This window comes from Hevea brasiliensis, chromosome 2 (assembly GCF_030052815.1).
Source record: "Hevea brasiliensis isolate MT/VB/25A 57/8 chromosome 2, ASM3005281v1, whole genome shotgun sequence".
Lineage (NCBI taxonomy): Eukaryota > Viridiplantae > Streptophyta > Magnoliopsida > Malpighiales > Euphorbiaceae > Hevea > Hevea brasiliensis.
This window is the reverse complement of record NC_079494.1, coordinates 67,099,924-67,172,012: the sequence shown is the minus strand read 5'-3', so window position 1 is coordinate 67,172,012 and position 72,089 is coordinate 67,099,924.

The following is a 72,089-nucleotide window of genomic DNA, read 5'->3' as shown; positions in this document are numbered from 1 at the left end:
TGTTTCTCCTCCATTTATGGGGTAAGTTTGACTATATTCCTCCCTCTTTGGCTTCCCAGTCTGAGGGGTGAGTTTGGATGAGTACTCATTAGCTAGCTAGCCACCTCCCTCATTGATTTCGATTAGTGGGGTGAGTTTGCCTTGTCGTGATGTACAGACGACATGTTCATAAATTTTGTGTCATGGCTTAAAATGTGTTATTGATTGGCAACACTGTGTTTATTAAATTGTTTGAATAAATTTGTGTTGTATTAAGCTTTGAAAATTATGATTTGTTATAAATGTGATTTGAAAAGTTGTAAAATGCGATTATGAGATTTTTGAATTATAATTTGTTCATAAATGTTTTATGTTATGCATTTTATACTTTATTGTGCACCACTGAGTATTTTTATACTTAGCGATAGCTTATTTTGCTGTCGCAGATAAGAGCAAGGAAAAAGCAGCAGGGTGAGCAACTGAATTGGCAAGGACTTCGCTGATCTTTTTGTACGGGTATTATTTTATACCCAATGTAATGTAGTTTGATGTAAATAAATATTATTCATATGTATTAATGTAAAGTTGAGCAATTGTATTTATAAACTCTAATAGTATTATTTTTGGATTTTATATCTGTAAATTAAACTTGTGAATGTAAATTAGCTTTACTGAATGCAATATTGATGGAATTATTTTGAAATGGTTTGATCTAAAAATTTTAAGTTGAATTGAGATTATTTGGAGGTTGAGAGTTGTGGAAATATTTATTAGAAGTGTTTTCACAGGCCTTTGAAGAACTGTTTTCTCCAAATACAAACGGCACTCTGTCGAAATTTTTTCAAAATTTACGGACAAATAAAAATGGACAAAAATTTTTACTAGTTTTGAAACTTCAATTAAATATTTTTAATTCTTACTAAAATGCTCACCACTTCCAAAATGTAAGAAAATAGTTTTAAAATCCCTTGTAGGATACTTAATGAGTTATCGGTAGGTGGAGTTCGGTAGTTCATTAGGTATTCTACGGGATCATGTTTTGCCTTACAGAGGGGTAAGGTGTGCCAAAATATTTATTATGCTTTTGATTTAAATTGTTAAAAGATTAATTATTTATGTTTGAAATAGCAGTAAATGTTTAGTAAATTATTAAGATAGTTTATGAAAAATTGAAATGAGATACATTATGTAAATAGTGAAAGTGTGGTGGCCAAATTGCAAAAATTGGAAACTTTAAATAAATTACCATTATAAGTTTTAATAGTGCTCCACTAACTTCAGCCTTTGGACACCTAAAGGGACACTTGGAATGTTAAAAATTCATCTTTAACTTCATGTGGAGAACCAGCCGAACCCATGCTCTCCCAAGTTCTCCCATGGCTGTCCACCATAAAGCTTAAGTCCACCATTGATTTAGCCATCCTTTACACTAGCTCCCTTCATTAAACTTGACCACCATACCTTGCGCAGCATACTAGCAGCAAGAAAGATAGGATTTGGTAGAGTTTTGAAGAAGTCCAAAAGAGGTAAATGTGTATTTTTCAATCTTGCTTCATTAAACTTTGAGTGGATGTTGTAGGGAGTTTTATGGAAGAAATTTTGAAGTTTGATAGAGTAATGGTGGTACACCATTTTGGCAGCCATGGAAACTTACTATTTGTTGCTTGTTTTCATTTGTAAATGGTTGTTTAAGATGTTGGTATAGGTGCTTATGTATATAGAAATAATTTAGATAATGTATACTAAGTGTACGTGTAATAGTGCACTTGGTTTTGGAAGCTTGGAAGCTATTTGAAGGAGATGTGTAATTCGGCAACTTTTAAAGTGTAGTTGAAATGTGTTGTTTTATGGTTTGGTTTATTGAATTATGTTAGTTATAGTGGCAGCAAGTATATGTGTATAATAGATTGGAATTGGATATGTAAATGGGGTATGTTTAAGTGGTTAAATTATGTAAATGGACTTTGGAAAATTCTGAGTTATAATGTGTATGTTGAGAATGGTTATAAGCTGTCCAAAATGACCAAAATGTGTTGTTAAGTGTGTTATTGGTATGGTACAAACCAGAATTGGCATGAAAGAGTTAGCTTGGTAAGTATAGAATGTGTAATTGGTAAGTGATGAAGAATGTGTAGTAGGGCAGTGTATGTTTTAGCTTAGAAACTAAAGTGTGTGACTCCAATTGGTATGAGAGCAATTGGAGGTGAAACTAGGCACAAAATGTGCCAACTTTCTTGAAGGAAGCTTACCTAAATTCTGCCTAGAAGGTGATTTGAAAAATGACCAAATCCGGATTAGTGACTTGAAAGCCTGAAAATTGACCATTTGGGCAGCAGTTAGTTTTTTGACCATAACTTACTCAAAACAGCTCCAATTGACCTGAAATTTTTACCATGAATAGTTTAGACATATATCTACAATTCTTATGAGGACACCAAAGCCCAGAAATGAGCAGAACCAAGCCAAATGGCTTGCAAAGATTCAGGTACCAAAACTGGCCGAACCAAAAGTGACCTAAAAATGACCTAAGCCTACCATTTTAGTGTATTCTGTCCAGCATTGGTAAATTGACCATATCTTGGTCTATACAACTCAGAATGACCTAAAATTTTGCCCCGCGTGCAATAAGACATAGACCTATAAGTTTATAGTTTGGACCAAAACCTGAAAAACCGAGGGAACTAGGTCATCCGGCTAAGTCAAAATAGTATACTAAAATCCGGTAAATTGCAATAAAATACAATACACTTGAAAATGAATTTGGTAACATATATCAATACTAAAGGGCTATAAAATGTGACATATTGTTAACATTAAACCTAGTTCACCTAGAGTGCATCGAGGGTCAACATTATAGGTTGACTAATGAAAGGAGTAGTATCAATAAAATTTAATTATGGAACGTTATGATTAGAAACAATTTAACTGAGTACTGAAACACTTTAAATTGTGTGTTTTAGTTGAAAAGAATATTGAAGAGCATAAGGAACACTGAGTTAGGGCCAAGAGGCATTTATCAGAGGTTTATGCACAACAGTTATTTCTTTTGAATTTTCAATTTAAATAAATTATGACAAATTATTTGTTATTGTTTAAATTGTGAAAAGTTGTCTTAATGATATTTGATGGATACTTATTGCTTGAAAAACATTGTAAATGGTTTGAAACCACAGCTATCATGTATATTGATTGAATTTCTCACTAGCTTATTTAGTGGGACGAATTGACTTTGAATTCCCTCTCTGGCTGAAGTATTGAGGTGTGTGCCTGTTTAGGACGAATAGAATGAGTACTCATATTATTGCTAGCTAGCTATGTTATTCCTCACTAGCCATCGGCTTTGAGGACAAATTGGACTATGGAATCATGATTAAGCTATGTGTGTGATTTATTGATATTTATTGTGATATTGTGAAATGGAGTTTAAATTCTTTATGACATTCACTGTCTTTTGAATTTAACTATGATTTTAAGTATCCACTGTTTATATGATTTATGGTTATGGTTTTAAATTGTATTTTCTTAATGTTGTGCACTACTGAGACATTGGCTCAGTGATAGCTTTTTCATTGCTGTCGCAGGTAGACAGACAGACAGAGCAGCAGAGTAGGCTGCTTGTGCCATATTTTGAGATTGCACCGGGTATATCGAGTATACCATATTTTGTAGTTTTTGTTGTAATGTATGTGCACTGTATGTATATATATTGTACTTGGTCTTGAGCAGTTGTAAACTAAAATTGTAAACTATTTTGGCCTATAAAAGTATTGTGATATATTTGTCTTATCTCAGCTTTTGGAAATACTGGAAAATTGATTGTTGAACTGAGTTGATAAATGTTGAGAAATTTATTGTGTTGAACTATTATTGGAGTTTGGGATTGAACAAATTATTGGAAGTGCTTTTTACAGGTTTTTGAAGAACTATTTTATTCAAAATACAGATGGCACTCTGTCAAAATTTTTACAGAAATTATTAATACTTCAAATGTGTTATTTGGTTTTACTTCAATTAAAAAAAATTTAACACCTGTCAATAGTGCTCACCACTGTAAAAAGAAGTAAGAAAAGTTTTAAAATCCCTTATAGTGTATTTAATGGGTTATCAGTAGATGAAGTTTGGTAATTCATTAGGTATACTATGGGATCATGTTATGCCTTACGGAAGGGTAGGGTGTGACATGTTTTAGTGGTGTCAGAGTTAGTTTTTTTCAATTCTGTTTTCACCTGTAATTTGAATATTCTTTCTTCATAGTACAACTACTCAATGTCATTGTTTGATACATGCAGTACATTACATTATAAATATACACTAACAGGAAGAAATCTCCTTGTGTTATTTGTTCAGGAGGTCTAAGATCCTCAAATTGACTATGAAGGAGGGGATCGTTCAGTCGATCAATCTATAAAGGCTGAGGTACAAGGGGATGACCCAGCCCTACACAATGTCAGTGGATCAGCCACACCAGCTCCCTCAGTACCGCAGTTTCCTGCTCAGTTTGCACAGCAGATGGCTGCAATGTTCCAATAGATGGCTGGTAACATGCCTACTCAAGTTCCTCTACAGACACCAGTGGTACAACCATAGTCTTCAGCTAGTTAGTATGACAAGCTGATTAAATATGGGGCTACTGAGTTCAAGGGGACAGTAGATCCTTTAGAGGTAGAATAATGGTTAGAGAGAATGGATCGGGTGTTCAAGAAACTACATTGTACAAAGGAGCTCAGATTTGAGTATTCAGTGTCACTACTATAGGGAGATGCATATGACTAGTGGAAAACCATTCCTCATAGTTTGGTGGAACCCCCAGTACTAACCTGGGATGACTTTCTGCGGGAGTTCAGACAAAAATATGTCCCAGATGCCTATGTCGACTAGAAGCTACAGGAGTTCTTAGGTCTGAAATAGGGAAATAGGTCAGTGGCAGAATAGGAAAGGGAATTTTCCCCCCTAAGCCACTATGTAGAGAGTCTCCTTGCTACAAGTAGGGAAAGGTGTAAAAGGTTTGAAACTGGCTAGAAGCCTAGTCTCATACTACAAGTGGTCAGATTCAAGCATACTAGCTTCTCTGAGCTTATTTCTCAAGCACTGGAATTAGAAAGAATTAAGTTAGAAGGGGCCCCAGAGAAAAAGAAATCAGAGAAGACAGAAAAATAGAAAGAGGGGAAGTCAGTAGATCAGAGTTCCAGTGGTCCCACTGGGAAGAGAAAGAACTTTAGGGGACATAACAAAGGTGGTAAAAAGTCCGGTAGGGGAAGATATTCAAGACAAAAACCTCCTCCATCTGGTCAGTAGAGTACCAGAAGTTCCTACCCTCCCCACCAATGTGAAACTTGTGGTAGAAGCCATGGTGGGGTATGCTATAAGGCCATAGAAGCTTGTTATAACTATGGAGGCATAGGACACTTTGCCAAGGACTGCACCAGTGCCCGTAGAGTTGGGCCACCTCCTACTACTGTTGAAGGGTTAGTTAAGAATCCTATCACCAGAGGTTCACAACCACCTATCAGAGGTAGAGGTAGGGGTAGAGGTAGTCCAGTAGACAGCCAAGTCACAGTGAATCAATCAGAGCAAGGCAGTGCCCCTGTCAGAGTTTACCCAATGAGACAGAGAGAAGAGGCTGAGACATCTGACATTGTGGCTGGTACCTTCTCAACTTTTAATCAAGATGTGTTTGTGTTATTTGATCCGGGTTCTACCCATTCATATGTGAGTACTAGTACCATTGATTGCATTGTTGTTCTATGTGTGAAAATGGACTTTGAGGTGTGTCGCAAGGTGTTTTGCAGTCGCCTAGACGAACACTCACCGAAGTGGGAAAAGTGAGGAGTCGCCACTTTAATTTTGAGGGAAATTAAAGAAAACCATTTGGGAAAATAAATTAAAATGAAACCACTTAAAAAACAGAGATTCTAAGTTCGGGGTCCGTAAACGGGTGGGGAAGGTGTTAGGCACCCCACCTCGTCCCTCAATGAGGGTGAGCAGATTTAACTTTACGCTCTTTATAAATTAAAATCAATAGTTAGGGGGGTTCGAATGGAGATGTTAATCCTTTTGATAAAAGGGAATATTTGATTTTTCACTAGTTCGGGTTACCCAGATACATAAATAAATGAGACGACCCTTAGTGAGTTGGTGTTGCGTATCAATTTTGTTTAGGGGGTTACTTTGTGTATTGCGCTATTTTAGTTTGTATTCGAGAAAATCCGGGTAAAAGCTTTTCCAATCTCTGGGGATGTTCTATTTAAAGTTTGAATGATGGATCTCAGATAAGAACTCTCCTCCAATCTCCACATATTTATTAAAATTTTGGTTAAGAATCAAATAATAACTCTCCTCCGATCTCTTTTAATATTTATTAAAAATTTTGGTTGAGAATCAGATAAGAACTCTGCTCCAATCTCTTTAAATGATTATTAAAGTTTTTTATTGAACATCGGATAAGAATTCTCCTACGATCTTTTTTAAATATTTATTAAAACTTTTAATTGAGAATCAAATAAGAACTCTCCTCCGATCTCTTAAGTTTAAGTGGGGATCGGGTAAGAAATCTTTCCCGACCTCCTGAAATTTAGTTGCAATCATATATCGTAAAGATCTCAAACTAGAGACTCTGACATCGAAGACGCTGAGAGCCCAAACAGGGCTTCTCTTGATCTGTTAGCATCTCACAACTATGTAGGGGATACAGGCTAAATTTCTCTCCCGATCTCCTATGTGATTACCTTTCCAACACCTTTTAACAGGCAACATCCAATATCTTCCGTTCACTAGTCAGGGACCCGATCTTATTTCGATCCCCCTCAATGTCCAGTTATTTTCTGAGCTAGTCTAGTGGTTCAACTTCATAATTCTCCTATGATTTATTATCTAAACTTTTATTTTAAAGAAACTTTCGTGTTAGGGTACAGCTACCAACATTTCACCAAACTACCTATACGTTACTCGGAACCAAAATACCCTCGTTTAAAGGTAATAGAGGCTAAGAAAAAAAGGTAAGTGACATGTACAGATGAAAAAAAGGAAACTCCGAAAGATAACCACCTTCGTGGGGTTTTTATCATAACATAAATTTAACGAAAATTGCGAGCATAAAAACAAAGAAAATACATAAAATAAAAATGAACACTTGATAAAGCAGCGGTATAGACACTTACTTGCAGGGAATCGATTCCATAGAACTAACTATGGAGTCACAAAATATAGTAGAACCGTGCGCTGCTAGCCTGGGGACTAATGTTTTCCTTGGAATGGAGAGTACCAAGTTAAAATGCAATCAAACCGAAATGACAATAGCTGAGTTTGAATGAGGTTGAGCTTGGAAAATGAAAGTGGAAATGAAGGCAGAACTGAAACTAAGAGAGGGTATCACAAAGTAATGAACGAACTGAAAATGGAGGGTTTCAGTATTCAATACTTCTTCAAAGAAAATACTTTAGAAAACTGGTTTCTGAAGTTTTTTCCTATTTTTGAGAGTTTAAAAAAAATAGCAGAATAGCAAAACTGAATTAAGTTTCAGAGCCTTTCCATTATAGTCACCACCTTTTTCTTCGTTTTTTTTTTCTCCTTTTTTTTTCAACAGTTTTCATGCAGGTATTTATAGGGACCGGGTGCTCCCAATGAAGGGTCCAGATTTTCTTTGAGGGAGATGGAAGGTTTGGATTTTAAAGGACATGATCTAATGCTTGGGAATTAAAGAGAATCAGAACGAACGGCTGAGATCCTTTTTAGCATATTTGTCCTTTCTCTTTTTCTAATCTGAAGGCTTAAAATTTTCTTGTCAAGGGCGATCCGAGGGCTGGGAACAAAAAGCGCCGGCCTTATCGCCTTCTTCTTTGATCCAAGGGCTCTGGGCTTGTCCTTACAAGTAAGATCAACGGTGGAGATTGAGATGTACAGGACTGTCATGAAATACTCTGGCACCTGTCAGTAATGTGGGCGATTCATGCAAATGAGGCGTGCGGTGGAGATTTGATCTCGTCTGCAACGCTTTAACTACCTCGGCTCTGATTATGACGATAGTCATTGGAAGTTCTTTTATTCCCTTTGTTTTTCGATCTCTCCTCCCTTTCGATCCTTCTAATATGATCCTTTTCCGATCTCTTATGCCGGGCCCACCTTTCCCGATCTTTCCTGCTCCATAGTCTTCTCCTTTGTCTGGGCCGGTTCAGTGAAAGCATTTATTCCTTCGGTTTCCAAGGCATCCGCTTCATTTTCTACTAGCAATGAATGCTCATACCTCCTCTATATATATACCTTCAACGAGACATTCTTCTACATTTCATTTTCTCCTCTCGCTTCTTACTTTCCTGTTTTAGCTGCTCTTGATCTTTTTCCGGTTGTTCACCTTGTTCACCGACTGAAAATTTTTGACCTCGGTGATCAGAAAATTACTATGGCCATATTCGATGACAGTGAGAGAACTGAACTAATTTACCGATCCAGATCGAGAATATCGATCGTGTCAATCTCGAGTCGGTCGACCGATATAATCGGTGAACTGATTTCGGGTGAAAAGACAGCTAATTTCCCTCCTATTATTGGTGACTACCCTTCGAAGTTCATTTGGCTTCTCACCACATTGGGTGTCCCGACAGCGGCTCAGTTTGGATCGATAACTTTGACGATGACCTCTCTTATCCTCATGAGAGTCATAGTCCCCCCATCTGAGCTGTACATCTATCCGATGTCGATGGCCGATCTCCTGATCAAACACATCTTTTGATTCAGCCACGAGACTAGGCTTTGACATAGGCCTTTATTAGATAGGATGTACTGCCGATCTCCAGAGATCGCCCAAATGATGTAATCTGACCTTTAATGTAATCCGATCTCTTGGGATCGCCCAAATGATGTAATCCGACCTTTTGTGTAATCCGATCTCTTGAGATCGCCCAAATGATGTAATCCGACCTTTTAAAAATGAGATCTTATTTTGATAATTATCATTTTATTATTATTGCATTAATTACTTTCCGATCTCTAATGTGCATATCCGATTCGATTCTTAATTGAGCATCCCTTAACCGATCTATAATTCTGAACATCTACTTTAATTCGCCGATCTTTAACTAGCCGATCTCCCCCTATTTATTTCATGAGTTTCTGGAATGTTCTTGCGACGTGTCAGAAAAGCTGGCAAATTTCCCTGACCGATGCGTCGCTTGGGATACCGTGAGCATTAAATGTTCAGACGGGTATAAATAGGGGAAGGGACAGCCAATTACTCCCTTATGTCATTTTCAGCACCTCGCGAGCGATTCCAAAATTCTCTCATTTTTTCAAGTTGTTCTAACACCGATCACACTCCGGTAAGGGTTTTGATATTTTCTTTAGTTAAATTTCTCTCTTTTCTTTGAAAATGAGCAGTGTCGAGGGTCAGACAGTGACGAGCCCCCCTTCAGTTCACGTTTCATGGTCGTCTGATGAAGTTGAGGTGGTCGGACCAAGCGGGCGATCTAAACCTCCAACATCCTCCATTCCATCCAATGGTCAAGTGGGACCCTCGAGGTAAACGCATTCTTCAGGGAGAGAAAGCCTTCCTGTGGATGAGCTTCCGTCAATCCTTCAAGAAATCGATCTGCAGTCGTTTAGCCAAGAATATAACCTTCGGCCTGATTCATACGAACTTATCAGATGCCATGGCAATCTCCGAGCTGATCACTTCTTCGAAGAAAATGATATGATCATGGTATACGAAGAGCAATTAAAGGCCGGGCTGCGGTTCCCTCTTGATGACTTCTTCAAGGAAGTTCTGAAATTCCACTAGGTCTGCATAGCTCAAGTTCACCCGAACTCATAGCGGATCCTGGTAGCCTTCAGAGGTCTCTGCTGAGCTAAGGGACTCAGTCCTACAGCGAAGGTATTCGCCGAGCTACATAGGCTGACTTATCGAAAGGACGATGAATACTGGTTCTTTCAGGCGAAGCCGCATTACGAGCTTTTTACCGACCTGCCTTCCTCATTGAAGAATTGGAAGAACCGCTTTTTTATTCTGAGGAGCAAGGTTCCGAGCGGTTTCGAGGGTTTCCCGCGTAGCTAGCTACATCAGGGTCCATTATTTCCGAAGCGCATCACCCTTAATAGGGAAGAGGGCATAATGGTGATGGAGTTGAAAGATCAGGCGGCCACTCAGAAATTCTCCTGTTTAGACCCGGTGACGGCCGAACTGCATCATTGGAGAATGCAGCTGATTACCGGCGAAGAATGCGGGCTTCAGCTCTCTGACCTCGGCCTCGGTACTTTTTATATCTCTGACCTTTGGGCCTTAGCGAACTCACTGACTTATTCTTTGTGCAGGCATGGCCGGCAGCGAAGCTTCCAAATAGAGCCAAAAGCAGAAGAGAGAGGTCTCCAGAAAGGTGCGGGAGATTAAACGCGCCGAGGCTTCTCAGACGCCCAGGCATGACTCAATAGAGATGCGGGGAGGCTCGTCCTGACCCTCGGGACCGCCAATCCCTGAAGTAAAAGTGATCCGGTCTCCTCCTAGTCAAGAAGAGCCGCCACCACCCCCTCCAGTTGCTTCGAGTGCGGAAGGGGGTCCTTCCCAAACTACCTCGAGGACCCTCTCCCACGGCGCTCAAGTACTGATCCATTCCCTAGAGAAGAACTGAACTGTTCGGGAGAATTCGGGTTTGGCTAAGGTTTTGGGGGCCTCCATCTACCTTCGGGAGGATCGGGATAGGCTAACCCCGAAAAGTCTTGATGATATCCTGACCCAGACTATGAGCCTAAGTGTGGAGAGCTTGGTGAACCAACACATTGTCTGGGAGAAGGCTCACCGCTTAAGGCAGGAGATCGAGAAGGTGGGTCAGGAAGCTGCTTCCCTCTGATCCCAACTTTCATCCGCCCAAAACTACATAGCTGAAATTGAGGGGTGGATGAAATTCTACGAGGATAAACTGGCCGAGCAAGCTCATCTTCTTGAAGAGGTTTGGGCACTCCGAGCCGTTGATGTCACTCGCCTCACTGAGGAACTCAAAGCAAAAGAAGAAGAGGTAGTGACAAGGGAGGCCGGCACTTATGTGAATGCCCATGGGGATCTCTTGGCCGAGCTCAGGAAGCGTTATCCCGAGGAGGACTTTTCCTGGATGGTGGACCTGGCTCTCCAAGACGAAGAGGATAGCGAGGAGGAGGCTGAAGGTGATATAGGGGGTGAACAAAATGTAGAACAGGCTGGGGGTGATCCTCCAGCCGAATGATTTGTATATATTTTAATTTGAAATGAAATGAAGTTCCTTTTTTTTTCAATGACTGGATGAGATCGAAAAGTATCTAAGTTGCATAAGCGCCTGATCGCCTGAACATATTAGAATAACTTGAATGCAATTATTAATCTATGTATGAGAGATCGGTAAAACATTGTAAACATGAGATCGGCCTAAACTGAGAACAGACACTGAACGGAACTTTAGATTATTAAAATTGGAAACCTGATCAGAACACTTAAGATCGGAAGCACCATTAAGCTGGATTAAAACCTTAACTTTATTGAACAACTATCTACAATATTTATGGAAAAAAAGGGGGATCGGATGGCATGAAGACCTAATATTGGTTCAATTTCGTTTGACAAGAGACCGGATGTGTGATTGACTGGCCAGGAAACTTGTTAATTGATTTGAGAGATCGGTAAGGATTTAAATGTCATGGAGACTTAGTACTGGTTCGATTCTTTTCATAAGGAGAGATCGGAAATGTGATTAGTTGGCAAAGAGACTTTACTTTGGTTTGATCCCAAGGAAGAGAGATCGAAAATGAATTAAATGACAAGGAGGCTCGGTGCTGGGGGTCAATTTCAAGGTCTATTGATTTGGGGAATCAGCCAAAATATGGTGTCGACAGCTGCCCCTCTTTACATAATTTCTATTAAATGGAAAAATTTCCCTTGTAGGAATTATGTAAAGATTCAGACCCATATTTTGGGCGATTGGGTATTGAAATGTTGAGACTCAAAATAAAAGTTAAGAAACTAAAAGGAACTTAGGTCAGTGACCCCTGGGTTGGTAACAGGAATTCAAATGCTGAAAACCTAAAATCAACCCAGATCCAAGAACCAGAAAAAAAAAATTAAAATCAACTTGGATTAAGGAACCAGAGGTTGATAACAGAAATTTAAATCCGGGAAATTAAAATCAACTTAGATCAAGAAACCAGAGGTTGATAATGGAAATTTAAATGCTGGAAAATTAAAATCAACTTATATCAAGGAACCAGAGGTTGATAACAGAAATTTAAATGTGAGAAATTACAATCAACTTAGATCAAGGAACCAGAGGTTAATAACAGAAATTTAAATGCTATAAATTAAAATCAACTTAGATCAAGGAACCAGAGGTTGATAATGGAAATTTAAATGCTGGAAAATTAAAATCAACTTAGATCATGGAACTAGAGGTTGATAACAGAAATTTAAATGCGAGAAATTAAAATCAACTTAGATCAAGGAACCAGAGTTTGATAATAGAAATTTAAATGCAGGAAATTAAAATCAACTTAGATCAAGTAACCAGAGGTTAATAACGGAAATCTAAATGCGGGAAAATAAAATCAACTTAGATCAAGGAACCAGAGGTTGATAACAGAAATCTAAATGCGGGAAATTAAAATCAACTTAGATCAAGGAACCAGAGGTTGATAACAAAAATTTAAATGCGGGAAATTAAAATCAACTTAGATCAAGCAAACAGAGGTTGATAACGGAAATTTAAATGCGGGAAAATTAAAATCAACTTAGATCAAGGAACTAGAGGTTGATAACGAAAATTTAAATGCTAGAAAATTAAAATCAACTTAGATCAAGGAACCAGAGGTTGATAACAGAAATTTAAATGCGAGAAATTAAAATCAACTTAGATCAAGGAACCAGAGGTTGATAACAGAAATTTAAATGTGGGAAATTAAAATCAACTTAGATCAAGGAACTAGAGGTTGATAACAGAAATTTAAATGCGGGAAATTAAAATCAACATAGATCAAGGAACCAGAGGTTAATAACAAAAATTTAAATGCTAGAAATTAAAATCAACTTAGATCAAGGAACCAGAGGTTGATAATGGAAATTTAAATGCTGGAAAATTAAAATCAACTTAGATCATGGAACCAGAGGTTGATAACAGAAATTTAAATGCGAGAAATTAAAATCAACTTTGATCAAGGAACCAGAGTTTGATAATAGAAATTTAAATGCAGGAAATTAAAATCAACTTAGATCAAGGAACTAGAGGTTAATAACGGAAATCTAAATGCGGGAAAATAAAATCAACTTAGATCAAGGAACCAGAGGTTGATAACAGAAATCTAAATGCTGGAAATTAAAATCAACTTAGATCAAGGAACCAGAGGTTGATAACAGAAATTTAAATGCGGGAAATTAAAATCAACTTAGATCAAGCAAACAGAGGTTGATAACGGAACTTTAAATGCGGGAAAATTAAAATCAACTTAGATCAAGGAACCAGAGGTTGATAACGAAAATTTAAATGCTAGAAAATTAAAATCAACTTAGATCAAGGAACCAGAGGTTGATAACAGAAATTTAAATGCGAGAAATTAAAATCAACTTAGATCAAGGAACCAGAGGTTGATAACAGAAATTTAAATGTGGGAAATTAAAATCAACTTAGATCAAGGAACTAGAGGTTGATAACAGAAATTTAAATGCGGGAAATTAAAATCAACTTAGATCAAGGAACCAGAGATTGATAATAGAAATTTAAATGCGAGAAATTAAAAATCCACTTAGATCAAGGAACCAGAGGTTGATAACAGAAATTTAAATGCGGGAAATTAAAATCAACTTAGATCAAGGAACTAGAGGTTGATAACTGAAATTTAAATGCGGGAAATTAAAATCAACTTAGATCAAGGAACCAGAGGTTGATAACGGAAATTTAAATGCTGGAAAATTAAAATTAACTTAGATCAAGGAACCAGAGGTTGATAACGGAAATTTAAATGCTAGAAAATTAAAAATCTTACAAAGCAAGTCTAACCTGACACAAGAAGTTCTTCCGCGATGAAGTGTACTTAACAGGGTCCCGAAGGTCAACGACTAATGGATAATGAGTTACAAGACTCGACCTAAAACTTCCCTGGATACCCTTTTTCTGTTCTCAACTTTCTTCTTGTTTTGCAAAAAGCGCCCTTACGTGTTTTCACTTTCCCTTCCGCCCATTCAGCTAAAAGAGCCCTTCCGGGTTTTCACCCCTATTTTTTTTTTTTTTGTACCCATTTCCTACAAGTTTCTTAGCAAAGTACGCTAGGTTATCAACATCCAAATCCTAATCTTATAATAAAATTTTAACAAATCAATAGCGCATAGAAAACAACATCAGAGTGTGAGTGTATAAGAAAGACAAAGCAAAAAGATAAATTAAAATGCGAAGAAGATAGATCGAAGTGAAAGGATGACTTCATTATGGCTAGGAATAAAAGGCACAGTTTCAAAGAAAAATAGGATACAAGGATAGATCTCACAAATTTCTGGTAGTTAACTCTAAAGTCTCTTAACTGCCATTATTTCAAGTATTCTACTGACTAGTATTCATGTCGCGATGATTTATTTTCCTTCCCTGGTCCCATATCTTTTTCCTTATTTCTCCATTTTCTGGTTCTAAGGACGCCCTTTCGGTTTTCACCCTTAGATTTTTCCCTTTTTTTATTTTTTTTTGTTTTATTTATTTATTTTTTTACTCTCTCTTTCAGGGTGCCCTTTCGGGTTTTCATCCCTCACTCATTTTACAGAAAGTGCCCTTTTGGGTTTTTGCCTTCTTTCGCACATTTTGCTAGAGGCACCCTTTCCGGTTTTCACCCCTACCCCCCCCATTTTTGTTTTTTTTGCTAGGCATAATATCTTCGGACAGTGTCGGCATTCATAGGTCTTGGGAATTCTTCACCATCCATGCGGGACAAGATTAGGGCCCCACCAGAAAACGCCTTTTTAATCACATAGGGTCCATCATATGTTGGTGTCCATTTACCCCGGGCATCATTTTGATTTGGAAGCACCTTTTTCAGGACTAGATCCCCGGGTTGAAATTCACGTGGGCGAATGCCTTTGTTAAATGCCTTGGCCATTCTGCTCTGGTATAACTGCCCATGACATACTGCCGCTAGCCTCTTCTCGTGCAGCAAATTTATAATTGGTCGAACCTTGACTGGATCCACTCCGACTCATCAATCCCTGATTCCTTCAGAATCCTTAGGGAAGGAATTTCCACTTCGATAGGCAGTACAGCTTCCATCTCATAAACCAGTGAGTATGGGGTTGCCCCAGTTGATGTCCTCACGGAAGTCCAGTATGCGTGAAGGGCATAGGGAAGCATATCATGCCAATCCCTATAAGTGACTGTCATTTTTCGGATTATCTTCTTGAGATTTTTATTTGCAGCTTCCACTGCTCCATTCATCTGGGGACGGTATGGTGAGGAGTTGAGATGTCGGATCTTGTATTGATCACATAACCTCTGGATCTTCGGACCATTCAAATTCTTGGCATTGTCAGTGACGATTTCACTGGGGAGGCCATGTCGGCAAATGATACTATTTCTGAAGAACTTAAGAAACGTGTTCTGCGTGATGTGGGCATATGATGTCGCTTCGACCCATTTAGAAAAATAGTCAATAGCTACCAAGATAAATCTATGTCCATTGGATGCCTTGGGGTTGATGGGACAAATCACATCGATGCCCCACATTGCAAAAGGCCATGGTGAGACAAGGTTGAACAGTTGGTAAGGCGGGACATTTATCGGATCTGCATAGATCTGACATTTGTGACACTTCCAAAAGTATTCAATGCAATCCTTCTCCATAGTAGTCCAGAAGTATCCTCATCGCAAGATTTTCTTAGCCATCATATGCCCATTAGCATGGGTAGCACAGTTCCCCTCATGAGTTTCGAAAAGGATCTTCTTTGCTTCTTTTGCATCCACACATCTCAACAATTCGCCGTTTGAGCTCCTTTTGTATAGGATTTCTCCACTGGGAAATATCCCAAAGCTAATCTCTGGATCATTCTTCTTTCGTTTCTACTTGCCCCTGGAGGGAATTCTCTGGTTTTGATGTAGACCTGGATGTTATGATACCAAGGTTTACCTTCTTTTTCTTCTTCAATCATAAGACAGTATGCTGGCTCACTCCTTGCTTTGATTTGCAATTCTTGAGTCGTCTGCCCTTCTTTTATCTGAGCCATGACAGCCAGGGTGGCTAAGGCATCCGCGAATTGGTTTTTGTCCCGATTGAGGTGAGTGAAAGAAATTTCTTCAAATTTCTTGATTAACTCTAGTAGGTATTTCTGATATGGGATTAACTTCGGATCATTGGTTTGCCATTCACCCTTGACTTGATAGATGATCAAGGCTGAATCCCCGTATACTTCTAACTTCCCGACTTTCATTTCAATGGCAGCCTGTATTTTGCGACATTGTCGGTGCTTTCAAACCTTAATTTGATGGCTATTGGGAAGTATTTCCCATCGGGTGATACCAGTACTGACCCAATTCCATTCCCAGAAAAATTAACAGCTCCGTCGAAATACATTTCCCACACATCAGCTGGCTATTTTTCTTCACTATCGATTTCATCAACATGCTCATCAGGGAATTCAAAATCCAAGGCTTCATAATCCTGGATTGGGTTTTTTGCTAAAAGATCAGCGATTACGCTACCCTTTACTGCTTTCTGGGTCATATAGACAATGTCATATTGAGAGAGCATGACTTGCCACTTGGCTATCCTTCCTGGCACAAATGGGCTTTCGAACACATACTTAATAGGATCCATCCTAGAGATGAGCCATGTCTTATGATTCAACATGTAGTGTTTAAGTCGATTTGCTGTCCAGGCTAATGCGCAACAAGTTTTCTCTAGGAAAGAGTACCTTGACTCACAATCATTGAACTTCTTACTCAAATAGTAGATGGCTCTTTCCTTTCGACCAGTGTCATCATGCTGCCTCAAAATGAAGGAACGGAAGCGTGAAAAACACAAGATTATACCATTGAATTCAAAAATTTTCACCTAGGGTCACATGCACCATGCAAGATTTATTTTTATCTATTTGATTTCAATGATAAACAACATATTAAAACTCTTTTAATATGTTTTTGGATCTGTATTTGCCATTTAAGATTTTAAAATTAATCAGATTAATTTTAGAACCCTAGATTAAATCAAGAACGATTACACTAACCTCTTGATGTCTTTGCAGCAATGCGCCTTTGAGATTCGTCTTGAGACACGGATGTTGTCCCTCTAGCTTGTCCACACCAAGAACACCTATGGCAGCCCTTGAACAGCTTCTAAAGCCTTTTCTATTAATTAGAAATTCAAGTTCTGCCTTTTTAAGAGATTAGAGATGCAAACAGGACACTAGAAACAATTTCTAGTGTTTTTAATTCAAGAGATTGATGGCTAATCTCTTTGAATTGATGAGAGATGAAGAGAAATAGCTGGAGAGGCTCAAAGTGGCGTGACATATGAGAGGAGAGGCTGCTGGTTATGTTTTCTTTTCATAACCACACTTAAATAGCTAGGTTAACACATTAAACCCTAGCCACATGTCACCTTTTGATTAGCTCTAGGTTTAAGTGACCCAATCACATTGTGCCAGGTGTCAAACCTATATTTAATCTTGATTTTAATCATCTTACATGATTAAAAATATTTGGCAAGCTTATGTGTTATGCCATGTGTCACCATCTCATGGTGCCACGTGTCACACTGCAAAATGACCAAAATGCCCCTGTGTCTTAATTTTGAGTTCTTAACCCAAAATAATTATTTTCTTCTTCTAATTAATTTATATCAAATATAAATTAATTAATTAATCTCTATTAATTAATTTCTCATTAATTAAATTCATATTTAAACACTTTAAATATAAATTTAATTTATACTACACATCCAATAATCTAGATTTGGTTTCAAGTTATGCTAGGGACTTTGCAATTTTATTGCAAACCAAATCTATTTAATTAATCAATTAAACTCTTTAATTAATTAATTAAATCATATTTAAATAGGTGAGAACTTGTGTATGTGTGTGACTTACTAGGCTCATCACTAATTGGCAATGAGACATGATATCAACTCTTAATATCATCAGAACTCTTTCTTACCATAAATGATTTCTCTAAATCATTTTATGAACCTCATAGACCATGGTTAACACCTAGCATAGCATGCCATGGCCACCCAATTAGTAATAAGATTTACCTTAAATGAACCTATAATCATATGTTACCATGCACTAGAATCTCTCTGTTACAAAATCCCAACTCAAGCTGGAGTCATGGTTTATGTCAAACTCCATTTGCTATGAATATTATGTTCTCTTTTAATTCCAGTTCTTGATTAAAAAGATTTTCTCATCGAAACTCTTTTCTCAATAAATCTATCTGTCTGGCCAGAACTTGAAACATCAAGAACAATTAAATGAACATAGGATTTTATCTCTATTTACTTAGAGGAACAGATTCCATCTTGATCAACACCTACCTCCATATATAACTAGTAGGAGCCAACAGATGCCCATATACCCATACAGTACAAGTATGAAAGCAGATCAAACTCAAACTACCTATATACAAGATAACTGCTATCTCAGTCTAAAGATTATATGCACTGATATGATTTATGACAAAACATTGACAAGAGTAAACTCCATGTGCTTGTCATAAGTGTCACTGGTTCGGCCTACTTATCATTTATAAGTGCCTATCATGTTTGTTATATGGCATGAGACTCACCATTCCATCTTATTTATATCTCATATAAATAACTTGGGAACAAACATGAATACAATCTTTACGATAAGTCATGTCCTTATTATGAAGTATCCTCGATTGTGAACCTATTTATGATACTTTGTGCTAGAAATATTGTCACTCATATTCTTAACAACTTAAGAATAATATTTCTAACAAAATATCAATGGACCTTTTCTATTACACATAAATATATTATGTAAACGGAAAAGTGGAAATGCCTTTTATTAATAAAAATATGTACAAGATACATACTAAATGATATGCTCTAGGGCATACTACTAACAATCTCCCACTAGCACTAGAGCCATTCATTATAATACCTTAGACCCATCTTCTCAAGATGTCAGTCTAACTGAGCTTGTGATAAAGGCTTAGTGAATGGATCAGCTGAATTTTTCAGTTGATGTTATTTTTTTGCATGGCTATATCGCCTTTGCCCAACTATATGTCTGATAATGTGGTAGTGCCTTTCTATGTGTTTGGATTTTGGTGAGACCTTAGTTCCTTAGCTCAGATGATCGCTCCATTTTTGTTACAAAGGTAGTGGAACTGGCGACTCAATGGAAGGAACTACTGTAAGTTCATCACGAACTTCTTTATCCAAAGCCTTTCCTTTGCAAAGATCTCGATGCAAAGAATATACTCACCTACGTAGTGGAATCTGCAATGTGCTCTGCTTGGAACTCTTCCAACCGATCGCACCTCCATTACAAATGAACAAATATCCAGAGGTAGACTTTCTATCATCGATATCCGATTGGAAATCGTAATCGATAACCATCCAATTGCAAGTCTCCACTCCATAAATCAAGAATAAATCCTTAGTTCTTCTCAAGTACTTAAGAATATTCTTGACAGCTTATCGATGTTCCAAACTGGATTGGATTGATACCGCTAGTCAAACTAACAAAGATATGCGATATCCGGCCTAGTACACAACATTGCATACATTAAACTTCCAATAGCCGAAGCATATGGAATCCTGGCCATCTTATCTCTTTCTTCAGGTGTCTTTGGAGACATCTCTTTAGAAAGATGGATACCATGTCTCACTGGTAACAATCCTCTCTTAGAATCAAGCATGTTAAACCTCTTTAACACCTTTTCCAAGTATAGACTTTGGGATAAACCAATTATTCTTTTCGCTCTATCTCTATAGATGCGAATCCCAAGAATATAGGTTGCCTCCCTAAGTCTTTCATGGAGAATGTATTTGACAACCATACCTTTATAGTCGTCAACATACCTGTATCATTACCCATCAACAGTATGTCATCCACATATAAGACAAGGAAAGTGATAGCACTGTCACTAACCTTCTTATATACACATGGCTCATAATCATTTTTGATAAAACCAAAAGATTTAATGGCTTCATCAAAACGGATGTTCCAACTCCTCGAAGCTTGTTTCAACCCATAAATGGATCACTTTAGCTTGCATACCTTGGAACCATCTTGGGATTCAAATCCCCTAGGTTGTTCCATGAAAATGTTTTCTTCAATGTATCCATTGAGAAAAGCTGTTTTGACATCCATCTGCCAAATCTCATAATCATAGTATGCAGCTATTGCTAATAAAATCCGAATTGATTTAAGCATGGCAACAGGCGAGAAAGTCTCCTCATAGTCTATTCCTTGACTTTGGCGAAACCCTTTCGCTACTAGCCTTGCCTTATAGGTCTCTACCTTTCCATCAAAACTAATTTTCTTCTTGAAAACCCATTTGTTCCCTATAGGTACAATACCTTCAGGTGGGTCAACAAGATCCCAAACTTGATTCTTATACATGGAATCAATCTCGGATTTCATAGCATCAATCCATTTTGAAGAGTCTATATCTGATATAGCTTCTTCATAGGTAAGTGGATCATCTCCATGATCTACTTCTTCATTAGTAGACAACTCTTGTTCTTCTTCATGAAGAAAACCATATCTCACTGGTGGGTGAGATATCCTGGTTGTTCTACGAGGAACAGCTGTAGATGTTTTATCAATGGGTATAGGTTGACTAGATGGATTTATATCCATCTGATCTGTTGGTTGGTCAGAATTCTCCAATTCTAACTCTATTTGCCTTCCTTTGCCTCCTTCTTGAACATACTGTTGTTCAAGAAATGTGGCATCTCTACTTATCACAACCTTTTGTGAAGTAGGCAAATAAAAATAATATCCAAAACTATCTTTTGGATATCCAACAAATCGACCTTTTTCTGATCTGGTCTCCAATTTATCAGTGTTCAGTTTTTTGATATAAGCTGGACAACCCCAAATCTTAACATGCTTAAGACTTGGTTTTCTTCCATGCCATATCTCATAAGGTGTGGAAGAAACTAATTTTGATGGAATCCTATTTAGAATATACAAAGCTGATTCTAATGCAAATCCCCAAAAGAAGATTGGCATATCAGTATAGCTCATCATACTACGTACCATATCCAATAGGGTACGATTTCTCCTTTCAGATACACCATTCACCGTATGGCGTTCTGGAGGAGTCACCGAGAAACAATGCCATGCTCTCTCAAGTATTCATCAAATTCAGTACTCAAATATTCACCTCCACGATCTGATCGAAGAACTTTAATATTCTTTCCTGTTTGATTTTCTACTTTAGATTTAAATTCTTTGAACTTTTCAAAAGATTCATGTTTGTATTTCATCAAATACAAATACCCAAACCTTGATTTATCATCCGTAAAGGTAATAAAATAATGAAAACCCCCTCTAGCCATTTCTTTAAATTGACCACATACATCACTATGTATTAGCTCCAAAATATTTTCAGCTCTTAGCCCTTGTCCAACAAAGGGTGATGTAGTCATTTTGCCCTGAAGGCAAGATTCACAAGTTGGAGTAGGCTCAGAGCCCAATGAGGATAGAATCCCTATTTTCTCCAATTTTGCAATCCTATCTTCTGCAACATGACATAACCTTAAGTGCCAAATATATTTTGAACTTGAGTTGTTTTTTACCATGGCATTGCATTCATTTAGATTGCTATACTCTGGCCAGTGGAAACACTTTCTTACTGGCAATGGAAACACTTTCCTGTTGGCAGTGGAAACACTTTCCTTTGCCTTTGTCAGCGGAAACACTTTCCTTTGCCTTTGTCAGCTTTGGTCTTCCTTTTCTGTTTAGCTATTTTCTTGGAAGGACAAGGAATCTGAGGTTTCTTTTTCTTATTGCCCTTCTTCTTGTTGGACTTTCCAGCAGAAGAAGATGCAACCAAAGCTACCTCTTTTCCTTTATTGCCTGGCATATTCTTTTGGGCAATAACCAGCATGTTGAGTAATTCAGCTAAGGTGCATTCCTGTTTAGTCATATGGAAATTTGTCACAAAATTCCCAAAAGACTCAGGAAGGGACTGAAGGATCAAATCCGTTTGTAGTTGGAAATCCATGTTGAAGTCAAGATGTTCCAATTGCTCAATCAGCCGAATCATCTTGTGGACATGATCCCCAACATTTTGTCCCTCAGACATGCTCATACGAAATAGCTGTCTAGATATCTCATACCTAGCATTCTTGCTATGCTCACCATACAACTCTTGTAGGTGAAGGAGGATCTCACTAGCACTCTGCATGTTCTCATGTTGCTTCTGTAACTCATTACTCATGGAAGCAAGCATGTAACACTTAGCTCTCATATCATGCTCCTTCCACTTGTCCAAAGTATCATGTTCCTCTTGTGTGGCCTCTGGAGGTAAGGGACCAGGAACATTTGAATCTAGAACATATCCTATATGTTCAAGGTTCAGGACAAGTTTCAAATTTCTTAGCCAATCGCATGATTAGGTCCTGTCAACCTGTTGTGATCAAGTATGCTTGCAAGGATATTGGATGGTGGTGGTTGTTTTGTGCTCATTTTTATCAGAAAATTAACTGCAGAAAATAACCAGATTAATTAGTAAATGAATCATGTAATTAACCAAAATGATTATGGTCTTTTAATCAAATTGGTCCTCCCACTAACTTAGCGAATCCTACACTTCCAAATTAGAATCAGGAAATCCTAGTTGGATGGATTTCTAGTGGGTGATTGAATTCTTATAATTCTATTGATCATCCTCATGTACATCCATTATTGGAATTACAATAAACTATAAGTGAGCAACTCTTTGCCCATCACATCTCATGTGAGGTTCAATCCTTTACCTAGCCCCTAATGCTCAAAATCTCAGTACATCCATTATTGACTTATCTTGCATTAGTTAAGTTGATCCCATTGAGCCATAATTATGCAAATAATTTTAATGTCCTCAGTACATCCAATATTGGCCACTAAACCATTTACATATTTACAACATCTCATGCTTAACAATTATTCTTAAGAAAATCTCTTAAATAAATTGCATCTTATGCAACTATTTAAAATTTCTTAAAATAATTGCCCCAATGGAGGGCCTATGTTATAATTACTTTAATTATAGCATTTCCAACTTAATCATTTGTTTGGAAGATTTTATGGTCATTCTATTTACTATTAAGGTCTCACTTTGCACATTATCCATTTAGCATGCATATATCATATAATTGCATACATTCCCATACATCTCATGCATTCATGGATAAGCAGTAAATATGGTATGATCATGGACTTTCTAAGGATTCAATCTGAGCCACCAAGAATTGAATCAGGGCATTCCTAGGTGCATTTCATTCATTCATTTTACAAGAGTTGCTGAAGGAGTACATAATCAACACTTGATATTGAATTCCTCCCACTGGTCCCACCAATGCTCTTGACCTCCTTGAACTTCTTGCAATCCAATATTACATAGTAATCCTTGGCATACCAAGGCGAATTTACAAGAACTTAAATAAATGAAATTACAGCCCAAAATATTATTACAAACTTAATAATACATGCCCAAAATAAATTAAAATAAATTAATTAATTTACAATCCCAAAGAAACATAAAAGAAATAAATCCAATCACATTGGTCTTTTATAGTCCATGATCATCCATCATGCATATCACTATTTAACAATTAAATAAAACATACATACTTAAATTAAATTGAATATCTCATATTCAACTTAAAAATCCAGATTTGAATATGATTCAAATAAATTTAAAAATTTAGATTTGAATCTCATTCAAACAAATTTAAAAATTCAGATTTGAATCACATTCAAACAACTTCAAAAATTCAGATTTGAATCTCATTCAAACATTTTTTAAAAAATCATATTTGAATCACATTCAAATATTTTTTAAAAAATCAGATCTGAATTTTATTGAATCAATTTTAAAAAATCAGATTTAAATATGATTCAAACAACTTTAAAAATTCAGATTTGAATCACATTCAAACAACTTTTAAAATTCAGATTTGAATCACATTCAAACAATTTTTAAAATTCTGATTTGAATCATAATTTAATTGTGTGATTAAAACAACTAATTAAACACTTTAATTAGTCAAAGAATAGGCCTTAGATCATACAACAATTGCAGAATTAAAAGCCAAACCTTGAACCACCCATGGAAGCCAAACCATGCGCACCATTGATGGTGTTTTTTCAAGTATGCCGCCAACTTGCTTTGCAACCAGCAATGAACTCTTGATCTCATGATCAAACACACAATTAAATTATATAATCAACAATCTAAATGGCAAATATAGTGGCTCTGATACCAATTGAAGGAACGGAAGCGTGAAAAACACAAGATTATACCATTGAATTCAAAAATTTTCACCTAGGGTCACATGCACCATGCAAGATTTATTTTTATCTATTTGATTTCAATGATAAACAACATATTAAAACTCTTTTAATATGTTTTTAGATCTGTATTTGCCATTTAAGATTTTAAAATTAATCAGATTAATTTTAGAACCCTAGATTAAATCAAGAACGATTACACTAACCTCTTGATGTGCTGCAGCGTGTCTGCGCCTTTGAGATTCGTCTTCAGGACACCAGATGTTGTCCCTCTAGCTTGTCCACACCAAGAACACCTATGGCAGCCCTTGAACAGCTTCTAAAGCCTTTTCTATTAATTAGAAATTCAAGTTCTGCCTTTTTAAGAGATTAGAGATGCAAACAGGACACTAGAAACAATTTCTAGTGTTTTTAATTCAAGAGATTGATGGCTAATCTCTTTGAATTGATGAGAGATGAAGAGAAATAGCTGGAGAGGCTCAAAGTGGCGTGACATATGAGAGGAGAGGCTGCTGGTTATGTTTTCTTTTCATAACCACACTTAAATAGCTAGGTTAACACATTAAACCCTAGCCACATGTCACCTTTTGATTAGCTCTAGGTTTAAGTGACCCAATCACATTGTGCCAGGTGTCAAACCTATATTTAATCTTGATTTTAATCATCTTACATGATTAAAAATATTTGGCAAGCTTATGTGTTATGCCATGTGTCACCATCTCATGGTGCCACGTGTCACACTGTAAAATGACCAAAATGCCCCTGTGTCTTAATTTTGAGTTCTTAACCCAAAATAATTATTTTCTTCTTCTAATTAATTTATATCAAATATAAATTAATTAATTAATCTCTATTAATTAATTTCTCATTAATTAAATTCATATTTAAACACTTTAAATATAAATTTAATTTATACTACACATCCAATAATCTAGATTTGGTTTCAAGTCATGCTAGAGACTTTGCAATTTTATTGCAAACCAAATCTATTTAATTAATCAATTAAACTCTTTAATTAATTAATTAAATCATATTTAAATAGGTGATAACTTGTGTATGTGTGTGACTTACTAGGCTCATCACTAATTGGCAATGAGACATGATATCAACTCTTAATATCATCAGAACTCTTTCTTACCATAAATGATTTCTCTAAATCATTTTATGAACCTCATAGACCATGGTTAACACCTAGCATAGCATGCCATGGCCACCCAATTAGTAATAAGATTTACCTTAAATGAACCTATAATCATATGTTACCATGCACTAGAATCTCTCTGTTACAAAATCCCAACTCAAGCCGAGTCATGGTTTATGTCAAACTCCATTTGCTATGAATATTATGTTCTCTTTTAATTCTAGTTCTTGATTAAAAGATTTTCTCATCGAAACTCTTTTACGAATAAATCTATCTGTCCTGGCCAGGAACTTGAAACATCAAGAACAATTAAATGAACATAGGATTTTATCTCTATTTACTTAGAGGAACAGATTCCATCTTGATCAACACCTACCTCCATATATAACTAGTAGGAGCCAACAGATGCCCATATACCCATACACAGTACAAGTATGAAAGCGTTATCAAACTCAAACTACCTATATACAAGATAAGCTGTGCTATCTCGGTCTAAAGATTATATGCACGATATGATTTATGACAAAACATTGACAAGAGTAAACTCCATGTGCTTGTCATAAGTGTCACTGGTTCGGCCTACTTATCATTTATAAGTGCCTATCATGTTTGTTATATGGCATGAGACTCACCATTCCATCTTATTTATATCTCATATAAATAACTTGGGAACAAACATGAATACAATCTTTCTGGATAAGTCATGTCCTTATTATGAAGTATCCTCGATTGTGAACCTATTTATGATACTTTGTGCTAGAAATATTGTCACTCATATTCTTAACAACTTAAGAATAATATTTCTAACAAAATATCAATGGACCTTTTCTATTACACATAAATATATTATGTAAACGGAAAAGTGGAAATGCCTTTTATTAATAAAAATATGTACAAGATACATACTAAATGATATGCTCTAGGGCATACTACTAACACAAAACACATCCCATTGAATTCTGTTGGATAGCCATGTGTAGAATCAACGGTCTTCCGGCCACCGGAGGAACCAATACTGGTGGGTTTGACAAGTATTGCTTAATTCTCTCGAAAGCCTCTTGGCAAACTGAATCCCATTGAGCGGTGTTGCTCTTTCGAAGTAATCTAAAGATAGGCTCAGCCTTAGCAGTGAGGTTGGAAATAAATCTTAAAATGTAGTTCAGCTTTCCCAGGAAACTGTGCACCTCCCTTTCTATCTTTAGGGATGGCATCTCTTAAATAGCTCGAACTTTGTCTGGATCTACTTTTATTCCCTTCTCACTCACTATGAATCCCAACAACTTCCCATATTTGGCTCTGAACACACATTTGGCAGGGTTCAATTTTAGCTGATACTTCTTGAGTCTCTCGATTACTTTTCTTAGCACCTGCACATGGCTTTCTCCTTCCCTGGATTTGATGATCGTATCATCCACGTACACCTCCACTTCTTTGTGCATCATATCATGGAATAATGTGACCATAGCACATTGGTAGGTAGCACCTGCATTCTTTATGCCAAATGGCATGACCCAATAACAGAATACCCCCCATTGAGTGACAAAACGGTTTTCTCCTTATCCTGTTCATCCATGAGGATTTGATTGTACCCGGATGCTCCATCGATACATGAACATTTGCCCAATCCTGCAGCATTGTTTACTAGCACGTCTATGTGTGGGAGAGGGAAATCATCTTTCAAGCTTGCTTTATTAAGATCCCTGTAATCAATACACACCCTGACTCTCCTGTCCTTCTTCATTACCGAGACAACGTTAGCTATCCATTGGGGATATTTGACTACTTCCAGAAACCCAGCATCATATTGCTTTTTGACTTCATCCCTAACTTTGAGTAGTGTGTCAGGGTTTATTCTTCTTAGTTTCTACTTTACTGGGATCGTCCTGGGAATTAGGGGAATTTGGTGTGTCACTATGTGAGGGTCTAAGCCAGTCATATCATCATAGCTCCATGAAAATATGTCCAGGAATTCTTTGAGCAAGCTGACCATATCTTCAAATTCTCCACTTTCCACAACCTTAAGTTCCCTTTTTATTTCTTCTGTGCCTAAATTCACGGTGTGTGTTTCGTCCCCACAAGGAACTAGGGAAGGTTCATCTCTTTCATCCCTTTCTTCTACGAGTTCCCCCTCAGAATTACTTGAAGTAATGGCAGTTATGGGGATTTCAAAATTAACTGGAGGAATTTCTTAGTCTATTGAGTTATTAGGTGTTAATTGATGAATGGTCCTGAAGAAACGAAAGCGGAATATATGATAAGAATGGATTTCAAAAGGAAACGAAAAGAGAATTGGATATAAAATGTGCTATTAATTCATTAATATTCATAAGAAAAGGGTCCATTTACAGTATTACACTTGCCACCATGGACAAAATGATCAAGTGTAGATAACCAAAGGTACTTTACTCGAAATTGAGTACAGGGATGTCCTCTGCTGTCCAGTTGTCTAGTTCTTGCTCTTCAGTTATTGGCGAGATTAGGGCTTCATACAAGGAATCGAGGTGGATGACATCAACGGATGGTTCATTGGGTAATTCTTCAGCTTCCACTGGATTCTTAATAACCGGCTTGGTGAAGACATATGTGATTCTCGGGACTACCTTCACTTTCCCGACTTTCTGATCAAACCTCTGATCTCGAAGCATACTTCTCATCCAGAATCGTCCATCTGTGAGAGCATCCTCCTCATAACCCAAGCCATAATGGCCAACCTTTTGGATGGCTGGTATAGGTTCGACAATCCCTTGTAAAGTAGCGCCTAACCCCTTGACTTTTTCATAACCACTCTTTAGTATCACCTTTGCTACCATAGCCGTAGCCCCTTCATCCCTCAGGATAGTTTCTTGCAACTCTAGAGCTTGAAAAGAGCTCTCCAATGATTCCTCGGCTGCTTCCACATAAGGAAGTGATTGCGGTTTGGTGACCAGCATGGCTTCCTCCCCTTTCACCGTGATGATTTTGTTGTCCATAATGTATTTGATCTTCTGGTGCAAAGTCAAAGGAATGGCATTTGCTGAATGGATCCAGGGCCTCCCTAGCAACATAGTGTATGCAGGTTCAATGTTCATCACTTGGAATGTGACGTTGAAGGTGCATGCGCCGATTTGGAGTGGCAAGTCAATGTCTCCCAGTACCTCCCTCCTTGTGCCATCAAAAGCTCTTACCACCATAGCACTTTGACGTATGCTTGACCGGTAGCCTAGCCAAAGTGGCATTGGGCAAGACGTTGAGTGTGGATCCATTATCAATGAGGACCTTGACAACTATGCAACCTTTACACTTTACTGTCACATGCAGAGCCTTATTGTGCTTTAGGCCTGCCGGGTCTATCTCTTCTTCTGAAAAAGTGACAAAACTGGATGCCTAAATTTTCCCCACTATTTTCTTGAATTGCCCCAGTGTGATGTCGGGGTTAACGACGGCCTTTCCCAAGATCTTCTGCAAGGCTTGGCGATGTACCTCTGAGCTCAAAATCAAGGATAATAGTGAAATTCGAGCAAGTGTCTTTCTTAACTGTTCAACAACGTCGTACACACTTTGCTTCATTATTTGAAGCAACAGCTCCTCCTCTTCGTTTGATCCGGCAGGTTCTCCTCTCTCCACTTTTTCAACCTCCTCTTCTGTATTCTCTTGGTGCTCTCCCATTTTTACTTTCCCTCTCTTCTTTTCTTTCTCTTGACCCCTGTAACATCTCCCACTTCAGGTTATAAATTCAACCTCTTGCTCAAGTGGGGAGGATTTTGTGGTAGCGACAGGCTGGGCATTTGATGTCACACCCTACTCCTCCGTAAGATGTAACATGATCCCGTAGTACACCTAATGAATTACCGTACTTCGCCTACCGATAACCCATTAGATATACTACAAGGGATTTTAAAACAATTTCGTGCAATTTAAATCATCGATTAAAATCTGGTGTTATAAAATTTTTTTCAAAATTTCGGCAAAGTGCCGGCTGTATTTTGAGAAAACAGTTCTTCAATCCTGCAAAAGAAAAATGCTCCCAATATGTTTTCTCAAATACAACTTCAGTAACTTCAATTCAATTCTCAATACACAATCAATTCATTTTCAAACTAATCCCATCATAAAGAAATATCTCATTCATTTCAAGACTCAAAATTTATATTACAAACTATTCAGATAATTGAAATTCCAAATTTACATTTACAATAATTTACATTTGATTACATACCAAAATATTTTACAAGAGTTTTATATACAACTGCTCAAATAATTTACATACATATTATTACATGCTTACATCAAAACCTATGTACATGGGTATACCTATGATATACCTGGAGCTTATCCGAATATATCTTCAATGAAATTTACTTACTGCTCTATGCTCTTCTTACCTGCGACAGCATACAAAGCTATCGCTGAGTGGTGAACTCAGTGGTGCACAACTATAATTTAAAACATAGTACAATATACATTGACAAATTTTACAGTAAATAATTTGAGAATCTGAATACTGATCAAATTTCACAACTCAAAATACTCATTGCCAATAATGTAAATCATTTGTATAAATGACTTGGAGCACAAAATTCAATTTATCATATCTTGACTATCCATTTAAGTAATTCCAACAAAATCAATTATACATAAACCATAATTAAAATCACCATTCCTTACCATTCAAAAGCCATTCTGTATCTCAAAAATCATTATGTATCTCAAATATCATATTGTATCTCAAAAGTCATTTTGTATCTCAAAAATCAATCTTTATCTCACTAACTATGCAAGACTAATCCGAAAGAGCCATATTCGATGTGATTCTAACTCCCTATGGTCGGGGAGGTCGAATCTGATTCTAACTCCCTATGGTCGGGGAGGTCGAATCATCGTGCCTGATACCATCACAATAATGAATCTTCCGCAAGGGCCATAACGATAAAATAAACTTAGATCTAACCTCAAATCAGAGGAAAATCTAAGCCTGTGCACGTACCATGGTAATCAAAACACAACTAACTCCATTGTCTTCTCAACAAATGAGAGAGACGGGTAATAACCTAGTCAAGCATCTATAGTGAGATATAAAACAATATTACAATCCATTTAGTGAGCATAAATCACAATATAATTCGATTCAAAGTCAATTCTAATATCCAATAATTTTTATGCTCATCACAATTCAAATCATAAATTTGCATATTTCCATGAAAATTACCTTCATAATTCAAAACATGTTTTATCACAATTTTCCAAAACATAGTTTGTTCAATCCATAACAATGCTTAATACTTGTGGAAATACCATTTCACAAAGCTGAATTCATACATACTATAGCAATTTTCAATAATCATTGAATTAAATCCAATGCTTGTTAAACATAATACATAAGAAAAATATGTCATTTAATCATATGAAATATTCAAAGTAAAATCAGTTAAAAACTAGTTGTGCACAAACACATTTTAAAACAATAACATACAATTAATCATATGAAATCTTATTCAGAGTAAAATCAGTTGAAAACTAGCTGTGCACAAACCTCTGATGACTGTCTCCCTGATCTGGACTCAGTGTTTCCTTCCCTTTTGCTGAGTCCTTGTTAACTGAGAAACACAATTTGAAGTGTTTCAGTGCTAAATTAAATCTCTATCGATGGTGTTTGGTAAATCTTGCCTTGAACTCAATTATTCACTTAATCACCTAATATACCAACCCTCATTGCGTTTTAGGTAAATTAGGTCTTAGTGTCGTTAATATGTCACATTCGATAGGGTTTTAGGTTTGGTACGTTTTACCAAAGTCATTTCCTTGCTTAGTGCATTTTAATGCAAATTGCTGGATTCCGGGACACTGGTTTGACCTAGCCGGACGATCTAGTTCCCTCGGTTTTCGGGTCTCAGTCGAAACTACAAACTTGTAGATCTAGGTCTTATTGCACGCGGGGCAAAATTTCAGGTCAATCCGAGTTAAGTAGACCAAGTTATGGTCATTACACTCTTGCTGGTCAATTGGTATCAAATTAGGTCATTTTTAGGTCAAATTGGTCAATTCTGGTTCGGCCAGTTTTTGGACCCGAACTTGTGCAAGTTGTTTGACTTGCTTCTGGTCATTTCTGGGTTTTTGTGTCTTCATAAGACTTGTAGGTATGGGTCTTAACTATCCATGGTTAAAATTTTAGGTCAATTGGACCTGTTTTGAGTGAGTTATGGCCTAAATACTCACTGCTGCCCAAATGGTCAGTTTTTAGGTCTCAAGTGTACCTAATCCGAATTGGTCATTTTCTTAGGTCACCTTGCAAGCAGAATTTTGGTATGGTTTCTCAATGAAAGTTGGCACATTTTGTGCCTAGTTTCACCTCAAATTGGTCTCATACCAATTGAGGTTACACATTTAAGGTTATAGGCTAAAATGTACACTGCCCTTGATTACTTTGCTTAACACACATCAACTACACACATTTACTTTGCAATTTGTTTACTTCCCTACCAATCTGTTTTGGTACATTAACCATAGTATAATCTACTTTACATTGACATTATTTTGGGCAGATTACCATTACCCTCAACACACCAAATATAATTCACATTCACAATATCTCAATACCATTACATACACACCTAAACACCACTAATTCTCACATACACTTTACACAATAATTTCATACACATATCCTTCATTCCTTAATGCCACAATTCTGCCAACACTCCCATGAATATACACATTTATTCAAGTGTCCCCAAGGCTGCCGAAATTGTCCTTCAACACCACATTGCCCTAGAATCCATCAATTCTCATCCAAGTGCCAAAATCACCATGTATATGTGAAACAATTCATTAGGATATTAATTTACCATGATCAACATTATTTCTCATCAATTATATGCATAATAAATCATCAAATGTGTGACCCCATGGCTGTCCAAAATTGGCTATCTTAATAACTATTTAAACTTCAAAATTTCCTTCACAAAACTAACACCCATAACATAAACATAAAGTTTAACAAGAAAATCCTCAAAAATGCAAACTTACCTTTAATTGTAACTTGCTAAACCTTCACCAAACTTCTCAAAATTGGTATCAATATCTTCCTTGTGATTTGTAGACCATTTTTTGTGAAGGAACTTAAAGGATTGGAGTTGAAAATGGGAGGTTAAGAAAGCTTGCATGAAAAATGGCTATGGAGTTTCCTCTCACCTCATTCACGGCAATGTTGAATGCAAATGAGGAAGCTGAATTATTCAGCTGCATTTTAAGTGTACACATGTCCCACTATGTGTTTAATTAATTCCCTTAGTGGTCCACTAAAAAATTAAATCATTTTATAAGTTAAACTTTCACTTAATCCCACATTAACCCATGATTTTAGCTATTTACTTTAGGTACCACCAAATTAATTTTTCATTTTATTTTCTAAGTATAATACTATTTATTTTTAATGGACATTTAGGTCAAAAGACAATTCGGGGTGTCAAATGACCATAATGCCCCTGTTCGGGTTACGTTCCCGATTTTTCGGTAAAACCGTATTTTATGCATTTTCGATTTCTCACTTTTCTTTGTACGAATTATTTAATTTTTCTTTAATCTTTCTAATGAGATTTATACTTCAATAAGGTTCTATTTAAGTCCTAAAAATATTTTCCAGGGTTCCCCGCAGTCCAGGGCTAGTCAACGGTCCACGCCATGACTTCCCGGTGCGGTCACCCATCGCTAGGTTTCCCGGCTCGCTTAACTTGATCACATTTCTTTGCTATTATTTTTCCTTTGTTTTTCTTGTATTTTCTTTTCTTGTATTTCATTATTTTATGTCTCCTCCCTCGTGTCAAAGTGTAGTTCTAGGCATCCTAGCTGTCCGGACAGCACTGGTCACCGGAACAGCAGAACGCACTACCGAACTTTGGGTGTTACAATTCTCCCCCCCTTAAATAAATTTCGTCTCGAAATTTTACCTGGCATTAGTCTCTAAACAGCTGTGGGTGCTGTCTCCTCATATCCTCTTCACGTTCCCAAGTAGCTTCCTGGCCTGAATGATGGTTCCACAGCACTTTAACCAGGTGTATCTGTTTGTTTCTCAGCTGCTTCACCTCATAAGCCAGAATTTTTATGGGTTCTTCCTCATATGAGAGGTCTGGATTTACTTCAATCTCTTCAACTGTTAGTACATGAGATGGGTCTGACCTGTACCTCCTTAACATGGACACATGGAAGACACTGTGTATCCTTGCTAGCTCTGGAGGTAATGCCAACCGGTATGCTAAAGGACCCACTCTTTCCAGAACTTCATATGGTCCGATGAAACGAGGACTCAGTTTCCCCTTTCTGCCAAATCTCATAATCCTCTTCCAAGGAGAAACTTTGAGGAATACCTTATCACCCACTGCATATTCAATATCTCTTCTCTTCAGATCAACATAGGACTTCTGATGGTCTGACGCAGTCTTGAGTCTATCTCTAATCAATCTGATCTTTTCCTCTATCTGCTGAACAATTTCTGGCCCAATCATCTTCCTTTCACCTACTTCATCCCAACATAAAGGAGTTCTGCACTTCCTGCCATACAAAGCTTCATATGGAGGCATCCCAATGCTTGATTGGTAGTTGCTGTTATAAGCAAACTCAATCAAAGGCAAGTGTGTATCCCAACTACCTTCAAATTCAATCACACAAGCCCGTAGCATACCCTCCAATGTCTGAATAACCCTTTCAGACTGGCCATCTGTCTGTAGGTGGAATGCTGTGCTGAAGTTCAATCTAGTTCGTAGGGCTCTCTGAAGACTACCCCAGAATCTAGAAGTGAACCTAAGATCTCTGTCAGATACAATTGATACTGGCACTCCATGCAGTTTTACAATTTCATTTATGTAGAATCTGGCCAATCTTCCCAGGTTATAGTCCATCGGATGGCAAAAGTGATTAGACTTGGTTAGTCTATCAACTATAACCTATACTGCATCATGACTATTCTGTGTCCTCAGAAATCTCATCACAAAATCCATAGTTATCTGTTCCCTTACAACGTTTCATGGGGTGCCACTTGTATGCTAGCTTGACACTTATTAATGTATACAAATTCTGTTAGTGGGATGTATCTGTCCCATCTCCTCTCGGATTCAATGACACAAGTTCTCGATATATTCTTGAGGGCTTATCACATTTTACATGTTATTATTATCATTTCATTTCATTATTTATAGGAACTCAATGAGTTTCCAAATTTTCCTGAATTACTTGTTTCAATTGTCCATCTGTCTGAGGATGATACGTTGTACTGATATCTCTAAGCTTATAGCAATTACTGTGGTACAGGTAGTTCACATTATTATAAGCAGGATTCTTGACTCGGCTACCTTACAAGTGTAGTCTTTCGACAGGCTAGTTCTGAAGTTTTAAATTTCTGACTAAAATTTTCACATTTATTTCCAGTAATAGTACCCTATTCGGGTGCAACTGTATCAATTTATAGATTACTTATAAATATTCTTACTTATTGTACCACGAGGAAACACGTAGCTCTACACAATAATCCGATTGTCGATCTTAATGTCTGCAACTTATAATACAAACATCGAGAACATTATATAGTCACTACGTTATAACCTCATGGACTAGGTTTTCTAACATCTTATCCTTCTCGAATCCACTAATATCCCAAACCGATTCTGATTACAATTTCCTTTGACAATTACTAACAGTAACATTTTTACCCTCATCTAGAGCAATTCTATTACTGTAACTTACTTTTAGGTCCTCTTGCCTTACATTAGTAGGCTCGCCAATTAGCTTTATAATTTACGGTATGTTAGAAAATACTTTTAGCTAAAATTCTTCCAAAATTAATGTCAATCATACTTGTTATTGCAATTATTATCCTAAAAGACTAGTCACTAATACATCAAAATTCATTCCCATGTAAAGGAATAACAACAGGACATATTGTTCTGACACTAACACACAACTAAGTAGTGCTGGGATCAAATAATAACTAATTGTTTCTTTCAAAATTTAAGAACTTACCAGTAACTACATCTGAAGTTTCTGCTCTTTCTCCTTGGCGCACAGTGGACGCTCTGACTGGTGCACTACCATATTCGGGTTGATTCACTGTGTTATAGTGGTGAGGAGTACTAACTCTATTTCTATCTTGACTCTGACTGACGGTCTGTGAACTCTGGAGAGCAGATCGAGGTGGTTTAGTACAATTTTTAGCAAAGTGTCCAAGTTTTCCACAATTGTAGCAGGCTCCAGAGGTCTTATAGCATATCCCACCATGATATTTTCCACAAGTTTCACATAGGCGGGAAGGGTAGGAACTTCTAGTTGTTCGACGACTGGACCTTGGTGGTCTCTGTCTTAATGATCCACCTCTATCGTATCCCTGAGCTCGGGGTTCCTCAAATTCTTTTCTCTTTCTCAAATTACTGTTCGAGCTCTGACCCATAGGTTTCTCCCTCTTTTCCATTTCACACTGCCCTTGTTGGGGTTGGAGTGCAGACTTGGGCTTGGGCCAATGATTATCGACCATTTGTTGGAAGAAAGTGGCCATTCTTTGGGCCATTTGTGCGATAATTTGTCTTGGTAAAGCGAGTGCAGTCGGGCCTTCAACACTTTGTGGAGTGGGGCCTCAACTTGTATACGCCATCATGGACTATTCGACGGTCTCATTTTTCTCTTCCATATCTTTCCACAAGATTCTCTATTCCTGTACAACCAACATAAGGAGATTCCTCTCCATTAGTTCATATTTATGATGTAAATGTACTATATGTATCAAACATTTGAGCGATTGTAATTCTGACAAAAAGATTTCAAATTCACGATTAAATTTACTTTAAAACCATTGCTCTGATACCACTAAACATGTCACACCCTACTCCTCCGTAAGATGTAACATGATCCCGTAGTACACCTAATGAATTACCGTACTTCGCCTACCGATAACCCATTAGATATACTACAAGGGATTTTAAAACAATTTCGTGCAATTTAAATCATCGATTAAAATCTGGTGTTATAAAATTTTTTTCAAAATTTCGGCAAAGTGCTTACTGTATTTTGAAAACAGTTCTTCAATCCTGCAAAGAAAAATGCTCCCAATATGTTTTCTCAAATACAACTTGATAACTTCAATTCAATTCACAATTCAATTCTCAATACACAATCAATTCATTTTCAAACTAATCCCATCATAAAGAAATATCTCATTCATTTCAAGACTCAAAATTTATATTACAAACTATTCAGATAATTGAAATTCCAAATTTACATTTACAATAATTTACATTTGATTACATACCAAAATATTTTACAAGAGTTTTATATACAACTGCTCAAATAATTTACATACATATTATTACATGCTTACATCAAAACCTATGTACATGGGTATACCTATGATATACCTGGAGCTTATCCGAATATATCTTCAACGAAATTTACTTACTGCTCTATGCTCTTCTTACTGCGATGACATACAAAGCTATCATTGAGTGGTGAACTTCGATGGTGCACAACTATAATTTAAAACATAGTACAATATACATTGACAAATTTCTGATAAATAATTTGAGAATCTGAATACTGATCAAATTTCACAACTCAAAATACTCATTGCCAATAATGTAAATCATTTGTATAAATGACTTGGAGCACAAAATTCAATTTATCATATCTTAACTATCCATTTAAGTAATTCCAACAAAATCAATTATACATAAACCATAATTAAAATCACCATTCCTTACCATTCAAAAGCCATTCTGTATCTCAAAAATCATTATGTATCTCAAATATCATATTGTATCTCAAAAGTCATTTTGTATCTCAAAAATCAATCTTTATCTCACTAACTATGCAAGACTAATCCGAAAGAGCCATATTCGATGTGATTCTAACTCCCTATGGTCGGGGAGGTCGAATCTGATTCTAACTCCCTATGGTCGGGGAGGTCGAATCATCATGCACAGTACCATCATAATAATGAATCTTCCGCAAGGGCCATAACGATAAAATAAACTTAGATCTAACCTCAAATCAGAGGAAAATCTAAGCCTGTGCACGTACCATGGTAATCAAAACACAACTAACTCCATTGTCTTCTCAACAAATGAGAGAGACGGGTAATAACCTAGTCAAGCATCTATAGTGAGATATAAAACAATATTACAATCCATTTAGTGAGCATAAATCACAATATAATTCGATTCAAAGTCAATTCTAATATCCAATAATTTTTATGCTCATCACAATTCAAATCATAAATTTGCATATTTCCATGAAAATTACCTTCATAATTCAAAACATGTTTTATCACAATTTTCCAAAACATAATTTGTTCAATCCATAACAATGCTTAATACTTGTGGAAATACCATTTCACAAAGCTGAATTCATACATACTATAGCAATTTTCAATAATCATTGAATTAAATCCAATGCTTGTTAAACATAATACATAAGAAAAATATGTCATTTAATCATATGAAATATTCAAAGTAAAATCAGTTAAAAACTAGTTGTGCACAAACACATTTTAAAACAATAACATACAATTAATCATATGAAATCTTATTCAGAGTAAAATCAGTTGAAAACTAGCTGTGCACAAACCTCTGATGACTGTCTCCCTGATCTGGACTCAGTGTTTCCTTCCCTTTTGCTGAGTCCTTGTTAACTGAGAAACACAATTTGAAGTGTTTCAGTGCTAAATTAAACTGTCTCTATCGATGGTGTTTGGTAAATCTGCCTTTGAACTCAATTATTCACTTAATCACCTAATATACCAACCCTCATTGCGTTTTAGGTAAATTAGGTCTTAGTGTCATTAATATGTCACATTCGATAGGGTTTTAGGTTTGGTACGTTTTACCAAAGTCATTTCCTTGCTTAGTGCATTTTAATGCAAATTGCTGGATTCCGGGACACTGGTTTGACCTAGCCGGACGATCTAGTTCCCTCGGTTTTCGGGTCTCGGTCGAAACTACAAACTTGTAGATCTAGGTCTTATTGCACGCGGGGCAAAATTTCAGGTCAATCCGAGTTAAGTAGACCAAGTTATGGTCATTACACTCTTGCTGGTCAATTGGTATCAAATTAGGTCATTTTTAGGTCAAATTGGTCAATTCTGGTTCGGCCAGTTTTTGGACCCGAACTTGTGCAAGTTGTTTGACTTGCTTCTGGTCATTTCTGGGTTTTTGTGTCTTCATAAGACTTGTAGGTATGGGTCTTAACTATCCATGGTTAAAATTTTAGGTCAATTGGACCTGTTTTGAGTGAGTTATGGCCTAAATACTCACTGCTGCCCAAATGGTCAGTTTTTAGGTCTCAAGTGTACCTAATCCGAATTGGTCATTTTCTTAGGTCACCTTGCAAGCAGAATTTTGGTATGGTTTCTCAATGAAAGTTGGCACATTTTGTGCCTAGTTTCACCTCAAATTGGTCTCATACCAATTGAGGTTACACATTTAAGGTTATAGGCTAAAATGTACACTGCCCTTGATTACTTTGCTTAACACACATCAACTACACACATTTACTTTGCAATTTGTTTACTTCCCTACCAATCTGTTTTGGTACATTAACCATAGTATAATCTACTTTACATTGACATTATTTTGGGCAGATTACCATTACCCTCAACACACCAAATATAATTCACATTTACAATATCTCAATACCATTACATACACACCTAAACACCACTAATTCTCACATACACTTTACACAATAATTTCATACACATATCCTTCATTCCTTAATGCCACAATTCTGCCAACACTCCCATGAATATACACATTTATTCAAGTGTCCCCAAGGCTGCCGAAATTGTCCTTCAACACCACATTGCCCTAGAATCCATCAATTCTCATCCAAGTGCCAAAATCACCATGTATATGTGAAACAATTCATTAGGATATTAATTTACCATGATCAACATTATTTCTCATCAATTATATGCATAATAAATCATCAAATGTGTGACCCCATGGCTGTCCAAAATTGGCTATCTTAATAACTATTTAAACTTCAAAATTTCCTTCACAAAACTAACACCCATAACATAAACATAAAGTTTAACAAGAAAATCCTCAAAAATGCAAACTTACCTTTAATTGTAACTTGCTAAACCTTCACCAAACTTCTCAAAATTGGTATCAATATCTTCCTTGTGATGTGTAGACCATTTTTTGTGAAGGAACTTAAAGGATTGGAGTTGAAAATGGGAGGTTAAGAAAGCTTGCATGAAAAATGGCTATGGAGTTTCCTCTCACCTCATTCACGGCAATGTTGAATGCAAATGAGGAAGCTGAATTATTCAGCTGCATTTTAAGTGTACACATGTCCCACTATGTGTTTAATTAATTCCCTTAGTGGTCCACTAAAAAATTAAATCATTTTATAAGTTAAACTTTCACTTAATCCCACATTAACCCATGATTTTAGCTATTTACTTTAGGTACCACCAAATTAATTTTTCATTTTATTTTCTAAGTATAATACTATTTATTTTTAATGGACATTTAGGTCAAAAGACAATTCGGGGTGTCAAATGACCATAATGCCCCTGTTAGATTCGTTCGATTTTTGATAAACCGTATTTTGTCATTTTCGATTTCTCACTTTTCTTTGTACGAATTATTTAATTTTTCTTTAATCTTTCTAATGAGATTCATACTTCAATAAGGTTCTATTTAAGTCCTAAAAATATTTTCCAGGGTTCCCCGCAGTCCAGGGCTAGTCAACGGTCCACGCCATGACTTCCCGGTGCGGTCACCCATCGCTAGGTTTCCCGGCTCGCTTAACTTGATCACATTTTTTGCTATTATTTTTCCTTTGTTTTTCTTGTATTTTCTTTTCTTGTATTTCATTATTTTATGTCTCCTCCCTCGTGTCAAAGTGTAGTTCTAGGCATCCTAGTGTCAGGACAAAGATCAGTCACCGAGCAATGACGCACTCTAGAACTTTGGGGTGCTACATTTGATTGGGGAGTAGCATTACTAGAAGGTCTGGGGTAACTCATCTTGAAGTGCTCGTGAGGAGGGAAGTACGGTTTAGGAGGTACTGAAGGTGAGGCAAGGCTAGGAGCTGGTGTACTGCTTGATGCTCCTTGGGTGAAGACTTGGAAATTACAGTTCCAAGGTATGGCATGGGTGTTTGTGACGGGGAGCTAAGGTGGAGTTCGGATGATTGTTACTGGTGGTGATGATGCTAGGGCAGAGAAGGTCATTTTGTGATTAGAGGCATTTTGGCCGAATCGGGCTGCATTTACTCTGCCCTCCATTTTCGACCTTGCTTCGCATCTTAAGACCTTGAGGGACAGTAGGTTCTGGACCTCTTGTTTGAACTCCTCACAATTTTGCAGCTCATGGTCAGCTGCTCCTCCATGATAGGGGCATCCTGCACTATTTTCAGGCTCTGGTTTTTGAGGGTAGAGATAAACTTCCCTCACTGCCATTGTGAAATTTCCTCAAAGTGAGGAATCAGTTGATCTATCTCCAAAGTTGACCCTTCTCCTTCTGAATCTATCATATTCACGCCACTACTTGTACCGTGATTGGGTAATGGGTTCGAGGTAGCATTGGGAAGGGAGCCATTCCCTTCGATTTTTAACCATTCATTTCTGATTAGGGCATGCACTCTCCCTCTGAGTGCCCCACAATTATCAGTAGAATGCCCCTGTGCCCCTCCATGATACTCACACTGGGCACTAGCATCATACCACCTGGGGTATGGTGGCTGGATTGGGTCAAGGGGAATCGAGACTATTTGATTTATACCGACGAGGTATCGGTATATTTCGCTAAGTGGCAGGGGAAGAGGTGGATCAGAATTTCTTGGTGGTCTCGGGTTATTTTGAGGTGGTCTGGGTTGAGTAGGTTGAAGAGGTGGTCTGGGCTGGTAGTTTGTTGGTGGTGGATACTGTGGGTGAGGGGGGTGATAATTTGGAAAAGGGGGTGGAATGTTTGCAATGGTTTGGCCATGAGGGGGAAGATATGGCCGGTAGTTATTTGGAGGTAATAAAGATTGGGTGTTCTGCCGGGTGATGGAATGCACATCACCTCTTTCTTTTAACCAAAACTGGCAGTTTTCTTTACAGGATTCTCAGTCAACTCCTGCAGTCGTACCATCCTTAAGTTAGCTTTTATCCTCTCACCAGCTTGGATGATGTCCGAGAAGCTATTGGAAGTGTTTCCAATCATCAGATTAAAGTATGGAGCCTTCAATGTCTCGATGAACAAGAAGCATAGCTCATTATCAGTAACTGGAGGATATACTTCTGCCGCTTTCTCTCTCCACCTCTGGGCATATTCTTTGAAGCTTTCTCTTTCCCTCTGTATCAGGTTTTGGAGGTCTCTCCTTGTGGGGGCCACATCACAGTTGAACTTGTATTGTTTCAAGAAAGCGTTAGCCAAATCCTTCCAGGAGCGTAATTTGCTCCTGTCCAACTGAATACACCATCTCAGGGCTGCCCCGGAGAGACTCTCATGAAAGAAGTGAACTAGGAGTCTATCGTCTTCCGTCATGGCAGACATTTTGGCAATATAAGTGGCTAAGTGAATGCGGGGGTCTGAGTTCCCAGTCTATTTGTCGAAGTCCGGGACCTTGAACTTTGGTTGCACCACCACATCAGGCACCAATCTCAGTGACGCCACATCAACTGAACCATACATGTTCAGTCCCTCTATCGCTCTTAATCTCTCTTCTAGAGCAGATAACTTCTCATTTTCTCTCGTCTTATTTTCCCCTCTTACTGGATGAAATACTCCCCCAGTTGGGAAATGAGGGGCGGAATGAACCAGAGGGATCAGGATTGAAGGGTATGGCTCTGCGCTTGGGACAGTCGGGTAATGGGAGAAAGGTGGATCATTATTTAGGGGAGCCGAATTAAGAGTGATTTTTAGATCCGGGATAGGTGGCTGAAAAGTGAAAGAGGTTGAAGCATGATGAGAATCAACCGTTGTACGAGGTGGGGGAGGTAGTGGTAAGTTAGGCTCTGAAGCAGGCTTATTATGGGACATCTCTCTCATTAGTCTCATGAGCTCTAAGACCTTGTCTTTCAGTTCAGACACTTGTCCTTGTAGGTTCTGGACTTGTTCCTGGTCTTCCATTAGCCTTCTTGTTCGTGACCTTGTTAAGTACACTCGTCTGGGTTGAACTGTGTGTCTGGTCAGGCTTGCTTTATTTGAAGCAATGTTGATTTTCTGCAGGAAGTAAAAAACTTTTAGTGAATTTTGAATTTTGTTAAAAATTAAAAGGGTCCTAGTTTGGACAAAGGATACGGTGGCATCTGAGAGCCAAGAATGAAATCTTCAGAAGAATAATTGCATTAATTTTATTATGGCATCGTTCGATAGTCCGACGGTGAATGACTGGATTGAATGCGCATTTACGGTACCTGTCCATATGGCGCATCCAATTTTTCGCATAACCCTAGCGAGGGGGTTCCTATGGGAGTAATACTATTCATTCATAATTTTGCTAAACAATGGCCCAAAAGTTGTTCCATTAATTGAATAATTCGTACATGGCGTTCTTTACATCGGTCTAGGCTCAGGGAGGTTCCTAATAATGTAATGACATTTCCTGAGATATTCATACAGCCTTTCTTCTTGTCTGACGGGGTTGAATATCCTCAGGGCATACTCAGATTCAGGCAATAGTTCTTATTTCCCTTGTGCTATCATTCTCTCCAGCTGGTCAACATTTTCTTTTAGCTCTTGATAGAGAGTGGCTTGTCTTTCTTTTTCTTTCCTTTCTTTAGCACATTCTCTCAGGATATCATCGATCAGTTGTGCTTGCCCCTTCAGTTCAAGCTTCTTCTTTTTGCTTTCTTGTTTATACTCCTCTATGAGTATCTCTTGGTATTTCATTTTCTCTTCAAGCTTGCCATTCTATACTTCTGCTTCTTTTATTGTAGCTTGGAGAGAGCTCTTTTCCTTTTCCCATCGTGTTTCTTGCTCTTCAAACCCTATCTTTTCGGTCCTTGCGTCTTCCTTGAGCCTTCTTACTTTTCTTTTGAGGATCTGCTGTTGGTCTTCTAATTGTTTTATTTGTTCTTGTAGTTGCGAGTTTTCGGTATTCGCCTTTTGTAAAGAGTCAGCCAAATGAGCACTAGCTTCTTCTGAAAGGATGTTTTGACGGGGGTCGCTGTCTTCGAATTTGGTTGAATCTGTAGTTGAGTGTCCTTGATCCCTGCCAGCCCTCCATTTAAGATAATCGCGCATGACACTCGGACCTTTAGGCGACCTTTCCATCATAGTGATGTTTTCCCAAGATTTGCGAGCTACTTTCAATTCTTCTTCATTATCGAGCTCATGATAGAAATGACCTCGGTGGTATTCTTTAATACTGATTGCGGACTGGGTTGAACCGAACTGTCTCATTACTAATGCTGGGATGTAATTTGTGTGTCCGGTCACTCCAATTAAAGACACTGAACGATTACTCCCTGTGCTGAACAAAATGGGTTAACTCGACGTCCACAATTTCTTCCAACAGTAGTCATGGTTGTTGAAATTCAGAATCTGTTCTTACCACTACAGCTCATCCTTTGGGCTGATTGCTAATCTGGTCATCTTTCCGATAAGAGGTTGGTCAAGATACCAAGTTAACCCCTTTGTCTCTATAGGGCACATGTGACTGATGATCCAGAGGTACAACAATTGAGAACAACACTTGATGGACCCCTTGCCTTATTGTCGACAGTAAGTAAGGATTAATAAAGTCTCTGCAAGAATTACCGGTATTGGGTTAACCTTCTGCTTTTCTACTGCCCAGAATATCTCCACAATGCTGCAGGTTATAATTCCCGAAGGCCCAGGGAACAATATCAAGCCATAGATTCCCAAAGCAAGTGCCAATGAAGTTTGCTCCCATTATTCATTATGGATGTATTGATCTAACCACTTCTTGAGGTAAGTCCAATACCAACCGTGCGTGTTTCCTTTGACAGTTTCTCTTGCCTTGGCTTCTTCTTGGGGAATCCCCAACATGTGTGTGAACCGTTTCCAGGTCTGCCTATGTTCCAGGTGCAGGTAGATCCGATTCTGCACCACAGAAGGAATTTCTAGCAATGCCTGGTATTCTTCCATAGTGGGGGTAGTGTCGATATCATTGAAGGAGAATACCCCATACTTGGGATTCCAAACCGAAAGCATGGCCTTTAATACCGAGACTTGAACTTTGACTCGTATCAAGGTTGCAATCCTTCCATATTTTTCCTCAAATTGTGCCTTGACCTAATCGGGAAGCGACCTCCAACGACTGGATAAACCTTCGAGGCAGGTGCTTTTGACTTCGACTTTGCTCAGATCCAGTGGGGGTAACAAGTTGGCATCTACCCTAATGACATCACTTCATGGAGGTACTGAACCCTGAGGCGATTCGGACCATGGTTTAGCATGCTGTTCCAGTCTAGGAAATTCTTCTGCCGACTGACTCGAGGATGCCATGTTAAAATGATGCTTATTCTTTTACAGACCTTAATTCGGTGATGCCTGCAGGAAAATTTGTTAGCAGGACGAATTTAGGTAATTTTGAATTATACTGTTGGCAGGGTAACACCTACACATTTATCAAAGTAGGAAAGTGTGTAGGTCCTCCTAACAGTATGATCCAAGATTACCCTTAAAAATAATAACATAAGAAAACACAAACAAAATAGGGTGAGAGCAAGCATGTCCCTTTTGTCCTAAAATAAGGAGAGTCCTATTACCGAATAGGTGCTACCTAATTGGATAGTTCTATCTTATGAGATAGTTTGCTACGGCTTCCAACTATTGTGATAGTTTAGCTTAAGGTCTAAATTTCTAAAAAGACACAGGTTCCCAAATTGCCCCCACTGTAAATAGTAGAGTCCCATTTTATCACCATAATACTAACGGGAGAGTTCCACGGGTATCACAATAAATAGAACGAGTTTCAATCTGAGCAGAAGCCTTCACGGATACTAACGGGGTAAAACCCACAGGTACCGCTACATGACTCCCTCCTATTTTCCTAAAAGGGTAAGAAAGCCCGGGTATAGGGCTGGAGTGTGTATTGCGTGAGTGTTCGGTGTGTGAAGGGACACCTTTACCTCTTCCTAGTATGGGGGAGTTTTTCCTTTTTTTTTCTTAGATGAAAAGCGCTGCAGGAGATAAGACAATCAAGACAAGCAAAACAATTAACAAAAATAACAATAATTAACATATGGAATTTGTAAATTAAGCCCACCTAACTATGGTTTGAGCATAAAATTAAATCTACTTTTGGACCTCTGAACTGGGGTTAAGGTGGAAAGATATTTCCCCAGTGGAGTCGCCAAGCTGTCGCAAGGTGTTTTACGGTCGCCTAGATGAACACTCACCGAAGTGGGAAAAGTGAGGAGTCGCCACTTTAATTTTGAGGGAAATTAAAGAAAACCATTTGTGAAAATAAATTAAAATGAAACCACTTCAAAAACAGAGATTCTAGGTTCGGGGTCCGTAAACGGGTGGGGAAGGTGTTAGGCACCCCACCTCGTCCCTTAATGAGGGTGAGCAGATTTAACTTTACACTCTTTATAAATTAAAATCGATAGTTAGGGGGGTTCAAATGGACATGTTAATCCTTTTGATAAAAGGGAATATTTGATTTTTCACTAGTTCGGGTTACCCAGAAACATAAATAAATGAGATGACCCTTAGTGAGTTGGTGTTGCGTATCAATTTTATTTAGGGGGTTACTTTGTGTATTGCTCTATTTTAGTTTGGATTTGAGAAAATCTGGGTAAAAGCTTTTCCGATCTCTGGGGATGTTCTATTTAAAGTTTGAATGATGGATCTCGGATAAGAACTCTCCTCCGATGGGTGGGGAAGGTGTTAGGCACCCCACCTCGTCCCTTAATGAGGGTGAGCAGATTTAACTTTACACTCTTTATAAATTAAAATCGATAGTTATGGGGGTTCGAATGGAGATGTTAATCCTTTTGATAAAAGGGAATAGTTGATTTTTCACTAGTTCGGGTTACCCAGAAACATAAATAAATGAGACGACCCTTAGTGAGTTGGTGTTGTGTATCAATTTTGTTTAGGGGGTTACTTTGTGTATTGCTCTATTTTAGTTTGGATTTGAGAAAATCTGGGTAAAAGCTTTTCCAATCTCTGGGGATGTTCTATTTAAAGTTTGAATGATGGATCTCGCATAAGAACTCTCCTCTGATCTCCACATATTTATTAAAATTTTAGTTGAGAATCGGTTAAGAACTCTCCTCCGACCTCTTTTAATATTTATTAAAAATTTTGGCTGAGAATCGGATAAGAACTCTCCTCCGATCTCTTTAAATGATTATTAAAGTTTTTGATTGAAGATCGAATAAGAACTCTCCTCCGATCTTTTTAAATATTTATTAAAACTTTTAATTGAGAATCGGAAAAGAACTCTCCTCCGATCTCTTTTAATATTTATTAAAAATTTTGGTTAAGAATCGGATAAGAACTCTCCTCCGATCTTTTTAAATATTTATTAAAACTTTTAATTGAGAATCGGATAAGAACTCTCCTCCGATCTCTTTTGTTTAAGTGGGGATCGGGTAAGAAATCTTTCCCGACCTCCTGAAATTTAGTTGCAATCATATATCGTAAAGATTTCAGACTAGAGGCTCTGACATCGAAGACACTGAGAGCCCGAACAAGGCTTCTCTTGATCCGTTAGTATCTCACAACTATGTAGGGGATACAGACTAAATTTCTCTCCCGATCTCCTATGTGATTACCTTTCCAACACCTTTTAACAGGCAACATCCAATATCTTCTGTTCACTAGTCACGGACCCGATCTTATTTCGATCCCCCTCTATGCCCAGTTATCTTCTGAGCTAGTCTAGTGGTTCAACTTCATAATTCTCCTACGATTTATTATCTAAACTTTTATTTTAAAGAAACTTTCGTGTTAGGTTACAGCTACCAACATTTCACCAAACCACCTATACGTTACTCGGAACCAAAATACCCTCATTTAAAGGTAATAGAGGCTAAGGAAAAAAGGTAAGTGACATGTACGGATGAAAAAAAGGAAACTCCGGAAGATAACCACCTTCGTGGGGTTTTTATCATAACATAAATTTAACGAAAATTGCGAGCATGAAAACAAAGAAAATACATAAAATAAAAACAAACACTTGATAAAGCAGCGGTATAGACACTTACCTGCAGGGAATCGATTCTATAGAACTAATTATGGAGTCACAAGATATAGTAGAACCGTGCGCTGCTAGCCTGGGCACTAATGTTCGCCTTGGAATGGAGAGTACCAAGTTAAAATGCAGTCAAACCGAAATGACAACAACCGAGTTTGAATGAGGTTGAGCATGGAAAATGAAAGTGGAAATGAAGGCAGAACTGAAACTAAGAGAGGGTATCACAAAGTAATGAATGAATTGAAAATGGAGGGTTTCAGTATTCAATACTTCTTCAAAGAAAATAATTTAGAAAACTGGTTTCTGAAGTTTTTTCCTATTTTTGAGAGTTTAAAAAAAATAGCAGAGTAGCAAAACTGAATTAAGTTTCAGAGCCTTTCCATTATAGTCACCACCCTTTTCTTCGTTTTTTTTTTCTCCTTTTTTTTCAATAGTTTTCATGCAGGTGTTTATGGGGACCGGGTGCTCCCAATGAAGGGTTAGGATTTTCTTTGAGGGAGATGGAAGGTTTGGATTTTAAAGGACATGATCTGATGCTTGGGAATTAAAGAGAATAAGAACAAACGGCAGAGATCCCTTTCAGCATATTTGTCCTTTCTCTTTTTCTAATCTGACAGCTCAAAATTTTCTTGTCAAGGGCGATCCGAGGGCTGGGAATAAAAAGCGCCGGTCTTGTTGCCTTCTTCTTTAATCTAAGGGCTCTGGGCTTGTCCTTACAAGTAAGATCAACGGTGGAGATTGAGATGTACAGGACTGTCATGACATACTCTGGCACCTGTCAGTAATGTGGGCGATTCATGCAAATGAGGCGTGCGGTGGAGATTGATCTCGTCTGCAACGCTTTAACTACCTCGGCTCTGATTATGATGATAGTCATTGGAAGTTGTTTTATTCCCTTTGTTTTCTGATCTCTCCTCCCTTCCGATCATTCTAATATGATCCTTTTCCGATCTCTCATGCCGGGCCCACCTCTCCCGATCTTTCCTGCTCCATAGTCTTCTCCTTTGTTCGGACCAATTCAGTCAAAGCATTTATTTCTTCGGTTTCTAAGGCATCCGCTTCGTTTTTTGCTAGCAATAAATGCTCATACCTCCTCTATATATATACCTTCAACGAGACATTCTTCTACATTTCATTTTCTCCTCTCGCTTCTTACTTTCCTATTCTAGCTGCTCTGGTAACAATCCAGGCCATGATAGCTGCTCTTGATCTTTTTCAGGTTGTTCACCTTGTTCACCGACTGAAAATTTTCGACCCCGGTGATCAGAAAATTACTATGGCCATATTCGATGACAGTGAGAGAACCGCACTAATTTACCAATCCAGATCGAGAATATCGATCGTGTCAATCTCGAGTCAATCGACCGATATAATTGGTGAACTGATTTTGGGCAAGAAGACAGCTAATTTCCCTCCTATTATTGGTGACTGCCCTTTGAAGTTCATTTGGCTTCTCACCACATTGGGTGTCCCGACAGCGGCTCGGTTTGGAGCAATAACATTGACGATGACCTCTCTTATCCTCATGAGAGTCATAGTCCCCCCATCTGAGCTGTACATCTATCCGATGTCGATGGCCGCTCTCCTGATCAAACACATCTTTTGATTCAGCCACGAGACTAGGCTTTGACATAGGCCTTTACTAGATAGGATGTACTGCCGATCTCCAGAGATCGCCCAAATGATGTAATCTGACCTTTAATGTAATCCGATCTTTTGAGATCGCCCAAATGATGTAATCTGACCTTTTGTGTAATCCAATCTCTTGAGATCGCCCAAATGATGTAATCCGACCTTTTGAAAATGAGATCTTATTTTGATAATTATCATTTTATTATTATTGCATTAATTACTTTTCGATCTCTAATGTGCTTATCCGATCTGATTCCTAATTGAACATCCCTTAACCGATCTATAATTCTAAACATCTACTTTAACTCGTCGATCTTTAACTAGCCGATCTCCTACTATTTATTTAATGAGTTTCTGGAATGTTCTTGCGAAGTGTCAGAAAAGCTGGCGAATTTCGCTGATCGATGCGTTGCTTGGGATATCGTGAGCATTAAATGCTCAAACGGGTATAAATAGGGGAAGGAATAGCCAGTTGCTCCCTTATGTCATTTTTAGCACCTCGCGAGCGATTCCAAAATTCTCTCATTTCTTCATGTTATTCCGACACCGATCACACTCTAGTAAGGGTTTTGATCTTTTCTTTAGTTAAATTTCTCTCTTTTCTTTGAAAATGAGCGGTGCCGAGGGTCAGAGAGTGACGAGCCCCCTTCCGTTCATGTTTCATGGTCGTCTGATGAAGTTGAGGTGGTCAGACCAAGCGGGCGATCTGAACCTCCAACATCCTCCGTTCCATCCCGTGGTTAAGTGGGACCCTCGAGCAAACACATTCTTCAGGGAGAGAAAGCCTTCCTGTGGATGAGCTTCCATCAATCCTTCAAGAAACCGATCTGTAGTCGTTTAGCCAAGAATATAACCTTCGGCCTGATTCATACGAACTTATCAGATGCCATGGCGATCTCCGAGTTGATCACTTCTTCGAAGAAAATGATATGATCATGGTATACGAAGAGCAATTAAAGGCCGGGCTGCGGTTCCCTCTTGATGACTTCTTCAAGGAAGTTCTAAAATTCCACCAAGTCTGCATAGCTCAAGTTCACCCGAACTCATGGCCAATCCTGGCAGCCTTCAGAGGTCTCTGCCGAGCTAAGAGACTCAGTCCTATAGCGAAGGTATTCGCCGAGCTACATAGGCTGACTTGTAGGAAGGACGATGAATGCTGGTTCTTTCAGGCGAAGCCGCATTGCGGGCTTTTTACCAACCTGCCTTCCTCATTGAAGAATTGGAAGAACCGCTTTTTTATTCTGAGGAGCAAGGTTCCGAGCAGTTTCGAGGGTTTCCTACGTAGCTGGCTGCATCAGGGTCCATTACTTCCAAAGCGCATCAGCCTGAATAGGGAAGAGGGCATAATGGTGATGGACTTGAAAGATCCGGAGGCCACTCAGAAATTCTCCTGTTTAAACGCGGTGACGGCCGAACTGCTTCATTGGACAATGCAGCTGATTACCGGCGAAGAACGCGGGCTTCAGCTCTCTGACCTCGGCCTCAGTACTTTCTATATCTCTGACCTTTGGGCCTTAGCGAACTCACTAACTTATTCTTTGTGCAGGCATGGCGGGCAGCGAAGCTTCCAAAGAGAGCCGAAAGCAGAAGAGAGAGGTCTCCAGAAAGGTGCGGGTGATGAAACGCGCTGAGGCTTCTCAAACGCCCAGGCATGACTCAGTAGAGATGCAGGGAGGCTCGTCCCGACCCTCAGGACCGCCAATCCCTAAAGTAGAAGTGATTCGGTCTCCTCCTCATCAAGAAGAGCTGCCACCACCCCCTCCAGTTGCTTCGAGTGCGGAAAGGGGTCCTTCCCAACCTACCTCGAGGACCCTCTCCCGCGGCGCTCAAGTACTGAACCATTCCCTGGAGAAGAACTGAACTTTTCAGGAGAATCCGGGTTTGGCAAAGGTTTTGGGGGCCTCCATCTGCCTTCGGGAGGATCGGGATAGGCTAAACCCGAACAGTCTTGATGATATCCTGACCCAGACTATGAGCCTGAGTGTGGAGAGCTTGGTGAACCAACACATTATCCTGGAGAAGGCTTACTGCTTGAGGTAGGAGATCTAGAAGGTGGGTCAGGAAGCTGCTTCCCTCTGATCCCAACTTTCATCCACCCAAAACTACATAGCTAAAATTGAGGGGCGGATGAAATTCTGCGAGGATAAACTAGCCGAGCAAGCTCATGTTCTTGAAGAGATTCGGCCGGTTTGAGCCGCTGATGTCACTCGCCTCACTGAGGAACTCAAAGCAAAAGAAGAAGAGGCAGTGACAAGGGAGGCCAGCGCTTATGTGAATGCCCATGGGGATCTCTTGGCTAAGATTAGGAAGCGTTATCCCGAGAAGGACTTTTCCTGGATGGTGGACCTGGCTCCCCAAGACGAAGAGGATAGCGAATAGGAGGCTGAAGGTGATAGAGGGGGTGAAAAAAATGTAGAATCCCCAGCTGAATGACTTGTATATATTTTAATTTGAAATGAAATGAAGTTCCTTTTTTGTTCAATGACTGGATGAGATCGGAAAGTATCTAAGTTGCATAAGCGCCTGATTGCCTGAACATATTAGAATAACTTGAATGTAATTATTAATCTATGTATGAGAGATCGGTAAAACATTGTAAACATGAGATCGGCCTAAACAGATAACAAACACTGAATGGAACTTTAGATTATTAAAATTGGAAACCTAATCTGAACACTTAAGATCAGAAGCACCATTAAGCCATATTAAAACCTTAACTTTATTGAACAACTATCTACAATATTTATGAGAAAAAAGGGGGATCGGATGGCATGAAGACCTAATGTTGGTTCAATTTCATTTGACAAGAGACCGGATGTGTGATTGACTGGCCAGGAAACTTGGTAATTGATTTGAGAGATCGGTAAGGATTTAAATGACATGGAGACTTAGTACTGGTTCGATTCTTTTCATAACGAGAGATCGGAAATGTGATTAGTTGGCAAAGAGACTTGACTTTGGTTTGATCCCAAGGAAGAGAGATCGGAAATGAATTGAATGACAAGGAGGCTCGGTGCTGGGGGTCAATTTCAAGGTCTATTGATTTCGAGGATCGGCCAAAATATGGTGTCGACAAGGTGCTAGTAACAAGTCCGCTAAGACAAGAGGTTAGGGTCAATAGAATGTATAGGGATTGTCCTTTGGTGATCCAAGGACAACCTTTTCTGCCTAATATCATTGAAATGCCCTTCAGAGATTATGATATCATCTTGGGCATGGATTGGTTAGCCAGGCATCATGCCATGATTGACTGTAGACTAAAGACAGTCACTTTTGGTCTCCCTTAGTACAGTGAAGTGGTAATACATGGGGAGAGGCAACTATTGCCATCAAACATTATTTCGGCTACACTAGCCAGTAAAATGATCAGAAAGGGGTGTGAAGCATACTTGGCACATGTGGTAGACACCCAAGTGGGGAGTCCAGCATTGAGGGACATCCCTACAGTATATGACTTTCTAGATGTGTTTCCTGATGAATTGCCAGGATTACCTCCAGAAAGAGAGGTGCAGTTTGAAATTAATGTTATGCTTGGTGTGGATCCAATCTCCATAACACCATACAGAATGGCACCAGCAGAGTTGAAGGAGTTAAAGTTACAATTGCAAGAACTACTTGAAAGGGCTTTAACCACCCTAGTGTGTCACCTTGGGGAGCGCCAGTATTGTTTGTTAAGAAGAAAGATGGCACTCTCTGCTTATATATTGACTACCGACAGTTGAATAAGGTGATAATAAAGAACAGATATCCATTGCCTTGCATTGATGATCTGTTTGATCAGTTGAAGGGTGCAGCTGTATTCTCCAAAATTGATTTGCGATCTGGTTATTATCAGTTGAAAGTGCAAGAGTAGAGTATTCCAAAAACTGCTTTCAGAACTCGATATGGCCACTATGAGTTTCTAGTAATGCCATTCGGGTTAACTAATGCTCCAGCTGCTTTTATGGATCTGATGAACACTATCTTCAGACCATATCTCGACCGATTTGTAATGGTGTTTATTGATGATATTTTGATATATTCGAGGAATGCAGAGGAGCATGATAAACATCTGCGGATTGTGCTATAGACCTTAAGGGAGAAATAGTTATACGCCAAATTGTCGAATTGTGAATTTTGGCTGAAAGAAATCTCCTTCTTGGGACATGTTGTGTCAGCTGAAGGGATCAAGGTAGATTCCAGCAAGGTAGAAGCTATCCTTAATTGGAAGCCACCCAAGAATATCATATAAATTCGTAGTTTTCTGGGTTTTGCTGGATATTACCGCCAGTTTGTGAAAGGGTTTTCTATGCTAGCTTCTCCACTGACCAGCCTACTTTGGAAAGATGTAAAATGTTAATGGACAGATAAATGTCAGCAGAGTTTTGATGAGTTGAAGAGGTGTTTGACTGAAGCTCCAGTCCTTACTTTACCTATACCAAGTAAAGAATACACAATTTATAGTGATGCTTCTCACAATGGGTTAGGCTGCGTACTGATGCAAGATAGGAATGTTATTGCTTATGTATCACGCCAGCTGAAACCGCATGAGAAGAACAACCCAACACATGATTTAGAGCTTGCAGCTATTGTTTTTGCTCTGAAGATTTGGAGACACTATTTGTATGGGGAGAAATGCTACATTTACACAGATCACAAAAGCTTGAAGTACTTGGGCACCCAAAAGGAATTGAACTTGAGGTAGAGGAGATGGCTAAAACTGATTAAAGACTGTGATTGCTTAATAGACCATTAGCCAGGGAAAGCAAATGTGGTGGCTGACACCTTAAGTCGCAAGACTATAGTAAGTCTCAGAGTTTCTCCTTTGTCCATGGTACATGAGTTGAAAGCACAACATGCCAGTTTGGAGATTGATGATGAGGGACAGATAGTAGTTGCATGGCATGTACAGCCAGTGTTGATTGATCAGATCAAAATGGCTACTCAGAATGATGAAAAATATCAGAAGTTACTTAAAGAAGTCCAACAGGGTAAGAAACCTGAATTTTCTGTGAGAGATGATGGTTTACTACTACATCAGGGCAGAATGTGCGTTCCTAATGATGCGAAATTGAGACAGATCATTATGAAGGAAGCACATGAGTCTCCTTTTGCTATGCACCCTGGTGGAACTAAAATGTACAGAGGGCTGAAAGAGCATTACTAGTGGATGGATATGAAAAGGGATGTAGCTGACTTTGTTTCCAAATGCCTAACTTGTCAGCAAGTGAAGGCAAAACATCAAGTACCAACAAGTTTGTTACATCCATTGCCAGTACCAGAGTGGAAATGGAAACGAATAACTATGGATTTTGTGATAGGACTTCCGAGAACACAGAATAGTCATGATGCACTATGGGTTATAGTTGATAGACTGACCAAGTCTGCTCACTTTTTGCCAGTCCAGATGGACTATAGTTTGGAGAGATTGGCCAGATTGTACATAAATGAGATTATAAAACTGCATGGAATGCCAGTATCGATTGTATTAGACAGAGATCTTAGGTTCACTTCTAGATTCTGGGGTAGTCTTCAGAGAGCCCTAGGAACTAAATTGAACTTCAGCACGGCATTCCACCCACAGACAAATGGCCAGTATGAGAGGGTAATTCAGATATTGGAGGATATGCTACAGGCTTGTGTGATTGAGTTTGAAAGTAGTTGGGATACATACTTGCCTTTGATTGAGTTTGCTTATAACAACAGCTACCAATCAAGCATTAGGATGCCTCCATATGAAGCTTTATATGGCAGGAAGTGTAGAACTCCCCTATGTTGGGATGAAGTAGGTGAAAGGAAGATGATTGGGCCAGAAATTGTTCAGCAGACAGAGGAAAAGATTAGATTGATCAGAGATCGACTCAAGGCTGATCAGACCATCAGAAGTCCTGTGTTGATTTAAAGAGAAGAGGTATTGAATATGCAGTGGGTGATAAGGTATTCCTTAAAGTTTCTCCTTGGAAGAGGATTATGAGATTTGGCAGAAAGGGGAAACTAAGTCCTCGCTTCATCGGACCATATGAGGTTTTGGAAAGAGTGGGTCCTTTGGCATATCGGTTAGCATTACCTCCAAAGCTAGAAAGGATACACAGTGTCTTCCGTGTGTCCATGTTAAGGAGGTACAGATCTGACCCATCTCATATTCTATCAGTTGAAGAGATTGAGGTAAATCCAAACCTCTCATATGAGGAAAAACCCATAGAAATTCTAGCATATGAGGTGAAGCAGCTAAGGAATAAACAGATACACCTGGTTAAAGTGTTGTGGAACCATTATTCAGGCCAGGAAGCTACTTTGGAACGTGAAGAGGACATTAGGAGACAGCACTCACAATTGTTTAGAAATTGATGCCAGGTAAAAGTTCGAGACGAAATTTATTTTAAGGGGGGCAGAATTGTAATACCTTGATGTTCGGTAGTGCGTTCTACTGTTTTGGTGACCAGTGTTGTCTGGATGGCTAGGATGCTTGTCTGGATGGCTAGGATGCCTAGAACTACATTTAAAAGTAGTAAGGAGACATAAAATAATGAAATACAAGAAAGGAAAATACAAGAAAAACAAAGGAAAAATAATAGCAATGAAATGAAACTAAGTTAAATGAGCCAGCACCACAGCGATAGGTGACCGCACGGGGAAGTTATGCTGCAGGTAATAGCTGACCCCAGGACTACAGGGAACTCTCATAATTTAGTTTCAAGACATAATTAAAGACTTATTGAAGTATAAATGTCATTAGAAATATCAAAGAAAAATTAATTAATTAGTACAAAGAAAAATGAGAAATTAAGAAAATGACAAAACTCGGTGTTACAGAAAAATAAGGAATGTAACATGAATAGGGGCATTGTGGTCATTTGACATCTCGAGTTGCCTTTTGACCTAAATGTCCATTAAAAATAAATGATATTACATTTGGAAAATGTCATGAAAAATTAAAATGAGATACATTATGTAAATAGTGAAAGTGTGGTGGCCAAATTGCAAAAATTTAAAACTTTAAATAAATAACCATTATAAGTTTTAATAATGCTCCACTAACTTCAGCCTTTGGACACCTAAAGGGACACTTGGAATGTTAAAAATTCATCTTCAACCTCATGTGGAGAACCAGCTGAACCCAAGCTCTCCCAAGTTCTCCCATGGCCGTCCACCATTAATTTAGCCATCCTTTACACTAGCTCCCTTCATTAAACTTGAGCACCATACCTTGGGCAGCATACTTTGAGCAAGAAAGATAGGTTTTGGTGGAGCTTTGAAGAAGTCCAAAAGAGGTAAATGTGTATTTTTCAATCTTGCTTCATTAAACTTTGAGTGGATGTTGTAGGGGGTTGTTTTGTGGAAGAAATTTTGAAGTTTGATGGAGTAATGGTGGTACACCATTTCTACAGCCATGGAAACTTACTATTTGTTATTTGTTTTCACTTGTAAATGGTTGTTTAATATGTTGGTATAGGTGTTTATGTGTATAGAAATAATTTAGATAATGTATACTAAGTGTATGTGTGATAGTGCACTTGGTTTTGGAAGCTTGGAAGCTATTTGAAGGAGATGTGTAATTCACAAATGTGTTGTTTCATGGTTTGGTTTATTGAATTATGTTGGTTATAGTGGTAGCATGTATATATGTATAATAGATTGGAATTGGATATGTAAATGGGGTATGTTCATGTTGTTAAATTGTGTAAATGGACTTTGGATAATTCAGAGTTATAATGTGTATGTTGAGAATGGTTACAAGCTGTCCATAACGACCAAAATGTGTTGTTAAGTGTGTTATTGGTATGGTACAAACCAGAATTGGCATGAAAGAGTTAGCTTGGTAAATATAGAATGTGTAATTGGTAAGTGATGAAGAATGTGTACAAGGGCAGTGTATGTTTTAGCTCAGAACCTAAAGTGTGTGATTCCAATTGGTATGAGACCAATTGGAGGTGAAACTAGACACAAAATGTGCCAACTTTCATGAAGGAAGCTTACCTAAATTCTACCTAGAAGGTCACTTGAAAAATGACCAAATCCGGATTAGTGACTTGAAAGCCTGAAAATTGACTATTTGGGCAGCAGTTAGTGCTTTGACCATAACTTACTCAAAACAGCTCCAATTGACCTGAACTTTTTACCATGAATATTTTAGACATATATCTACAATTCTTATGAAGACACCAAAGCCCAGAAATGAGTAGAACCAAGCCAAATATCTTGCACAAATTTAGGTACCAAAACTGGTTGAACCAAAAGTGACCTAAAAATGACCTAAGCCTACCATTTTAGTGCATTCTGTCCAGCATTGGTAAATTGACCATATCTTGGTCTATACAACTCAGAATGACCTGAAATTTTGCCCCGCATGCAATAAGACATAGACCTACAAGTTTGTAGTTTGGACCAAAACCCGAAAATCGAGGGAACTAAGTCATTCGGCTAGGTCAAAATAGTATACCGAAATTCGATAAATTGCAATAAAATGCAATACACTTGAAAATGAATTTGGTAACATATACCAACACTAAAGGGCTATAAAATGTGACATATTGGTAACATTAAACCTCGTTCACCTAGAGTGCATCGAGGGTCAACATTATAGGTTGACTAATGAAAGGAGTAGTATCAATAAAATTTAATTATGGAACGTTATGATTAGAAACAATTTAACTGAGTACTGAAACACTATAAATTGTGTGTTTCAGTTGAAAAGAATATTAAAGAGCATAAGGAACACTAAGTTAGGGCCAAGAGGCATTTATCAAAGGTTTGTGCACAACAGTTATTTCTTTTGAAATTTCAATTGAAATAAATTATGACAAATTGTTTGTTATTGTTTAAATTGTGAAAATTTGTCTTAATGATATTTGATGGATACTTATTGCTTGAAAAACATTGTAAATGGTTTGAAATCACAGCTATCATGTATATTGATTGAATTCCTCGCTAGCTTGTCTAGTGGGACGAATTAACTTTGAATTCCCTCTCTGGCTGAAGTATTGAGGTGTGTGCCTGTTGAGGACAAATAGAATGAGTACTCATATTATTGCTAGCTAGCTATATTATTCCTCACTAGCCATCGGCTTTTGGGACGAATTGGACTATGGAATCATGATTAAGCTGTGTGTGATTTATTGATATTTATTGTGATATTATGAAATGGAGTTTAAATTCTTTATGACATTCACTGTCTTTTGAATTTAATTATGATTTTAAGTATCCACTGTTTATATGATTTATGGGTATGGTTTTAAATTGTATTTTCTTAATGTTGTGCACCACTGAGACATTGGCTCAGCGATAGCTTTTTCATTGCTATCATAGGTAGACAGACGAACAGAGCAGCAAAGTAGGCTGCTTATGCCACATTTTGAGATTTCACTAGGTATATTGAGTATACCATATTTTGTAGCTTTTGTTGTAATGTATGTGCACTGTATGTATATATATTGTACTTGGTCTTGAGCAGTTGTAAACTAAAATTGTAAGCTATTTTGGCCTGTAAAAGTATTGTGATATATTTATCTTTTCTCAGCTTTTGGAAATACTGGAAAATTGATTATTTAACTGAGTTGATAAATGTTAAGAAATTTATTGTGTTGAACTGTTATTGGAGTTTGGGATTGAACAAATTATTGGAAGTGCTTTTTACAAGTTTTTGAAGAACTGTTTTATTCAAAATACAGATGGCACTCTGCCAAAATTTTTACAGAAATTATTAATACTTCAAATGTGTTATTTGGTTTCACTTCAATTAAAAAATTTTAACACCTGTCAATAGTGCTCAACACTATAAAAAGAAGTAAGAAAAGTTTTAAAATTCCTTGTAGTGTATTTAATGGGTTATCAATAGACAAAGTTTGGTAATTCATTAGGTATACTACGGGATCATGTTATGCCTTACGGAGGGGTAAGGTGTGACAGATTAAAAGCTTATAAATCATGTTTTGTGTTTATTTCTCATATTCAGTTCAGTTTTTGAATAAATATGATTTAAATTCTGCATAAATATTATTTTAGTATGTTGTGCACCACTGAGTCATAGTACTCAGCGATGGCTATTATTGTTGTCGCAGATATTGAGACTAAAGGAGCAGCAGAGTGAGCTGCTAAGGATTGTGGAGACACCTTCCCTAAAGTTTTGTCGGGTATATTTTATACCCTGATTGTAATAATTATTTTGATGCATGTAAATATATGTACATGTAGAACTGGTCATGAGCAGTTGTATAAAGTTTGTAATAATATTAGTTTGGATTTTTCTTATGTAAATTCTAGATTGCTGAATGTAAATTGTTTTAACTTTAATGGAACTAGGAATGAAATTATTTTGTTTTAATTTGAATGAAATTACTTAGTATTATTTTGGATGATATTGAATTTGAAATTATTGATTTGAATTTTGGAATTTGAGAAATGATGTTGAAATTTGTTGTGGTGAATGTTGAAGTTGTTGAGTTGATGAGATGAATCAATGGAAGTGTTTTTTTCAGGTATTTGAAGAACTGTTTTATCAAAATATAGACGGCACACTACCAAAATTTTTCTAACATTTGCGGAAAAATAAAAAGGGACAAAAATTTTAACTAGTTTTCAAACTCCAATAAAATGTTTTAATACCTCTTAAAAAATGCTCACCACTTCTAAAAAGTAAGAAAATGATTTTAAAATCCCTTGTAGGGTACTTAATGATTTATCGGTAGGTCAAGTTCTGTAGTTCATTAGGTATTTTACGGGATCATGTTATGCTTTATAGAGGGGTAAGGTGTGACATCGCTAGTTACAAGGGTCTGATTACATGGCTCGTGTTCTTTTGCTTTTCATAGAGTTCTTCAGACTTGGCCTGGCAGAGACTTACATAGGTCTCCATAGTTTACACGGGTCATGGTGCACGGCCCATGTTCTTTTATTCTTCCTTAGGTCTTTGTCTTTCTCTTGGCAGTAAGTTACACGGGTGTATGGCTTTGATTACATGGCCCGTGTAAAGTATATCAGCAACATTTCTCTATCCTTTAGTCTTTCCAAGCTTTCTTTTTTACTTCTATGCCTTGGAACTTCTTTAAAACACCTGGAAACATACAGAAAACATAAAATTTAGAGCTTGTTAGTGGAATTTATAAAAGTTGATGAAATCAATGATTATGAATGAGATTACTTATCTAAATGCTATGAAAGAATATATAATTGTACTTAAAAATATCTATATAATACATGTGTATCAGGAAGCCTAATGTATGCCATGTTGTGTATTAGGCCTGATATTGCCTGCGCTATTAGTGTGACTAGCAGGTTTCAATCCATTCCAGGTTTGGAACACTGGATAACTGTCAAGAAAATCCTTAAGTACTTGAGAAGGACTAAGGATTTATTTTTGATATATGGAGGAGGTGAACATCAACTAAAAGGATTTACAGACTCTGATTTCCAATCAGATATTGATGATAGAAAGTCTATCTTAGGGTTTATATTTTTATGTAATGGAGGCACCGTCTATTGGAAGAGTTCCAAAAAGACAACTATGGCAGACTCCACCATTGAAGCTGAGTATGTTGTTGCATGTGATGCTACAAAAGAGGCTGTTTAGATCAAGAAGTTTGTTTCATAACTAGGAGTGGTTCCTTCCATTGAGTCACCAGTTCCTCTTTATTGTGACAACAATGGAGCCATTGCATAGGCAAAGGAACTAAGGTCTCACCAGTGATCCAAACACATAGAGTGGCGATTTCATATTATCAGAGTGACAGTTGAAAGAGGAGACATTATCATGCAGAAAGTAGCTTCAGCTAATAACCCAGCTAATCCACTGACCAAGTCCATGACACAGCAGCAATTAGACAGACATCTTGAGAATATGGGCCTTACATACTGTAGTGAATGGCTCTAGGCCATGTGGGAGATTGTTAGTTGTATGTGCTCTAAAGCATACACTGATCTTGAACCTTGTAAGTAATATTGCAAAATATTTTAATGGCAATTAATATTTCATTTAACTATTGTATGTTTTATAGCATATTGATTTGAAATTTTCCATTAGCAAAATGTTATATATATTCTATTCTTATGAGATAAGAATATGAGTGACAGAATATATGGGACATTTGCTATTAATCAGAGTTCGCAGCTGAAGGATATTTTAGTGGGCACATTATATCCAAAGAGCTGTTACCTCTGTTTATCTCCATTGATTAGTATGAGATACTAATGTACATGGAATGGTAAGTCTCATGCCATCTGATACGAGATATTAGGATAAACACAATGGGCACTTATGAGATAAGTAGGTCGAACTTATGACGTACAGATGACATGAACATGGCATTTACTCGAATAAATAAAATGATATATGTGTCATGCTAGTGCATATAATCCTCAGACTTGAGATGACACGGTTGTCTCTTATATGGCTAGTTTGAGTTTGATACCACTTATGTATCTATATTGTGTATGGATATTTCGATGTGTGCAGGCTTAGATTGGATATATGTTGGGACAAGTGTTTAGTCAAGAGGGGATCTGTAGCTTTGAGTAAATAGGGTTAAAAGTCCTATGCAGATTTGAGCTGTTATTAATAAGATTAAGTTCCTGGCCAGGACTGATGACTTTGTCAAGAAAGGTGTTTCCTTATGGTAAAGTCTTATATGTCAAGAATTGGATTTCAAATGATTGCATAAGATTTCATGATAAGGGGTTTTACTCTACTATGATCCTTAATGGGATTGGGACATAATACGGAAGGACTTTAGTGCATGATGATGTATGATTAAAGGTTCATATTTAAGGTATTCCTTATTACTGATTGGGTGGCCATGGCATGCTATGCTCGGTGTCAACCATTGTCTATGAAATGCCTAATATGATTTGGGGAAATCATTTACGATTATGGAAGACTTCTAATAATATTAAGAGTGAATATCATTTCTCATTGCCAATTAGTAATGAGCCTAGTAAGTCACACACCTACATAAGTTAATCACCAAGCAAATAATGATTTAATTGATTAATTAAAGAGTTTAATTAATTAATTAAATAGATTTGGTTTGCAATAAGATTTTAAAGTCCCTAGCATGACTTGAAACTAAATCTTGGATATTGGATGCATTAAATAAATTAGAGTTATATTTAAAAAGTTTAAATATAAATTTAATTATGAGATTAAATAACGGAGATTAATTAATAAATTAATTTAAATGTGATAAAATTAATTTGGGGGAGAGAATTATAATTTTGAGTTGGCAACTTAAAATACAAATAAGGTCATTATGATAATTTCATATGATGACACATGGCACCATGAGATGGTGACACGTGGCACCTATAGATGTGTGCTACTTATCTTCCATTGATGGAAGATTAATTGTTGATGATTTAATCTAGGCTTGACAAGTGTCATAATGAGATTAAGATACATAAAAAGCTAGATTAACTGATAGCTAGACATGTGGCAACCATTTAATGTCTCTTGTCTTATGTAAAATATAAAAGGAGAGAAGAAGACAAAATAATTAATTTTGATTTGATCATCTTCTTCCCTTCTCCCTTGTTGGATGGCACCTCTTTCTCTCTCCTTCTTCTTCATATTCCTCCATTGATACTTGAAAGAAAGTGTCACACCTTACCCCTCCGTAAAGCATGACATGATTCTATAATATATACAATGAATTATCAAACTTCACCTACCGATAACTCATTAAATATACTATAAGGGATTTTAAAACAATTTCCATTTTATTTAGGTGAAAATAAGGATAAAGAATTATTAAAATGTTTTCAATTTAAATGCATATCATAAAATTTTAATTTGAATTAATTTAGTATTTCTAAATTTTTTTTTACAAAAATTTCAGTTGCGTGGTGGCTAAAGTTTAAGAAAATAGTTCTTCAAAACCTGTGAGAAACAGTTTACAACAATGTCTCATCCATAGTCCAAACACAATCAACTCAAATCATTTCTTTTTACTCATTCCATACCAAATAGGGTGCTCATATTATGTACAAATCAAAGTAAAGATTCTTACATAAATTTACAAACCAAAAATAACAAAATATTATTACAGTTTAGTTTATACAATTGCTCATTGCCTTTTTTATACATATAAGCTAAATTACATGAAAATAAATTTACAAGGGTATAAATAATATACCCGAAAATGTTCGCAAAATAAGCTTCAATCAGCGTCACTAGTAGCTCACTCTGCTGCTTGATCTATCTCCTTACCTGTGACAGCATAAACAAGCTATCGCTGAGTGGTGAACTCAGTGGTGTAAAACCTAAAATTTAAAACTCAATACAAAACACAGTTAATCAAAAGGGGTGATGTGACACCCCTTACCCATCTACATTGTAGGCGAGCGAGGCATGTCACGCTCAGTGCCGAATCACCCTATCTTATCTTACCTTATTCCTAAATAATTTTTTTTCTTTCTTCTCGCCCTTTTAATTAATCATTTAATTTATTTATGAGGGAGAAACTGGCAGAGTTTCCCCTATTGTATTGCCGTTTGGCATGTTTCACTATTCACCTGCTTGAATTTTTTTTTCAATAACATTTTATAATAAAAAAATTTCGTCAATTATTCTCATAATCATCTTATATTTCAAATATCATTCATATATTTCAATTTCATATTCATTTACATGCATTTCCATTCATAAACAATTTATATATAGAAATTCTTAAGTTTCATTAATTTACATGATTTACAGACTGATTACATAAATTCATAATTTACATTACTAATAATAACTAATTATAACGTACAAAATATATAATATGACCTATATGGGCCCTATCTACATGCATTGCTGAGGAGGTGACAACCTTGAACACTCTATAAATCCAAACTCCAAAATCCTAGTCTAATGTCCACTGGGCTTTGTCTTCAGTACCTGGGCGAGGGAAACAAATCCACCGCGTTAAGCATTTCTGCTTAGTGGTGCAATAATATAACAAGAAAATAATATATACAAAAAAAAAGAATGGATCATAATTTGGATACTTTGAAATTTAATCTAATTTAATATAATACTTCTAGTATCAACTATCTTTTGTTCTAATTTATTCCTCTTCAGAAGCACTTAATTCCTAAACTCATAATAATAATATACAATATGTAAAAATTCTAAGAATATTATTCTTAACATTATATTATTATGAAAAGGTGCATTTGTAATGATTATTTAAGTTATATTTCTATTGCTAATCTTTTTATCATTTCATTCAATATTTGCTAGGTTATCTTAGATTATTTTATAAAAATTAACATTCTCAGAGTTATTTCATAATAGATAAATTTTAACATCAGTCTAATTCATTTTAGTTCTTTCTACTAAATAGATTCTTAGAGCTAATATAATTTATTTCAGGTCTTCTCACTCATTTAGTTAATCTCTAATATTTTTAATTGCTAATGTTTTTACTTATTTCAATAAATTACATTGCCAAAATAACCTATGATAGGCTGACTAAACTGGATAAGAGGGTCACTGGGCACTGGACACCGTTGTGTCTCGAACCGTCATACCATGGGATGTGAAATACGGAACATCAACCATGTATGCAATCAGTATGGCTAAAAGTCATGATAATAGATCAGTATGGCTAAAAGCCATGATAACATATAATTGGGCATGCAAGCCATAAATACAGGCATAGAGCCTTACGCAGTACTGCTCAAACAATACCCTATTGGCATGCCAATCTATCCAATCTAACACACGTGTCTCGGTAATACATGGGCATATAGTACCATTAAGCATTAATATGTATTATTATGTCATTATTTAATTACAAGGTTCAATTACAATTGATAAAATTTATTCTATTCCTAGTGAAAATATAAATTCCTAAATCACAATTACACATAATTCATGCATTCTTCGTAATTTATACATTCATTATTTCATTCATGATAATTGCAATTCACATCGATCAATTTTTGTGTACTATTTGTACATTGAACTATTTTCCTTTCACTCATAATGAGGACTAATGCTTCCTTCATACATCCCTATGATTCTCTTATTCATCACAATATTTATATGTATTATAAATTATATTCCAAGTCATCCATTAACATTTCATGGATTTCAGATTTTTGACCATAAACTTTCTTCTAACAAATTTAGCCAAGAGATGTAGTCTATTAGGCCATACTTCCTTCATGGAAGTTGTCTCTTTATGTATTAGCTTAAATTTCCCTTTCTAAATCATTTATTTTGAAATAGTATAATTCTAATGTTTTAAACAAATAAGTAATGACTATCCAGGGTACTGAATCCTGTAAGTCTGCTAATTTCAAGATTTCCTATTTTCTTTATCATACAATTCCAAGCACTTAAGCTTAGAATTGGTTGGACATATTATAGTCATAAATTTAAATTATGGTCCTTTATAGTTGTTGTTCTCGTATGTCATAGAGTCACTGAAATTCAAGAAATTTTAATTCACTAATCACAATATATATATCAGTAATTATAATAGCTTCTTTAATTTATATTATTATTTCTTATGGCTTTGGGATTACTATTCACATATTACTATTCACTCAAATTATTGACTTTTTCATACATAATATGTATGCAAATGTTTGATACATAATTATACCACATTTTGGAATCTAAGTTTGTTGGCATTGGTTGCCAATTGCAATTCAAAGCCTCCTAGAATTATTTTCAAAAATTCAGTTTTTGTATCCTATGTTTACTGTTCCATTGGTCTAAGCTACAATGAGAATTTGGCAAACTTTTCTTCATTAAAGTTGTTCCTTTATGTGTCTTCTTTAATTCCCTCTTTGAATCACTCCATTTGGAGTTTTGTATATCAAGTTATGGCCAAATTACCATAACTGGCCGGATTAGTCTCTACCCAGAATTTATGGGCAAAACTGGTTCAGGCAGGTTAGGGGTACTGACTTTGGCTAGCATTTTGGATGGATTATGGTCAGAATTTGGGCTTGTGTTACTCATGAAACTTGTTCTAAATTCTCTAATCTTTCCATTGATACAGAATTCAGGTCAATTGGATATTTCTACACTGAGTCATTTGGTTAATTTTCCAGGACAGTATGTGTGTTATCCATATTAGGTCAATTTTTAGGGCAACTTAGGTTAGTTTTCTAGGCATGGTTTCTCACCAAAAATGTTGCATTATGTGTCATTTTCACCTCCAATTAGCCTTGCACCAATTGGAGTTACACAAATCCAATTAGGGCTGTCCAATCACACTGGACTCTAATGGTCCAGAATTGATCACATGGGGCAGCCTTACCAATCCACAATCCCATGTCACAATTTGCCTCATTTTATGGTCGAACAACTTCAAATAGTCATTAATTGACCTTAATAATGTCAATTCATTAACAATTTAACAAAACCCACAAATTTCCACTAAAACCCTAACTTCAATTTTCAATTCATGGCATACACACACCAAACTCATACCAAATCACTTTATCCATCATGTATACTCATCAATAACATAATTAAGCCACTTAATTTCATCAAAAACCAACAATCTTTAAACTTTGTCATGGCTGTCAAATTTAGAGATTTAATTTACTCAAGTTTTTCTTTTAATTTCACACAATTTCTACTTGATTTAGCATGCTTACAAGATTAAAGAAGGAAAAGAAATTGTTTAGTGCCCTAACCTTGAATTGGTTACTCTTTGGACTTGTTACAACTTCAATTTTTTCTTCAAATTTCTATTGCCTAAAGCTTCCTCAAGGTGCAAGGTTAATTTTTTTTTGAAGAAAGCTAGGGTTTTTATGATAGAATTGCATGGGATATGAGTTTTGAGAAAGCTTTAATGGTGGAAAATGTTTAGGGAAGGGAATTCCGCTGGTTAGACAAAGAAGAATGTAGATTGCTTTTTCATTTTACCTCATTTTATCCCTTTTTAATTGGTTTATAATGGCTTGTTTAAATGTGATTGATGGGAGCTTTTTAAATGACATCATTATTATGTCATGCTTGTGTAATAATTTCATTAAACTTCTTTTTCTTTTTCTTTCTTTTCTAATCATTTTAAATTAAAATTTTAGCAACATTTATTCACATTTTGTGCCATATAATTTATTAACTTAATTGGACAAGCTTATAAAAAATCATCTCTAAAGGTGAAATGACCAAAATGGCCTTTGTTTAGCTTGTTGAGCTAAATTGTGTGTACCGATTGATAAAATTTTCTAAGCATTTTCTTGGTATTTTAATGCCATCGAAACCTCAATGACTCTTCTCTGGAGTCCCAAAAATTATTTCAAGGAATTTTCCTCGGGTTTAGGGCTAGTAGTTGTCTTCACAGCAACTTTCCATTAGGGTCACCCATCGCCGGGGCACCGGCTCATTTAACTTTGTAGTATTTTATTTCTAAATTTTTTCCTAAATTTTTCTTATTATTATTTGAGTCATTTATGGCTCCTCACTCTAGTCTAAATATAGTTCTAGCCATTCTAGCTATCCAGGCAGACATTAGTCACCGAAAGAGTAGAACGTATGGACTATCTAAAGTAAGGACGTCACAATTCTTTCCCTTTAACAAAAATTGCCTCCTCGAAATTTATCGAATTTAGGTATCTGAGATAATTTCTTCACTTTTCCCATTGCTCCCTCTATCCTACTTTTTTTATAGTAATCATTTCTAATAATAGGACTCTGTTCTGGCATAACCACACCAAAGCAGAGACCATAGGCAATTATCCTAATCTCGTTACTTATCCTTTTTGAATTTATTAATGTATATCTAGCAAATCATAAAGGAAAGATACTTTACCTTAAATTACATCTGGATCATCTTGCTCCTCTCTGGCTTGAGTGACAGTTTTCTCCGTCTGGGTCCGTGGTAAATTCCTCTTAGGGCAATCTTTTAGGTAGTGGTCCATGGCCCCATATCTATAACAGGCTCTAATCAATCCCATACATTCACCTTTATGCCACTTATTACGATGGCCATATTTTTTTAGGTTAGAACTTCCCACTATTATTCCCGGTGTACTCACTATTGGTGTCTCTAGTTAGCCTATTCGGGACATGGGCTTGGGCCTCTGTCTCCTACTCTCATCAGCCATCTGACTTAATGATTCTCTAGGTCTCTTATTACCAGACTGTCCAAATACTTTCTTTTGCTGATCGCCACTCCAATTCTGTTCCTCTGCATGGACACAGCCAATATATTTCTTTCTGAACTCTATCAGAAAGAATTCCCAAGTCACCTTAGCTGGCGGCACTACCTTGGTCATAGCATCCCGCCAACAATAGGCAGCTTCCTGTAGCAGTGAAACTGCACACTCTAAACTTTGTTCTGGTGTGTAATATAATTGCTGCAGGACTCTTTCAGTCCTTTCTAACCAACACTCCACAGCTGTAGGGTCATCTTCCTTCTTACCCTTGAAGACCATAGCCCCATACTTCCTTATTTTTCCCAAAGGTGACTTCTGCCGTGGTTGAGTTTGTGGAATTGCCCTAGTCATCTATTGAAAGAATTCTGTCATCTGCTCCAATAAAGCTTGATGGAGTTGTGTAGGCACCTCTTGCGCTGGTGGAGCAGGATCTCCCCTGCTTTCAACATCACCTCCAGCCAGGGAATGACTTTTTACCTCTTCATCTACTACCCTCTGTGACTCTGGGTGCATACCTTAACCTAAAATAACTAGAGAACACAAATCTGTATTAGTGTCACCTCGACTCTTATGAATGCAATGCATGTCATACACATAATCTTATTCTATCTATCGATGCCTAGGAATGCCTAAATCGTGCTTTGATACCACTAAATTATTAGTAGTGTGCCCTAGAGAATATCATTTAGTATGTATCTTATACATGTTTTATTAATAAAAGGCATTTTCACTTTTCTGTTTACATAATATATTTATGTCTAATAGAAAAGGTTCATTGATATTTTGTTAGAAATTCTATTCTTAAGTTGTTAAGAATATGAGTGACAGTATTTATAGCACAAAGTCATGCCATATAACAAACATGATAGGCACTTATGCATGATAAGTAGGTCGAACCAGTGACATTTATGACAAGCACATGGAGTTTACTCTTGTCAATGTATTGTCATAAATCATATTAGTGCATATAATCTTTGGACCTGTGATAGCACAGTTATCTTGTATGTAGGTGGTTTTAGTTTGATACTGCTTTCATACTTGTACTGTGTATGGGTATATGGGCATGTGTTGGCTCCTACTAGTTATATATGGAGGTAGGTGTTGATCAAGATGGAATCTATTACCCTAAGTAAATAGGGATATAAACCTATGTTTATTTACTTGTTATTGATGTTTCAAGTTCCTGGCCAGGACAGATAGATTTAATCAGAAAAGAGTTTCTGATGAGAAAATCTTTTTAATCAAGAGCTGGAATTAAAAGAGAGCATAATATTCATAGCAAATAAGGTTTGACATAAACCATGACTCCAGCTCAAATTGGAATTTTGTAACAGAGAGATTCTAGTGCATGGTAACATATGATTATAGGTTCATTTAAGGTAAACCTTATTACTAATTGGGTGGCTATGGCATGCTATGCTAGGTGTTAACCATAGTCTATGAGCTGCCTAAAATGATTTAGAGAAATCATTTATGGAAATAAAGAGTTCTGATGATATTAAGAGTTGATATCATATCTTTTTGCCAATTAGTGATGAGCCTGGTAAGTCAGACACACACACAAGTAATCACCAAGTTAAATGTGATTTAATTAATTAGTTAAAGAGATTAATTGATTAATTAAATAGGTTTGGTTTGCAATTAGATTGCAAAGTCCCTAGCATGGCTTGAAACCAAATCTAGGTTATTAGATGTATAGTATAAGTTAAATTTATATTTAAAGTATTTAAATATAAATTTAATTATGAGAAATTAATTGATAGAGATTAATTAATTAATTTATATTTGATATAAATTGATTAGAAGAAGAGAAATAATTATTTTGGGTTGAGAACTCAAAATTAAGACACTAGGGTATTTTGGTCATTTCACAGGGTGACATGTGGCACCATGAGATGGTGACACATGGCACTACACATAAGCTTGCAAATTGTCTTTTAATCATGTAAGATGATCAAAATCAAGATTAAATCTAAATTTCTTACTTGGCACAATGTGATTGGGTCAATTAAACTAAGAGCCAATCAGAAGGTGACATGTGGCAAGGGTTTTAAGTGGTGACCTAGTTATGTAAGGGAAAGGATGAAAAGAAAAATTACAAGCTACTATTTATTTCTTTTTTGCCGCCACCCAAGGAGTCCTCTTCCTCTCTTCTTCTTGATATCTCATCATTTCAAAGAGAATTGCCAACATTCTCTTGAATTAAAATTGCTAAAAATCGATTCTAGTGTCCTGTATACATCTGTAATCTCTCAAAGGGAAAAACTTGAATTTCTAATTGATTGGAAAGGCTTGAAAAGCTATTCAAGGGGCTGCCATTGGTGATCTTAGTGTAGACAAGCTAGAGAGACAACATATGGTCTCTTAGGCACATCCCAAAGGTGCCAAACACAACTGCAGTGCATTAAAAGGTTAGTGCACTTGTTCTTGATCTAATCTAAGGTTCTATTGAATTAATTTGTTAATTCTAAAATCTAAAATGGAAAATGTAGATCCAAAAATATATTAAAAGTGTTTTAATATGCTGTTTATCATTGAAATCAAATAGATAAAATTGAATCTTGCATGATGCATGTGACCCTAGAAGAAAAATTTTTTAATTCAATGATCTAAACTTATATTTTTTATGCTTCCACTCCTACAATTGGCATCAGAGCCACTATATTTGCCATTTAGATTGATGATTATATGATTTAATTGTGTGATTTGATCCTGAGATGATTATTCATTGATGGTTGCAAAAGCAAAGGTGGCGGCATAAGGGAGAACACCATGGTGCGCATGGTTTTGGCACCATTGTGTTGTGCAAGGTTTGATGGATTTTAAATGTGCAATTATTGTATGATCTAAGGTCCATTTTATGTCTAATTAAATTGTTTAATTAGAGTTTTATTCACACAATTAAATTTTGATTCAAACCTGAATTTTTTAAATTTGTTTGTATGTGATTCAAATATGAATTTTTAAATTTGTTTGAATGTGATTCAAATATAAATTTTTAAATTTTTTTGAATGTGATTCAAATCTGAATTTTTAAATTTGTTTAAATCATATTCAAATCTGGATTTTTAAGTTAAATATGAGATATTCAATTTAATTTAAGTATGTATGTTTTATTTAATTGTTAAATAGTGATATGCATGATGAATGATCATGGACTATAAAAGACCAATGTGATTGGATTTATTTCTTTTAAGTTTCTTTATATTGTAAATTAATTAATTAATTTTAATTTATTTTGGGCATGTATTATAAAGGTTGTAATATTTTTTGAATTGTAATTTCATTTGTTTAGTTCTTGTAAATTCGCCTTGGTATGCCAAGGATTACTATGTAATTGGATTTCAAGAAAATCAAGGAGGTCAAGAGCATTGGTGGGACCAGTGGGAGGAATTCAAGATCAAGTGCTAATTATGTACTCCTTCAGTAACTCTTGTAAAATGAATGAATGAAATGCACCTAGGAATGCCCTAATACAATTCTTGGTGGCTCAGAATTGAATCCCTTAGAAAGTCCATGATCATACCATATTTATTATCCATGAATGCATGAGATGTATGAGAATGTATGCAAGTATATGATATATGCATGCTAATTCGATAATGTGCAAAGTGAGACCATAATAGTAATTAGGACGATCGCAAAATCTTCCAATCAAATAATTAAGTTGGATATGGTATAATTAAAGTA